At 42.6% G+C, this 59,047-nt stretch overlaps 1 protein-coding gene across 1 annotated transcript; it reads right to left on the bottom strand.

Moving 5' to 3' along the window:
• Window positions 1–13,905: 13,905 nt before the first annotated feature.
• LOC130150659 (ovostatin-like) lies at window positions 13,906–46,042 on the bottom strand. The gene is made up of 35 exons (XM_056341808.1): window positions 45,745–46,042; window positions 44,024–44,207; window positions 43,177–43,333; window positions 42,248–42,300; window positions 41,746–41,766; window positions 40,820–40,988; window positions 39,494–39,578; window positions 38,676–38,793; window positions 37,617–37,737; window positions 37,286–37,395; window positions 36,099–36,257; window positions 35,058–35,285; window positions 34,786–34,843; window positions 33,612–33,757; window positions 33,075–33,224; window positions 32,265–32,435; window positions 31,540–31,672; window positions 30,110–30,203; window positions 29,167–29,395; window positions 28,432–28,558; window positions 27,100–27,221; window positions 26,383–26,434; window positions 26,008–26,091; window positions 24,876–25,052; window positions 24,482–24,563; window positions 23,431–23,587; window positions 22,897–22,971; window positions 21,414–21,579; window positions 20,541–20,761; window positions 19,880–20,095; window positions 19,615–19,739; window positions 19,326–19,416; window positions 16,926–16,997; window positions 15,577–15,679; window positions 13,906–14,595 (listed from the first exon to the last, which is right to left on the bottom strand). The coding sequence occupies exons 1-35, from the start codon at window positions 45,945–45,947 to the stop codon at window positions 14,543–14,545; spliced, it is 4,512 nt and encodes a 1,503-aa protein (XP_056197783.1). The 5' UTR covers window positions 45,948–46,042; the 3' UTR covers window positions 13,906–14,542.
• Between the last annotated feature and the right edge of the window lie 13,005 nt (window positions 46,043–59,047).

The raw sequence follows: 59,047 nt of genomic DNA, 5'->3' as shown, positions 1-59,047 counted from the left end.
TCCTCCATTCATATTGGCACTGGGTTTGGCTGGGATGAAGTTATGAAGCCAGCTCTCTTCACAGTAGCCCGTATGGTGCTGTGCTTTGCACTTGTGGCTAGAAAAGTGTTCATAACCCACCAGTGTTTTGGCTGTTGCTGAACAGTGCTTGAGTGTCAAGGCTTTCTACCCTCCTCGCCCCCCACCCAAAAGCTGGTAGGCTGGGGGTGGGCAAGTGGTTGGGAGGGGACACAGCTGGCCCAAACTGACCAAAGGGATATCTCGTACCATATGACATCATGCTCACTGATAAAAAGTGGGGGAAAGGAGGAAAGGGGAGAACATTTGTGGTTGCAGTGTTTGTCTTCCCAAGCAACCATTACACCTACTGAGGCCCTGCTTCTCGGTAAGTGGGTGGACATCTGCCTGCCCATGGGAAGTAGTGAATAAATTCCTCTTTTTGCTTCTCTTTCACATGCATCTTTTGCTTTCCTTATTAAACTATCTTTATCTCAACCCACTAGTCTTTTAATCTTCCTTCTATTCTCACATTTCCAGAAAAGAGCTGTGAGTGAAAGGTAGAGTGGATGTTTGGATGCTGGCTGGGGTCAACCCACCACTGTATGTTACCAACATGGTTAAATTTTGTAGACCTGAAGCCAGACAGATATGGCTTCAAAGGCAGAGTACCTGCACGGGAACATGCTTTTCTCTAATCTCCTGATACATTGTGTGACTGTATCTTCTTGTTTCTTGCTAGTGTGTGATGCAGGTAATGGTAGCACCTGCCACATAGGGCAACTGTGAAACTTTCTTCATTTACATCTTTAATTTTTTCACAGGTGTATTAAGCCATATGAAACTGGAACAGGGCAGCAGCAAGAGGTGGTCCCCCAGAGTCTCTGTGGCATGCTGTGGTAGTTTAGACCACAGACAACAGTCTGATGTTCTGCTCTGAAAGCCCAGCTCCCTGTCATTTCTGTTAAAGAGGATCTCCATCAGCTTCTAAGTTCAGGATCTTCACTAGGGATCAGCCTTGATTTTCTCTGCAATGCGATATCTACATCAGGAGCTGTCAAGAACAGAAATTCTTTGATGAAAGATTGAACTTGACTAGATATTGTAAGAAAAGCAGATGACCGGTATTGCATGTTCTTGACCAGGTTGGATGGGCCTTTGAGCAACCTGGTCTAGTAGAACGTGTCCCTGCCCACAGTGGGGAGATTGGAGCTAGATGATCTTTAAGGTCTCTTCAGACCCAGACCTTTCTATGATACAATTCCTGCTCTTGCTGTCTTTCTCAGGTAGTTATGAATTTATTGCAACTCAATATTCATCCCAAACAAGCCAATTTGATAATCATCACAGCCCGTCTTTATGCAGCAAGAAGTTTTCTGAGGCTATTTTGGAAAGCTTAGGTGGGTTAGGTGACATTCAAAGGCTGTATAGATAGAGGAGGGTAGCTGTGTATGATTCACTGTGATAGTGAGCAGGTTTTTTAGCCCAAATATAGATTGGATTGTAGCTTTTGTTAGAAGGGCCACACTCATATTTCCAAGAACGGATATTAGCCACAATGATGTCTTCTGTGCATATACGCCTTCTGAATGGTAACCAATGCAGGACAAAAATGGTCCATGTATATTATATCCAAATAACTTACTGCACGAGTTTACTCTCTCTATTAACCAGATTGGAGGAGGTGCATCTAGTAACGAAATAAACCAACAAGAAATGCAATGAGCTGGAATAAGAAGTTATTGGGCTAATATGTTTGCAATCAAAAAAATGAAAAAAAGCCACCACAGCTTATTGTAATAAAGGAAGCTAGAGGTCATCCCATCTGTTTGGCTATAATATATAGTCATTTTTCATTCACAGAAAAATCAAACATTTCACTTGATACAACAAAAGGGTTGTTTTCTGGACAGATATTTGCAAACCACCAATGTGGTTTTCTGGGTTTGGTTTGTGTTGTTTTTTCTTCTGACTGCATGTCCTTGCTCTTCAAATCCTAACCATTAATTTTTAACTCATCTGTACGTATGCAAGAAGCTTGTGGTGACTGCTTTATAGGGAAATTAGAGATGCTCCCTCATCACCAGGTCAGGAGACTGTTTTTGGGATTCTGTTCTTTCTTCATAGAAGAATTAATTCAGGTGACTGGCACTTACATTAACCTAGACCTCCTCCCCACACGTACTCACGTAGAACGTATGTAAGATTCTCTCCTTATTCTACCATTGAGATTTCTTGGAGAAAGGACTCAAGGCTGCTGTGCTTTGTAACACCACCATGATTCCTTCCCAGGAGATTCTGGAAGAACTCATTGATCTTTCTGGATATATATGATGAACTGTGAAGTAATGTTGGAGAAATGCCTGTGTACAGATGGATTATCTTGTATTCTTGACTCAAAATGATTTGTCTGCCAGCCTAAATTTGAGTGTCACCTAAGCTGCAACTTCAGCCCTCAGCTAGTCTTGTTTAACAGTAGCACGCTGTTCAGCTAGATCTATGTGTTTGCAGATGGACAGCAATGAGACGGAGCATTGGCAACAGTAAAATAAGCTGATTGATTTAGTTCTCTTTGTTAAGAAGTGACCCACCAGCTGAGTATAGATAGCTTTCAGCAACTTAAACAGCCCTGCTGCAGGCATAGTTAGACTGTAAAAATTGTACCTTTATGGTTGTGGTTTGATTTATTTGTGTTACTAGATATATTCTATCAATAAAAGCTTATTTTTTAAGAATAAAAGCTTGTCGTCTTATGATAGACCATAGTAATATTATTCAACTGCAAAATTTTTTTCATAGAAATTGGTCACAGTGATTTCTGTGTCAAGGAATGACCCAGCTTCAAATTTCTGCACTATCACTGCAAAGGACCTATTTCTTTCCTGTGGGAGTCAGAAAATGGCTCTAGTAAAATTTCAGTAGTCTTCAGAGCACCATATTTTTTCCTGTTTTTGCAGTATTTGATGCTGCTCACCTTTCATTTCATTACGCTACTCGTTACTCTTGCAGTTTATTGTTATTACCCAACTATTCTTTGTGCTTGACTGGAGCAGTGGAGGTGAGGAGAGTGGTAATTCTGTAAGAGTGTGCACAGCCTTGCAGAGCAACTTCGACCTAGCTAGCTGAGCACTGCAGTAGGCAGTGGTATGACTTCTGGCAAAGCCCCTTTGAGGAGGTCCATGGTTGCCTTCCTAGCACCAGCCAGGCATTCTGAAGCCAACCTGGATATGTCTGCAAGACCTGTAGACATATCTTTGTGGTGTAGACTCCAGCACCTTTCTTGTAAATGGGTTAAATGCTGCATTTAAAGGAGGATCAACACAAAGAAACTCAGTCATTACAGCTATGAAAATTAATTGAAAAGCACTGAAGTAATCTACGTCTTTGACTACGACTGCTTCCTATAAAACCTTCTTCAAGCAGATTAAATTGTAACAATTTGCTTAGGCATAGTAAAGGTCGAAATGCTTGGTTTGGCCCAGGTGGTTGGGGAACAATGCTGAAACATGGTAACTACAGGTAAAGTCCTGCTTGGTCAGTAGGGTCTCCAGTGAAGCATGTAAGATTTCTTTCATTGTTCTAGGACATGTGGGACCTGGCAAAGTTCTCTAGCAGCTCTGCAAGCTAAAAGGATGGTGAGCTCATTTAAAAAACAAAGAAGGGTATACCCCTAGAGGAACAGTCACAGCTTGCAGTGATTTTGATGAGTGATGGTATTTCTTTTGACAAAATAGGGGGGAGTGGGGGCTGTAATTTATTTCAGTGGTCTATGATATTTTCTCCTGGAGAAAGCAGTGGTGTAAAAGATGAAGGTAAGTGAAGGTCAGCTAACTGCAAGGATTCTGTTACACCAGTGACTCATGTAATTGTGGATGGGTCATCCAGAATGTCTTTTCAAAATTGGGACCTTTGTTCTCCTATGTGAAGAGGCTGAGGTCTGAACAGGAATAGCTCTGTGTGAGCTCTAGTATTAAGACTGTATTTGCTGTGCAGTTTTGGTGGCACATGTGCCAGTCAAAGGTGGGTGAAGCTGGAATTTGAATGCTGTTGCTGTACCTGCACAAGCCTGAGAGTGGGTACTGGTATACTAATGAAATTATCTTTCCTGATTATGCACATTTTACCTGGCAGGGCTTGGGCTAAGCTATAAATGCAGTGGTACAGTTAGGATATCAGGTTAGTCTGAACCTCTTTGGGGAGTATTTTGCAGTTTTACTGTCCTTGTACGGACAGGACCAAGGGTTATTCAAGCCTTCTTTCTTCATGGTCTTGATAGGCAGCAGCAAAGGTTGGGTTCAAATGTAAAAGGATCATTAATAAAATATCTGAATAAGCACCACAAAAACTCTCTGGTAGTAAGTTCACTCTTCATTCTTGCAAATGTAAATCAGGTTTTTATTAGAGGGGGAAGAGAAAATACTTAACAAGAAGTATAAAGAGGGGAACATTGGACATGTAATTCCAAAAATATAGCTAGTTCAGACCTCTGCTCTGGTGGGACAGCTAGGCTGGCTGCATGCTCCCTCCCTAAACCTCCTATGCTAGCAATCAGCTTGTTGCTGGTACTGAGAAATTATCTACCAAAAGCTGACACAAGTTGCACATATGTTGCCATGTATTTGCTGTCCTGGCTGCCATAAAGGTACTTGTGGCTGAAGTAGCCACCCCTAGCATGCTGAAGACTGCCAAATCCATTCTCTGACCTTTCAGCCTCCGAGGAAAATCCTAACCCTTTGTTTCTGTTCCACAGCTGCACACAACTCTCCTGTTTTCTGAGCTGTAACTTCTGCACTCTGTAGGTAGAAGCATTTTCTTTAAGTTTGGATGACAAAAGTTGTGCCAGTCTCATGTAGAAAGAAATAGCTGTCTGAGGCTTTTTTTTTTTTTTTTTTTTTTTTAGGTTGGAAAAGACCTTGAAGATCATCAAGTGCAACATTAAAAACATTCATATTGCAATGACTTTTCTCTGCTTTATGGAAAGCCTGCTCCTTAATTTCATTCTGCAGAAAAGCCTCACAAATAACAACAGATTTATAAGCGTTAGAGGCTCCATTCCTTGCTCTTGTTTCCTCTCCTTCCCTTCACTAGTTAACAGTGAAGTAGCCTTCCCTGGCTGATTGCCCTTCTTCTCCAGAGTGATTGAGAGGGTTATCCAGAAGTTTTTCTTCCCCTGGGTATCTCAGCCATCAGGCTACAGAGGCTACAGGGATTCTACTGACATAATTGTACCCCTGAAGTCTTTTCATGGAGTTGCAGCCACTGTTGATATAACAGATATGAATCATCTCTCTGAACAGCAGGTTGGGCTGTCTGTGAGAAGGGAACTGTGGAGGAGTAATGCCTTTGCATGCTTCTTTGGATGTGGTTACACAAATGCAGCTTTGTGGTATGGACTTGCGCCAAGCGAAATTTTTCAGGCATTATTTTTTTTGGGGGGGGGGAAACTGCATGGCTGTTACAGCTGCTCTGAGAAGGGAAGTGTGGGTCCTGGTGTAGTCACTTCAGGGTTGTAAAATAATGTTTTCAGAACCAAACGTTCATAGAAGATGAATCCAAGAAATAAGGCTTACATCTATAAGAGCAGGTGCTACCGCTTCTCATTTCTTTCTAGTCTTTCTTTTTTGTAGGCATGATATTGCTAGGGCTCAAATGTGAAAAAGAGTATGGATTTAGGAGTCTCTCACAACTGGTTGATAACACCAGATGTTGGAGGCTACAGTCCCTTTGTGAGTATGAGGGCACCACTTTGAGCTTTTTGCCATTTACCATCATCTAGCTTCTAAATCTTTTTATTATTATTATTATTATTATTATTGTTGCAAAGGCTTTTTCTTTCCATCATGACATACCAGAATTTGAACTTGTTCCAGGCACATTATGGGAGGCATGCAAATGCTATTGAGGGCCTACAGCTTTCTCTCCCTTTATCTGTTATTATTATCTTCTTGGCAGCACAACAATACTCCTGTCTTACCCAGCATATTAATTGCGCTACTTTAAGGATGCCCCCTGGGGAGAGCCTGTTTGTGCCTTCAGCCTCTGACCTTATGCCTGAAAAGTTTTTGGATTCATTCCCCACACAAGGCTATTTCTCCTTCGCCTTCAGTGATAATATATACTGCAGCTGTGTGTTGAAGTACTGAGCAACGTACAGAACAAGCTGGAGGATGTGCCCTTGATGAAGAGCTGTCATTCTTTATTACCTTCTATTATCTTTCTAAACAATTGAGGCTTCCGAGTCAGTTCAGGGCAAACAAGCTGGCCTCAGGCAAAGAGAGAGTCAGAGAAAGTCTTCATGTTTTTTAGGGCTACTGCCTCATAAATGACCAGTGCTAGGCAAAACTGTCTGCTGGAGAGCACTGGGTGGAGTGACTGGAGTGTCACATCCTTGTCTAACGTCACCCCTAGTTGCTAGCCCAAAGGGAACACAAGCTCTTTGCTGTTTTGTGAGGCAGTGGCAGAGTCTTGGCTGTTCACACCTCTGAGGAAAGCCTCCAGAGTCTCTCCTGTCACGTTCCCTGCAGCAGATGGATCCCATACGAACAGCTAGAAGAAGCAGAAGCAGGAGGGTGACCTTTTTGTCACACTGAAAGTTAAAGGGGAGGTTGATTCATGGTAGTTTTAAGGTACTTTATCATCTAACTATAGCAACCAGAGCATTAAAACATGACTCAGCTGACTTCTTTTTAAGGCAGAGCATGTCGATTGGGAACAAAACTGAATGCCATGTTCGGCTGTGACAGCAGAACCGTAGGCCCTACCAGTCCCACACAGGAGCTCAGCAGACTCCAAATCCTGCCAAAACCCAGAGAGGTGGAAAGGAAGATTGACTTCCTTCACTTCCAGAGATGGGCTTTGGTAGGATCCAGACTCTAGGAATAGATGGGCACAACAAGACCAAAAGCCCATGAGAGGCAGCTCCCTGGTGCTGTGCTGAATAGATGCATTTAGCATTGGTTGAGTTATGCGCCTATTGTTTTAACCTCTAACAGTGATGACACGGACTAGCACTAGGCACTGTAGGATCCTCCATATGTGCTCTTTACAACCTCCAGCATGCAAGGCCTCAGCCTCATCATAGCACTTTGATGGCTTCTTGGGCATTTTTCTGACTTCTTGATTCTTCTGGTTCCCCTTTGCTCTGGCTTTCAGTCATTCTTTTTTCTTGCATTTATACCAACAGACTTATAGTTCTTTAAGCTCTTTTGTGAGCACTCCACTGACACTGGCAGGACGTTATATTCCTGGAAGAGACAGAAAAGGTACAGGTAACCCCATCACTCCAGAAGCAAACTGGAATTACTTTGAAAATAATTATTTAGCTAGCTTGGTAGTCATAACTTATGACTGACTACAAATCATGAAGCATGCGTTCAGGAATGCAGCTAACATCAGAAGAGAGTGACCAGCTTGTTACTGAAATGGTTGAAAAGGCTGACATTTTTCTGAATACCTTTGGCAATTCATTCCATCACTTTTTGTATGGGCTGGCCTTTTCTGATAATCAAAGGTAAGAGTCACATACATCCAAGAAACAAGCAAGAATCTACCCCAGATAATTTCATTTAGCTTCAGTGCTCTGTGTCTTCTTTCTAAGTTTTACCTAGTCTTCCTGGACTAGATAACGATGAAAGCTAGGGTCATGTATGGCTTCACTATTCCCACTGTTTACAGGATCACGTCTCAGATTGTGCTAGTCCATGTTATCACTGTTTGTTTGAGGTAAAAACAGCAGGAGTGTAACTTGAACAATGGTAAGTCACTGAATCCCCTCCAAGCATTCACATTCAACCAAACCAAGTGTCAACAAGAGTGAAAAAAATCATGAGACAACAATGAAAAAAGTCCTGATAGATGATGACAGCAAGCAATAAAGGTTAAAGGAAAGAAAAACTGCAACTTAATTGTTGGAGACAAGTTGCAGCAATCAAGAAGAGCGAAACAGAGTAAGTAATGCTGCATATGTTTGCTCCGGGACAGGTTACTGAGCAGGGCAAAACTATCGGCCATGAGGTCGGCAGAGCCTCCAGAACTGATCAAGAGCTTCCAGAAGGTGCTGAAGGTTTCATGCTGCTGGTCACTGTGTTGGAGGCATGTCTTGAAGTCTTAGCTGGCAACTAGGTGTTGCTACTGAAAGGATCAGGTTTCTGAATCCTGAAAGGATCCTGAAAGGATCAGGTTACTGAAAGGATTCAAGGTTTTAAACAGGCAGACCATTTAAAGGACTTTGTTTTATAAGAAAATATTCATATTCAGAAGAGTAGTACCTCTGTTCAAACTAAAAAATTAGCATAAACATGTTGTATTTGGCACTTAATAAAAAATATTTAGCGGTTTTGGAGGTGGGAGGCAACGCTTACTATTTATGTCTGATCGATTCACATGATCCTAAAAGTTCAGTATCTGAAGTTCTTGTCAACTGTTATATCTTTTCATCTGGAATTTTAACAAGAAAATCCTTTGGATCAGGTTTTCATGTGCTTATTGCAGTCTCAAAGAGCGGTGAGGATTACTGCACCTTCCTGGTGCTTTAGGTGGAAAAAAGACCTTCACAGGTGAGGCAGGACACGGACTGCAAGGAATGTGGAAATGAGCCTTTTTATCGACTAGCTGAGATAGAACCCCAAAGCTGCATCCTTTGCTTTTGGAAAAGGATGACATTAACCTTGCTTCTACTGGTTTGTCTGAAACAGGAGTGAGAACCTTCCCACACTGTCAAACTGATCCTTCAGGCTTATGTGGCTTTTCTAGAGATTTCTTCTTTATCTGCTCTGCATCTTTTGTCTACTCTTTACTTCATCACTTAAGATTTTCATCAGTTCTTTCCAGAGGAGGGAGTTCCCTTTTGGTAAAGGTGATGCTAAGGGTTGGTTGGCTCAGCTGGGCAGAGAAGAGGTGAAACATGTAAGGAAAGAAATTGTAGTGTACAACTGACTGAACAATAGCAAGGTATCATGCTTGTTACTGCATGTGGTAGGTTTCTGCTGTAGTCTGTTGTGCAACGTCTAATTTTTTTGCATCATTTAAAAATCAAAACTTTCTTATGGATCTCATAAACCAACTCTAAATAAAATTTCTTATGTAGTGACATGTAAGGGGAAAGAACATGAGACAGCATAACATGGAAGTAGCCAAATTTCTCAAATTTACTGCATGAGTTAGAGAGATCTGTACAGATATATCACAGTGAACCCAGGCCTAACAGCCTCAAAGCTCTATTTTTACCTCTGGCAAACAAATAAAATGAAAACCTTGATGCAGTGAGAGTGTGGGACACAGTCCAACTTGTCTGACTTGCATTAAGGTTAAGCAAACTCCTGAGCTCCTACATCAGCAACTTCACATGATGCAAGCTCCATGAGAAAAAATTGGGTCACTAGTTGTGCTGGAGGTAAAAGAGTTATAGAGGTAAAAGAAGGCTGTAAAATACAGATTTTGCTAGATAACACTGGTATTCTCCCAGCCACTCCTTCTTAGCCTAGTGTTTTGGAATTTGTAGCAAAATTTAAATGCTGTGCCTTTGAAAGAATCTGCATTTCATATCAGTTTCCATCTGACCAGGCTTGCAGTTGGCCATTCATCGGAATGGCATTAAACAAAGGCTTTTGTTTAGCAGCAGGCTGAGTGTACACAGATGAAGAAGGTGGATTAAACTAGCCTGACTGACCCCTCTTGAAAGTCACACAAGCTTTTCTGCTGACAGGGATGGGAAAGCAAGGGGGAGTTTGGGGTCACTGAAAGGCAGCTTGGCACCTTAATGTCTTCAGAATCATAGCTGATTCCTCAGCACGTGTCTGTCTGTAGCAAAACTCACCCCCAGGTTTCATGCAAACACAAAAACATTGCTTTCAGTGTGACCTTCTGGGTCAAGCGTTGTGCTCAAGGGGTGCTTCTGATGGGAACAGAAATGCTGGGGATAGGACCTCTGGGTTTTGAGCAGAACTGGAAGAGGTGAAAGCCACTCACCTCACAACATCCTTTTCTCAAAATATCATTTTTCTTTTCAAAAGGCAGAAACTCTCATCACTTGTACGACATAGAATTCCACCAGAATTGTCAGGGAAGAAACTACTCCTGTCCCTCAATAAAACAAAGCTTAAATTCCATCAAAAAAAAAGCAGAAAGCGCTGTTCTCATATTTATGTCCATCCTAAGGAGGGTACCCGGGAATATTGGTGGTCTGACATGTGCTCATAAATGTTGTTTTATGCATCAAAGTGCCCCTTCAGGCTCCCCTGCATGCCAGTGCTACTATATGGAAACCTGCTCTATGCTTGATGATTTCAAATGCCAGGTGATGTATTTAGAAATCTGAGAGAGATGTCAGAGCATGTGTTGAGTTTCTTGAGGTTTTAAGGTACTTGGCTCACATCAGTCAGGATCTAAATCCACAAAAAGCCTAAGAGTCCTCTGCCCAGTTCCTCAGCTGTTTAGAGCAACTGCCCAGCTGCTTCCCAAGGTTTCCTAGGTCCTGGTGTTGCTGAATTGCTGAAGTCTGCTTTTTTGCCTGGACCCTAGTGCTGCTCTCAAGCTAAACACTTTCCTGCTAGCTGATCTGAAGAAACTCTTCCCTTATCTCACAGCTTCTCCAAATGCACACGAAAGGCACGCGGGACAAGACTTCTGGGGGTTCTTATATATGCTTGCGCCTCCACCAGGCTAGCTATCCAGCGGTAAGGGCGATTGTCAGTGATAGAAATTTGTGAAGTCCCCTGCCTTTTTGGACATAAGAAACGAGCCTGTGGGTGACTTTACACAGGAGTCATAGCAGCTGTTGGTAAAGCACACAATGAGCATGTCTGAATAGGCCAGTTAACCTCCAGATTTCACCTTGTTCATGTCTTCCCCACCCAGATTTTGAGCAGAAACATTTGGATTTTTCTGCATCTGTTGGTGCATGACCAAGCAGAGACAGCTAGGACATGCCTAGAGCTATTCTTCGGCTTCAGTGCACGAAACCATCTTCACAGAGAAGATTGTGGAAATGGCTGAAATGCGAGACCCAGCCGATACTGGGACCTTGTGGGGAGAGATGTTTAATTGCTTGGTAGACTGGGTTATATTTATGTGCTTAATATCTTCAGAGCACAGCTCAAATTGCATACAACTGCATCTTCACAGGACATGTGAGGAAATAGAAGTGGATTTTCAAGGAAAATGAAAAGAGGGACTTTCGTATGACTAGAAATGCCATAGTTCAGGCTATTTCTCATTCTAGATAGTACCTGGTATTTGGGAATCAAGGCTGTCACACGTTAGGTAAGACACACTCTCATTACCACCTTTGTGACCTGAGCAGTCAGAGACCAGAGCTCTGGCTTTATTAAGCTGGGCCAGGGACATTGTCTTTAGGTCCATAAACATAAGAAGGCAAATTATAGCAATGGAATGGAAAACTTACCCAGTTTCTGGGGTTTTGGATGGAGAGAGGGAGAGACTCAAGACTGCTTACAAGAAGTCAAACGAGAGACCACAGCTGTGATCCTGTGAGCGGGAGACACTGAGCAGACGCAAAGGCAGGGCTGTGCTGAGAGAAGGTGAGTAGGGGTAGGAGGTGGAGTGGTGATTCGCCTACTCAGCTTTCTGCAAAAGCTCCCAAGATTTGCAACATGACTGTCTGATGTAGCTGAGCTGTGTCCATGCCTTGCTGGAAGGGACGGTGCATTTTTTCCTGCCTGCTTGCCATTCAAGCAGATAGAAGGAAGAAACATACTTCTTCCCCCTGAATACTGTCAGTTTTGAGTTGGGTCCCTATCTCTGACTTGCTCTCTGTGGGGTCAAGTTGAGCAGTACACTAAGGGTCACGAGAGCATGGATGGGAGCAAAGGCAGAAAAAAATGAGCAGGACCAAGACCGTGCTGTTCAGCAACACCTACCTGTTAGACTGGCTTAACTGCAATGTGATTTGGGGTCCCAGAGGACTGGGATCCCATCAGTAGCTTCTCTAAAAAAAGCTTCTCTTCTCTATGAAATTGCAGCCTCCTGCCTTTGGCTTTTATCCATGAAAGCGCCTGAGCAAAGGTTGGTTCACAAGGACTGTCCAAGACAAGATCAGTGACTGCTTCTGCATCCCTACAATCCCTTCACTCACCGAGGTAGCAAGGTCTGTAATGAAGGGTATTTTATTTGACTGAACCAAAGACAGCTGTAATAACCCAGCTCATACTGGAGCCCAGGAACCCTATTGCATGTCTGAACTGGCAGAAAACTGAGCCACAAGCCAAGAAATACCTGTACGGGGAGTAACAGAATGATGAGTAAGCTCCTTGTCTGTAGGTATGTGGACATATCCATATGTTAAACTCTGACTCCAAGGAGAAAACCCCATATACAAAAATACTGCTTTACACGATGTGGCTGGAAGTTCAGCACATAGTCTCTAGCATTGCACTTTTGTTGGTCAGGGACAAGTGGCACATTATTATCCTGGATACAGTGAGAAAGGTGATGTCAGTAAGTCTTTGCTGACCTTTAGGCTTTAGGTTCTGGGATCTTATCTCAGTGGAACTCCTTGGTGCTGAATCACTTCACAGTTCTTTTTTAAAAGTACGTGAAAGGTGGTGAAAGATATAAAGAAGAAAATCAGTTTGGGGATAATAGGTTATCTTTTTACAGCTTTCATGTAAAATGTCCAACATTTCTCTCCCACCCCTTGGGCCTTTCTTTAGGGAACCTCACGGATGAGTGCCTTTCACAGTGCAGTGAAGGACCTATGCATGATTGCTTTTGGCTGCAAGGAAAACTAACATTTAGAAAATTGCTTGGAACTGCAGCAGTACATGCAGCCAGACCTGATGGACAGGCCTGCCTGCAGGTCTGGATGTCTTTGGTTGCCTGAGACATGCATATGGTGCTCATGGCTGGACACCATCTTACAGAGCTCGCATCCCTCAGGCCAGTGCTGATGTCCTGGGTTCACTGGAGGTTCTTTTTTGCAGCTGCCTCCTACATTGAATTGCAGGTTTCTACTGTGTGGTTCTACTTAGAACAGGAGGTTTTAGTTGATGTCCTACGCAGGTCTCTTCCAAACTAACATGTATATGCTTCTACAGCTTCCAAATTTCTTTTGTATCTTTCTGGGATTACACTGAGCCCATGGGTCCCTGCCATGGCTTTCCCTTAGCACAAAGGTTCCTGCACCACTCAGTGCAGTAGGATTAGTTTCACTTGAGCCATCTCTAGGCAAGCCTGACACCCTACTGAACAGCACTCCCAGGGTGTACAAAGGCTGCTCCTCTTCTACCACCTCCTGTGCTGTTGTGTAGTGTTTGTAGGAATCAAAACCTGCTTTGAGAAGCCCGTTGTCATGATAAATAAGCTAGTGTCTTCCAAGCCTGTAACTAGGACAATGTCTAACAACCCGACTGAAGAAACGGCAGCTCAGTTGGCAGGCATCTGCTCAGGTCACTATGGGTATGTGTTTGGTTTCTGTGCCCTTCTACCAGTGTGATCTGGTCAGGACAAAGGTCAGGTCACTGCAGACTGAGAGGGACAGTAGCCACAGTGTCTGGCTGTCTGCTGTACCTGTTCACTAAATGCAGAAAGCACAACAAGAAATTTCTTGTACTTTGCCATCCCATCATAAGCTCCTTGTGGCTCTCTATTTTTCACTCACTCCAAATCTTCTCATTTTTCTCCCTCCAAGGGCTCCATTGGACCCACCATTCCTCCCCAATTCCTTTTCAAAGAGTTTCTGTGCTATAGCTCTCTTGTTTCTCGTTAAGCTTTGGGTAGAAAGCTTCCATCACATAGGCCAGGGCCCTGATCCTGTCTGTGCCACAAGATGTCACTGACTGACCTGTCACAAGGATGTCAATGATTGACCTGTCCAAGGTATGATTTTTTTAGCTTACAGAATTTCTTACAGCACCCAGTTCTAGATACAACAAGTGGAGACTGGGACAAATAGCATTGGCAATCAGGTGGTTTTATTACAAAGAGCAGTAAATATGAGATGTTAATCTGAAGAAAAACTTTCTAAATAGAGGCAAAAACTGCACAGAAGTTATCTTCCTGTGACTAGAGTTCTGACATCTGTACATGAGTCAGTTCAGTCACTGAAAACTATGAGGATCAAAGTAATTTATTCAGAATCTTCCTTCAGGATGAAGGGAAAGAACAGACAAATATAATCTAATCTATGAAAGCAACAGTTGCAGCAGATTATTCTCCTCATCTTTGATTTCTTCAAAGGAATCTGTGGCCAAGAATACACATTTCAGGAGTTTACATAAAGCTCCCACTGGAATATGTGTCATGAGTTTACAAAAAGATGGCTGGTCAGGGTTAACAATTGCACAGTATCTCTTGTTAGGAAAAGCACTTTATCTGGAGTTTCTGACCCACACTGACCGCAAGCTCTTTTGAAGTGTGGGCCAGAATGGGTCATTCTGATTACTGAAGTTTGGGATTTGCTTATTCCTCATTATTCTACATGCTTTTCATTGCTCTCCCAGAATAAAACAAGTCTCTTATCCTCTTCTTCCTCAACAAACGCTTGACTCCTACCTTCTGAACCATTACCTTTCCTGGAACATATTTGATTTCAGTTGGAAGGCAGGGAGCAGGGTGTTTTGTATTCTGCAAGGGCATATTCATCTGGAAAGAAGAAAAGATGACATTTGCATGAGAGTGCGAAATCATTCTGACTCCAGTCCATGTGCACTTGTGATTAACACATTATGAACCAGAAAACATTTGATAGGTTTTGTGGTAGTCTCCCAGTTGTCAAGGCACCCTGTTGCAGGGGTGCACAGTCAGAGCACTCCTCTGGCCATGTTTGTCAGGACACACCACTGCAGTGACCACGTAAGACGTGGATCAGGTGGCAGAACATGCACTCCAGGGTCAGCTCTCTGGATATGTCAGTTCTCTGGATACTGCTGCTAATCTGTTAGCAGTTCCCAAAAGTTGTGCCAAGCTTGAGAAAAGCACGGGAGAACCTGAGCCACAGTTTTGATAAGTTCCACAGCTGCGTAATATCTAATGCAATTGTAGTTCCTTGAGGCCAGATCAAGAAAGGTGGTCAGGCACTCAGTTTTCTAGTTAGATGGTTGAACTCTTGAGTTCAGTGGCACTGTCATTCCTGCTTAAGTAGATTCCACTAGAGAAGGGTTCTTTGACTGCAGCCTACTATGGCAATATAAACGAAAAATATGAGATAACCCAGATCAGGGAAGTCAGGAACACTGCTGCCTTGGAGTTAATGGTTTCAACCATTGTGTTCAAACTATGGAAAGAAAGTGGAACCACACATGTTTATGTATTTTGTAAGAAAGCTACTTCTAACGTATCACTTTCTGATCTGCTTTATGTTGAAATGAAGCAAGAAATGAAAAGACAGGGGGACAGAAACTGTCTAGGCTCTGCAAACCCTTTTCAGTTTAGTAATCAAAAGCAGCAGAACTGCCAGCTTGCTCTCCCCACTTGTCTCTCCTGGGAAACAGTCAGCAAATGCAGAAAAGTGGAAAGAAGCTTGCACACCGAGAGCAAGGGAAAATCCACTGTCTGCACCTTGTAAACGCTGAGACTGAGACTTTGATTTCACAGGTTTTGCTCAGGCCTACTGAGGTCAACTACCTGTTTCGTAGTAATCGTACATATGTACTGGGACTGGTTTGATATCTGAGACAGGCAGGCTTTGCTCCACACTGAAAGAGAAGTTGATTTGCTTCCGGGAGACCTGGAAATGGTAAGACAAGAAAATGCATTGGACTTCTTGTTTTCATATCTGCCCACAAGGCTAAGGTTGAAAAGATGCATTTCTGGCTCAGACTAGGTGACAAAGTGTTATTCTACAGTTCTGTCCAGATTGTAAACTTGACATCAGAACAGATCATTGCTTAAAAGTTATTGCTAAAATTGTATGCTGTCTTCTTTCTTCCTCTTTGTATTTCCATTGCCAATTACCCCAACAATTCCCTGGTTACTGCAGCTTTCAGCACACCAGCATCCATCTGGTCATTGAAAGCTGCTGTTAGTGCCCTCCTTTGCCTTTTCCTGCCTAAAATCACGTTCAGCACTCCTATGAATCTTCTCCCCACTTTTCTCTCTTTAATCACTTTAAACTCAAGATCTCCATCACCCCCTGTGGTTCTGTTCCTCAATCCACACTCCTGCAGCCAAACGTCCCAAACTTTCCTCCTTACTCAACGTCTCAAACTTTCTTTTGTGAGCTTGGGACTGTGCCCTTGCTCTCTTCTCTCTTTGACCTAGTTTCTGTCTTGTGGATCTCTTTACAGGAACGGACAGGGGCTCTGGAGAACTTTCTGCATCACTGGTGCCCTGCTGGGTAAACTTTTCACCTCTCAGAATCTCAGCTTCTCCGTGAATTCAAAATACTGATTCCAATCTTCCTTAATAGATCCTTGGGGAACAAGTAATAAAAATTACCATTTGAGAGGTAGATATCATTACTGTTTCTGTTTGTTTCCTCTTCCCTTCCCTTCTTGGTATTTTAAGATCACTTGTGTTTTGATTTTCATCTTTCTTCTCTCACCTCCCTTTATTTTTGTCATTGATGTAGTAGGACTACTCTTTTCACACAGAAATCTCTCTAAAAGGGAGGGAATGATACTGACTTTTTGTAAAACACTCTCAGATCAGCTGATGAGAAGCATCACTTAGAGGGTGAGGAATATTATGTAGACTGGGAACTTTTGTAAGATGGGAAATACCTTAACTATGTTTGTGAAATGCTATTTAATCATACAGCATTCTTCACAAAAAGTAATAAATGCTTATCTCTTCACTGTAGACTACAACTACAACTGTGTATATATAAATCTGATGTTGGACTGAGTGAAGTCCCTTTATGTCTTTAAAACATGTGTTTTGCTAATCTGCTATCAATGAAACGTTTCTTTTATCTGGGAGCCTGTTTTAAACTTCCAATTTAATAAAACCAAAAAGAAACCTCCCAAACTTACCTTCTGAAGGTAGAAAAGGACGTGGTTGTTCTTGATGTCTACACGATCCACAACAGAATCCTGGTACTGAAGCTTTAAATAAGGCAAATTATGGTAATGTTAATATAGGAGACTTAACAAAGTATGTTTAAAGCGGCTGCCACACTCCTCTTGTGCCACCCGCCATCTCGTGACCGAAATAAGAAATGTGAGTTGAGTGTTGGACTGCCAGTGCAAGCCAGTCACAAGGATAAATAGTTTCACTAGTCAGCTGTGGTGGGTGTGACTTGCACCATTAACTGAAGAGTGTTCTCATTTCAGTGAGACTTTACAGCTCAAGCTGACTCACTCGCTAGTCCATTGTATATCTTAAAAAATAAAGGTTTAAAAGAATTTAGAAAAGCCTACAACCAAAATTATTTTACTATAAAAACACACGAAACCAAAATAATCCAAACGTTAAAATCCACCTATTTTTTCCCAAATACATATAAAGAGAAGTAGGATGGCAGACAGTGTAACATCTCAACTGTGAAATCTTACAAAGGAAAGTTATGAATTTCATACAGTTTTAGCTAAAAAAGAAAATCAGGCCCGAATACTGAATGGTTACAATTGCACCAAGCGATGAGCAGACTCTACAATGACTGGCATTCTTCTCATCTGCTTGAAGCTTACAGCTCATGGCCTGAAGCCAATACATCTGTTGCAGAACCTAAATTGCACTAGGACCTGAAATGAGGTGCTTATCAGTGCTCTCCCTAGCACTGTCATCATCGTGTCCAAATTTCTGGATAGTAAAGGAAGAGCAATACCCACTTGTCCTTTGTTTGTTAAACTGTCCTGTAGAGGAAGGAATAACCATGTCAAAGAGATAACATTGCTAAATGCCCATTTAAGCAATTTAACTGTGGCAGAAGTATTTCTTACATAGGTTCTGCTAGGTTGTGTGATGAAAGGCTCGCACACACAGACTAAGGAGCACAGGGAAACCCTAGTAACCTGAGCAAAGCCACCAGAGCACCCTGACCTGGCTCCCCCCAGGGCTGCCACAGTGCAGTAACCAGCCCCATTGTCAGGGGGTGAGACCCACCAGGTGAGCCAACAGCAGAGTATCACCTTACAGGCTTAGGAAGAATGCTGCTTACAGGAACACAGGGCTGAATATGGGATGCTGAGACTCAAGGCAGAGTTATTACAGGATGTTTAGGGGAAGAACCAGAAGTAACAAATGGAGGGATAAAGTCCAACTGGGAGGAACAGTGTGGAAAAATGGGATAAAAGGAGCCGGTTGCATGTGAACAGGTTGGTGGTCAGCACTCTTGTCTGGCCATGCCCTGCACCTGGTCACCACAACCTCTCCTGACTTGTTATTAAACTCTGTTCTTGACTCTTTTCCTGGGTGGGGAGGTCTCTATTCTGTGTGTATGGCATATCAGCTGCTGAAGAGGGGACCACAGATCACACGAACTCTGCCTGGGGTGCTAGCATCTGGAGACACCAGGCTTCAGGCTTGCTGTACATGGGTGTGTATGACAGCGTGTGGTTGCTAGCAAATATAAAGCTGGACTAGCTGGTGAGTGAGTTAAGGGGCTTGGCAGCTGGCTGCTGAAGCAGGCATAAGCCTGGGCCAAATACTGAGGATACCAGAGGATCTGAGTCACCCTGCCATCAGCCGGAGGGACCAGGAGGTCCCAGCCTGTTGCTGGAGAGACTATATTGTCTTGGAGGCAGATACTGCTCAGGCTCATGGGCTGGACCGGCTAGCCCAACTCATTTGTGTGTGTGTGTGTGTCTGCGTGAGGCAACTGGGAGACCAGGGGATCCCTGCCCAGCTGCTGCAGAGGCTGCGTGTCTAGGGCTGGTTTACTGGAGGTACCCACCAGGCATGTATGTGGGTGCTGGGGAGCTCAGTTCCAGTCACTGGAGTGGGGCTGTGGCCAGCTACCAGAGGGCTCCACATCGTATATTTGCATGTATATATGTGTGCGTATACATACATATATGTATATATTTATCTTTTCCACAGATCAGCCAGAAAGGGGAAGAGGATAGCACCATTTGTGCTATCTATGTGTGTGTAAATGCTGTGTTTTCCGTCTTGGCTGATCTGTGTGGCCAGGCATGTATATGTGTATATATATTTATAGTGTGCATGCCTGCTTATAGGGAGTTAACACTCAGCCCTGCTCTCAGCTGAACCTGGGGATTTGAGGCTGCAGCAGTCTCACCTCTGTTGGGCTACTGGATTTGGCAACTTCTAACAGAGCCTCAAGTCCGAGACACAGAGTATGTGACAGAAGGCTGTGCCCAGGGACTTCGCAGAATTTCCATGGGGCTTCAATTTACTAATCAGAGACTATTTTTTACCAACTTCCTATGTTTTCAGGGTTTAACATTCACTATACTCCCATTCATTACCTTTCTTAGGGAAGATCTTACAGGAACAAAACCTGAGAGCATCTTCACATCAATAATAGCCATGTTGGAGACTTTGCGGTTTCCTGTGTAACTAAAATGAGAAAAGCTCTGTTAGTCTGGTCTGCAAATGGAGAGGAGACCAGTGAATGACTATTTCGGCTCCCAATGATCCTGTTTGTCTTCCTGCAGCTGCACAGTAGCAGCTAACTACCTCTACTGAAATCCTTCCTTGGATGCTTTACCAGGCTGTGAATGAATGCAGGGGAGTGGGTCAGTAAAAGGAAGTTACCTGGCAGAGAGGACAAGATCAAAATTTGGTGGAAAGCTGCTTGTACAGGATACATTGGCCGGCCGTACGGAGAGAGAAAATCCTGCAGCTTTTTTTGGCAAATGGATGTTGTATCTCAGGGTGGTCTAAAAGAGATGGAAAGTGTGAGATGGTCACAGACTTACAGGCTTTTGTGGCTTTGGCATGAGGTATGGAGAGGAACGAGGTATGGAGGACCCCCTGCTTAGTTCTCAGAGGAGTGGTGCTGAATTTCCAGCTTGCTTACCTGCAGATAGACACAGCCAGTGCCATTCACTTTTGCACTGTAATTCCCTGGAATAGTGGGTAAGGAAGCCTGTTGCAGTAAGAAGCGGTTCTTGTTGTTCACCTGGAAAGTCTTACTGGTGGAGTCCATGAAGTTGACTTTAACTGTGTTGAGATTGTTTTTAGAGAAAGTGAGATATCCGTACTGGGCTAAAGCTTGGAGAGCAACAACAGTGTCCTGAAAATAAAAGCATGATCCCCAGTTAGACAGATACCCAGCTGTAAGATGATGCATGTGATTAGCACAGCTCCCATTTCCCTGATCCTTTGTCCATGCTCATAAATAGAGGGGGACTCTGCAAAGAGCTAAGGAGACAAGATACAAGTTCTGGAGCAATAGATTTTAATCATGCTGGAAAACCTGGGATAATGCTGTGTCAGCAGTGACTGCTGTCTACAGCTAACTTGCAATTTGGGTAAATCCCCATTTCCTAAACCTAAAATATGTATGACATAGCCTATGAGAGGCATGATGTGCCTCGCCAAAGAAACTTTTGTGAGCACTGTTTATCAAATACTGTTCAAACTAATATGCAGTCAGGAAGATATGACATACTGTCGAGATCCAGCTTGCAGGCTGGACCGCTCCCAGAATCTTTCTTTTTACCACACCCAGTTGTTACCTGGCTGGAGGAGAAACCACCATACGGGTTCTGTTGTTTGACAAGCCAGTGCACGATGCGAGAAATGTAAGATAAGTCTTCTGGACTGAGTTTGGCTTTGTTGAGCAAAGCCAGGAGCACATAGCTGGTTATTTCAATCTCAGCAGAAGGGGCACGGGAATAGAAGACAGGGAAATGTTCTGCTGGTGGCTTATATTCTCTCTGCCAATGAACTGAGCCACCTGAAAACAGACAAGTGAGATGTAAAAAGCACGGGAAAATTACTTGCTACCTAATTCACTACACTATCGTGTGGGAAATAGGCATACAATTCCCTCTCTGCCTTTACCCAAAAGTTTTTTTCAGCCATCAGTGTCCTGAACTGGGTAAGTTTCAGTTCCAGAATGGAAAGAAAAACAGGAAGGGATTGAAAGGGATTAATAAAATGGGGCTGTATAAGTTAAAGAGGGATTGAAGTGACGGCAGTGCAGCAGAAGGGTGCTAAGGTAGTCACGGACTGGAGTACACAGCGTAGTCAAGGGAACAGGTTTGTTCAGCATGTAAAGAGTAAGCTAATGAGGGAACTGGATACAATTATCCACTATCTTGGACTCAGACTTAAGGAGTCTCTCCTTACCTACATTATTATAATTAAATATATATAAAAATATAAATATATAATATATATACACATCAATTCTTTCATTATTAAGAAAATCAGGCCACAGCTCAATGTTTTGTGAAACCAAAAGAGACAGAGAAGTTCATAGAGATGAGTTCAGTAGCACGGCAGGCATGAAATGGGAAGGGAGCAGTATGAATGGGAAAACTGTACATCAGAATAGCCTACATCATTCCATTCGCTGTATTGTATCATGGCCATACTGCGCTTACCATGTCTGGTAGCTGTCTTGTCCAGCTTCTCAAGGAAGAATTGGCATCTTTCCTTTTTGTCCACTAAGCCATAAATGTAGGCAAAGAGGGCCTGATTATACAGGTTGTGGACTCCTTTGGTAAATGCAGTCTCCAAACAGTTCATGCCACTCTGAATGACAGGATGCTATAATGGAAAACGCAGTAGAGTTGTCAGGTACCGGGATTTGTGTCTCAGCTTGTTTAAAAACTTCCATCACTGCTTAAACTGCCACCACACACCCTTCATGATAAGAATATACGTGGTCCATGGCCTGTTTAAGGGCCTACAATGTGTATCCTGTAAAAAATGCCCTTCCAGTGTTGCATTTATGTAGACGTAGCATGGCCAGACTAGCAGAGCACTGATTCTTTTCCTGACTTGTGAGATGACCTTATTATGCAGGTGAATCCTTTGTCCCTTGGTTACTTTAGCTATAAAACCTGGATCATTTTTACAGTACTACGTAAAGTGCATTGAGATCATGATGAAGCAGGCTCTCTCAGATAGATGTTATTACTCATTTGCTAGCTATAGCTATCAAGATAAGTCTTCAGCCCTTTTAGCCTTACAGACTATCTCTGTGAGCTTACTTCAGCTCAGACATCACCAGCACTTTATAACCATGTCCTGTCTATGCAGCTTTACTTATAGACGTGGCATTATGTTTTGGAGCTTCTTATGAAGATATTAGGAACTAAATTGATGTTTTTGAAGAACTATTTGATTCTGCACGATGTTTTTATCTTTCTGGTCTCAGATACTTAAATGATGCCCCATGCCACAGTACCTGAGAAATCTGCAAAACTCAGCATGCCTAGAACACATTTGTTAGATTGGGAACAAGGCTTATCATCCTCATTTTACTAAGAACAAAGTCAGCAAAAAACAGAGTCTCAGGGATATGCACAAAGTATATTACAGAGAACGCAACTTGTTTCTTATTCCCCCATGCATAGTCTCCCAACTAGCAGCTCATCATTTCCTTCCATGATGAACCATCAGAGTTTTTCAATCAAATCAAAGCAAAGCTGAGACAAAATTAACAATCAGATCACAGCTTGGATCTAAATGCGCAGAGAGAGTTTGTGGGACTGAAGACTGGATAGCTTGGACCTCAGGCTGGGTAAATTCAGAGTAAGTTCCAAACTGGACTCTGAATGGAGTGGGCAAATTCAGTCTGGATTTTGCATCTACATAGACTACCATTGTTTAACACAACTGGATTCTCAGGGATTTTTTGAATTAATCTACAGGAATTGGATACATAACTGATTTGTAACGTTTATCAAATACTTGTGGCAACTTCAGGGTTCTGGAAACAGATTTCCTCAGGTGACCCTACTGTCCTACAAACAGTATTTACCACATTGTTAAAGAATATGGATGTGAGGACTATGACTTGAGCACTGTTTCACAAACGGCTGACCGGACTAACAGGGCATAACAACATCAAATACCTACCGCAGCAGAGTGTCCAGCCTCCAACAACGCTGCCACAACATAGGCTGTGAGTGAGTATTCACCTTCCTCTCCACCCTGAAATAAAAACAAGTGAAGAACTAGTCAGTTACAGATGTCCTAGAAAGAAACAAAATGTGAATTAATTCATAGTTCAGATCCCAGTTAGATCTGAGATGAGAAGTAATTTTTGTCTCCCTGTGTTCACAGAAAAAAGGAAGATAAGTTCTCTCAGGATAAAGCCAAAATGATTTCATGCATTTTCTTGGCTTTTGCACATATGCAATAAAGCACATTATAGCCTCTGGCTGAACACATAATGCTGTGGTAGAAAATAAAACCTGAGATTTGTGACTCAAAGTTCTACTTATTTCTACTTCATCATTGATAGCAGACGTAAGAATCATGCTTGGATATGAGGGACATGAGAGAACAGAACTAGGAAGAGTCTGGTGATATGCTTGTGCCTGGCAGAAATGATCCAAATCGATCCCAATGCCAGGATTGGAAATTTAGAACTATACTTGTCTCAGTTACCTTCAAAGCATTGTTGAAATGTGACCCAGCATTTTCAAAGCAGCCATCTGACTTCTGCTTGCTTGCCAGCCAGATCAAAGTTTGAGACTGGACATCGTCGTCAATGTAGATGTAGCGTCTGGCTTGTGCAAATGACTTGTACACAAAGGCAGTGAGCCTGCAGGTGAACCAGAAGCAGAAAGCAGGTAAGGTGTGAACAAGATCAAGAAGGTTTACCAGCAATGTGGTGTGCATAGAAAATGACATAAGGTGAATTCCATAATGTCTGAGGTAAAAGAAACAAGTGTTTTGTAAGTTTTTAATCAGTAAGATCATTAAAAAACTGACATTAAAAACTGACCTGCGGTTTCTCCATTCCTGTGCTGAAACCATTCTTTCTTTCAGAGCAGGACTAAAGTATAGACAGAGCTTGATGACTGATGATAGTGGTTTCTAATGTTAATTAACAGAATTCTGAAATAAACTAGGTGGGAAAGGACATCTGGAATTCTCCAGTCCAACCGTCTGCTTAAACGAGGCACAACTTCAAAGCTCTGTCGTGTTGCTCAGTCTCTTGTCTGATCGTGTGAAAATCTCCAGGGACAGAGGTATCTACATCCTCCCTGGGCGTTTGTCTCAGTGCTGCAGCCTTCTCCTGGGGAAGCTTTTTTTTCCCCTTCTACCGAGATGGAGTTTTCAGTGTTGCAACTTGAGGAAGGACAAAGTCTTGTCCTCACTCTGTGCAACCCTGACAAGGGCCTGACTGTTGTTTCTACAGTTTCTATCTATGTAGTGGGAAGATTCACCTAGTTTCCCCACCAGCCTTCTCTTCTACAGGCTCAGCAAACCCAGCTCCTTCAGCCTGACCTTGAACATTATGTACTCCAGCCCCCAGTCATCTTATACTTCTGTAGCACTCTCTCTGCTTTATTAATTTCTCCCTTACTAGGCGAGCCAAATTAATTGAGCTATGTATATTTACTCCATTAAAGATAAGAATCACTTCATACTTCCATCATTTTTCAAAGCCTAAAGATCCTGCACTAGGGAAACAGAAAGTGTCATCACTTACCATACACTCCCTTCCCTATCTCGTGTCCCAAAGGAGCTGTAGGATCCATCCCGGTGTTTGTATGACAGCTGTTTTTGGTACCCTGAAAAGACAACAAAGATGACATATTTTCTAATTACAGAAAAGCACTAGTTCTGCGGTTTATTCAGCTGAAGTAGTAAGATTTTTGGATTTAATATTAAGTAATGTATATCTCATAAATAATGCCAGCCACTATGAATTCTAGATGTTTTTGCTTCTGGAAGTATGACATGCTTCTTTGGGGTGGTGTCATCACCTGCTCCTGTGCAATAAATGTGGTGCTAGAATTCAGACATCAGTGTTCCTGTGTAAAGCTTTAGAGTACAATGCACACAATCAGAATATTAGATGAGAGAATCTGAGAGTCTCTTACCTGTGGATAAATATCCAGTACCCTTGATTCTAATCTCTTCAGTCAGCTGCCCAGTTTTATTCAGATAATCCAGGGCATAGATGTTGGGCGTGAATAAGGCCATGTTCTGTTCTCCACAGCCATAAGGCATATGGAGGAGGTTCTCCATGTTCCTCAGAGCTGTACCCAAAATGTCTCCTGAAGAATGAAAGATATAAGAAGTCAGTTCAGTTCAGACATGTTGTTATTACACAGCACTATATATTGCGTTATATTACCTTATTATGAACCCAAGGGCAATGACCAATATAGAGTAATCACAGTAACAAAAGAAACAGCTTAAAAGAAAGGCTGAAATGCCTCAATTTTTAATTTTTTGTTTGTTTGTTTGTTTGTTTCTGGACACCTGGGAGAATCTGAGAATTTGAGGAAAAACTGAGCAGCGATAAGGGCTGGCATGGGCTCTGAGAAAACGCTGTGAACCCTTAGAAGGCTTCAGCTTCCCTGCCCTTTACAACCTGCTTCCCTTTTTGCATGTACATGTGAGAAAGCTGTGTTGAGTATGATGCTGATGGGTTACAGGGGCTGTACTGCACAGTATCAGCACATCTCGCGCTGACCCAGGCATGCAGAACAATTGTATTTAGAATGCAGTCTGAGTTCAGAACCTCAAAGAATTTTTACTGAATTGAGCTACCTTAATAATGACATTAAGATTAGTAGAGTTGTCTGGGACCTGAAAGTCTTACTCTGTGAGGACTTATCAACTACACAAATTTTTTTCATTTTGCAAAAGCATAAATCTGAAATTATGCAGTCAGCAAAATTCTGAAGTCTTCTTTCCAAGAAATCAAAATATTTTTTTTAAAGAATTATGCTTTATTTTACTTTTAAGCTTAATTAACTAAACAGGATATGCTAATGCAGTATAATCTGAAATGCAATATAAGTCAAAATATTTTGATATTAGGGAATTCTCAGAAACTTTTGTCTTTCATTGCCATTTTGCAAAGTAGGAAAGATTTCCTCTAAAATCAAGATTAAGCATTTCCTCTATTTTACATTAGTTTTCCAGATGTACACATGATGGCACTTGATGCAGCACAAGAGAAATGCCATTTACTTTTGGTTTTAGTCCAAGTACTAAACTTACCAATGACAGAAAAATAAGCTCTGGCTGATCCCTGCACTAGGTTTGTTGGCAAGATGAGAGACACTGGTTCAGAAATTGTTATGCCTGATAAAAAAATGTAACAAGAAGAATTGTTAAAATCATCATTTTTTCCAGAAGTCTTCACTTTGTAAGCATCACTACAGTGACTGTTACAATCTGCAGTCTGGGTAAAGAAAATATTGCAGAGACTTGCCCAGTGAGACAAAGGTATCTCTGAAAATCCTGAATTGTAGCCCAGCATCTTGACCCTGAAACCCTCTGTCTTTCCCTGGAAGGGTCTCTGATTTTGCAGGGCAAAACCTACAAACAGTGAAGCAGTCCCACTGACTCCTGGAACGAATGAACTTGCCTTACCTTTCGAACAGACGAGGGAGCTCTGAGTCAACTCTTTCTTAATACCTTCAGGCTGTTTTATTGCAGGGCAGTGGTCGAGAACAGGAAGAAAAGTGTAGAACATCACCATGAAAACATGACAATTTAACATTGTAAAACAGTATGTGGATGTGCCTACCCAGACAGTGCACCCCTTGCACCCAGTCCTCTCTGTCTCCACTAGAATATCTCTTGGTCCATGGCTCCCTCCCTGTTTTACCCAACCCCCTGTCCAGAGCACCTTCTTTCTAAGAAAGCAGTTACAAAATAGACATTTCCAACCTCTGAGAGGGACTCTTCCAACTACGTGGCTGCTGCTTTATGATGCACAAGGCAAATTCTTTTTCTTTTATACCTGCCTCTACCCCCCCCCCACCCCCCCCCAGTAGTAGAGTTCCAGGCTAAAGGCACTCACAGGTAAGGTATGGAATCTCCTCCTTTCTGGCTATTACTGATATGCTGTGGAGTGTCAGGGCATGCATAGTCATGGTTTCACAAAGGAGACAGTGGCAGGAGGACAGCAGATGCCACTGATTATTGTGATCTACACCCTCATTTTCACGTGGAGAAGCCTACTGTACACAGTTCCACCTGTGTTGGCTGCCTCACCTCCTCATACTGGCTAACTGCTTCTAACCCACAGCTACAGGAACCGCAGCTTTCACTAAGCGGAAAGTACACGCAGATTTCCTACCGTACCTCAACAAGTAGGGTTTGAATCAGGGTGTCCCTGCGAATTGTCTCCTCTTCTGGGGATATGGTCTTTCCAGTATCTCTCTTACTCACTTTGGCCTCAGCAGTGATTGTGAATTTCACCTCACCTGGAAAGTCACCCACCAGCCCAAGAAAATAAAGTTATCTTCAATGTTTACAGTTACCCCTGGTTTTCACTGACTTTTCTAGGCCGATGGACTACTGAGAAACATATCCTTTCTGAAGGCAGCTCAGTAGAAACAAATTCCAACAAGGCTCCACGTTGGTCTGCTTGTGGCAAGGAATGGTTATCTGAGGGTCTAGGATGAGGAGTGAAATAGGGGTGATCCTGGCCAAAAAACTGACAGTACTCACTATCAGTTTCCACCTTTTCTTGGCCTTGTGCTGAGTTTTCTCTGATGTAGAGCAGTGTTGCAATAGTTACAGCTCTACTACCTCTTCCCTTCAGGTGGAATTTGTTAACTGAGGGACAACACTAAGGAGCAACCCTGAAGCGGGCAGCTTTGCGGTGTTGCTCATTTCACCTTTGCAATCATTGCACACTGGAAATCCAAAGGAGTTTTTACTTGGATCAAAATGCATTATCAACAGAGCTATCAGTGACAGCAGCTTTCTTTTTTTTTTCAGCTCTGCAGTATTATTTCACTGCATATCCAGTTTTCATCTCACTATAACTGCACCTTTCCCAGTGAGTTTGAAGGAAATCAGTCATACTGCCTATAGGATTTTAGAAACAATCTGTTAAAGAAAAGGCCCATCTGTGGTTCATTTTGAGAAAAATCTTTGCTAATTAAAAGGTTTTTTGTACCTCAGCTTTTGGGACACTTACACACTCAAGCCATCGTACCTGCTTTTTTTAAAAAGACAATGTTGACTTTAAGGCAGTGTGAATTAACACAGCTGTAAAACTGGGAAGAAGAAATGCCCTCTTTGCCTGTTGATAATCCACTCCAAAATTATTAGGAAATTTTATTCCTACTGTATACAGTTGGTTAGGTACAAAATTGCCTGATGAAAGATCACAGGCATGTTCAGTCCTGCCATTCATACATAATATGGCAAGTGAAGAGTTCTTCCTAAAATGGACAGGAAAGAGACTGCCAAAAATTAGAAGAGATAAAACACCGGAGCAATTCACCGCTCATTCAGTGTGACTAAGGCAGCTTTAGCAGAGGTCCAATACTAAAACCGCAGAGCAATTGATGGAGCTGTCCAGAAATGCCTGCCTATGCACTACGATGCTTCATTAAAGACGGGAGTGACAGAGGTAGAAAGATTAAACAGGGATATATCGAGGTGATGGAAAGACAAACTTACCAAGTTTGTTGGGGCTAACAGCCCAAATATAGGTTTTTCTTTCATTGGCACACACCCTTGCTGTGTTGCCCTCTGGTGAAAGGATTTCTGCCTTGTAGTCACTTGAGTTTGCCAGGATGGCACTGATCTGAGACAAAGAAGGAGCAAGACTGCAAATAAACAGGCTGTCCTGAACACTGGGCTGCAGAGCAAGGGAGACTTGCTGGGGAAGCTATTTGTCATCGGAATCTGTGGGATGGTACTAGGACAGGAGGATGGGGCATTTCTCTGAGGAAGTAGCAAACCTGTCTCTTCTGCCCACTGTTAGTGTCTGGTTTCGACAGGATTATGGCAAGGTGCCCATGCTCGTTAGTCAAGTCATCTTATGAGTTACTGCTACATACAACATACTCAGTATGTATTGAGTTTTGCACAACAAGGTACCCATACCCTCTGCTCCAGTTGTCCTTCAGGAGCAAAAAGAACTAAATTATGTAAGGGTAGGCAGCAGGTTTTTATCTTCTGTGGACCAGCTACAGTGACCATCAGCTATGTTTTCCTAATGTTAATGACACAAGGATGGGTCCAAAGAGAGAGGGTGAGGGAATAATGTGTCAGGCTAAAGCATAAGTTAAATACTCACTAATAAATAAGTTAAATACTTATTTCTCCATCTCTAGTGCATTATGCAGGAAAATGCTGGGATCTCTAGGAAATAGACAAAGCATATAAGAAGTAAAAGGGGACTTGACAGACCTGGATGCATTTATTGAGGTAGTTGAAGACGTTGGCTATTAAATTAAATTTTTCCCCTCGAATAACAGAGTATGGCAAAGTGAGATCCACAAAGAATGGTTGGAATGCTGTCAGTGTAACAGGTGAGGAGATGCCAAATCCAGCATCATCCTGCATGCAGAAAGCACTGGCTTTCCATTCGGTGATGGTGTCAGGAATAGTGTAAGGGACATTGACCTCTCCCCTGGAACTGAGGAAAATAAGAAAAACAGAATTAAAATTTGTCTTTGGCATTTTCAAGCCAAATTATAGAATGGGTTCCTGCTTGAGTTAGTATGTCTGTTTTCACCTCACTTTCTGCAAGATATCTCTCCATATTTTAAAAAAATATTGTAAAGCTGGAAGTAAAGCTGAAGGTGCTGGTGAACTACATGTTATAAAAGCACTTCGAAGAATACTCAGCTTTTCTTAATTTAGAATACAATTTGTTTAAATACTATAATGCCCAAACATTCAGGTTAGAACCAATAAATTTTTATTAATGTTCTATAACAGCCCCTGGATGCATAGTTAATAGGGAGACATTCTCATTGCAGATGCTGTGATAGCTTGGAAAGAAAATATAACCTGATTTTTCTGCTGCTGAATTAAAAAATTGATTAAAAATAGCAAGTTTTCCTCCTGCTCCCTCCTAAAAAAATGTTTTTATTTGACTTTTAGCTCTTATTCTTTCTCCCCATCAGAAGGAAAGGGGGCAGAGCACAGATGTCATTCATAGTTCAAGTAAGTTTGACACTGCCTACAAGGTTAGGAGCCCAAATGTCATTGATTAAGATGGGAAAAAGAGACCCATATCTACAAAGCAGACATATGGTCCATGACTTCTTCCCAGAATTCATTTCAGCAACATGTATCAGCTCAAAAATCCACACAGGAGGTAAGAACTGAAGATAAAGATACTCACTCAGTGTGCACCAGATCCCAAATCCAGGTCTCAGGGAAGAATTTCCGAATGGTGTTATGAGCAACACCACTCCCAGAAATAATCCTTGACTCATCTAGAATATTATATATGGTTAAAGTATAACATGAGAGGGGTCAGGCCAGAAGAACCTGAACTGCCTTCAGACTTGCTCAACGCTATGAATGAACACTATTTCATTGAGTACGTTTCAATTCTTTTTCCTGTACAAAGGGAAAACTTGAAGAGATATAGGATATGGGAAGAAAAATTTCTTATCTATTCTCTTTTCCCATGGGAAAATACTAGAAAATTTAGCTATTTCACAAGACATATCACTTCATTTCACATTAAAAGTTCTCATCATCCACTTAGAAAGGTATGTTCTCCATCCTCTACCACTAGCTCTCTTCGATTTGGAAATGGGTGACAGTAGCCAGTATTACTACCAAAACCTATAAGGCTTTAAAATTCTCCATGAGAACGCAATCATCTTTTCCCCATTCAGTAGTTAAAACTGGAGCTGAATATCCAGCCTACTGGAAAACTATTTTTGTTCATATAGTCAAACTACAGGTCTAATATTAAGAACCAACGTCCTCTTTCCAGCTTTGCCATGGACTCACTTGTGATGTCCAACAACTCATTTAGCATGGAGGTACCTCAGATTTCCTAGCTGTATCATGGAAATAACAATACTTTCTTATTTTGCTGGACTTAGAATCATAGAATCACAGAATCATTCAAAATTCTGGGTGGGGAGGAACCTTTGGAGTTCTCCAGTCCAATCTCCTTGAAGTAGGACTGACTTCAAAGTCAGATCATATTGCTCAAGAGCCTTGTCCAGCTTAGTTTTTAAAACCTGCAGCAATGGATCCAAAACATCCTGGAGAAGCTCTTCTAGTGCAGCACAGCTCTCATGGGAAAGAATGTTTTCCAAGTGCTGAATAGCAGTTTCCCTTGTGGCAACCCATGGCTGCTACTTTAGGGTTTTTTTGCTGAGCAATCTGATTTGGAGGAAGAAAATCATAATGCTTGCTGATCTATAAAGGCTTTGGAGACAACATGCTGTGTGAATTCCTGACATTGGGAATTGTCATTATTTTTCTGGATTGTCATTTCCTTCTAAATATTTAACTGAATTGTGATTTGATAAAAGGTTCTGACCTGAAAAAGCCTGAAAAACTAGTATCAGTTTACGAAAGAAGTAGCATCCCAGTATTCCCTGTCTTTTCTATATGCACCCTATACTTAACTGAGAGAGAATTGACTCTACCGCTAGGACTGTCAGAAAGAGATTACTTGAGGCAAACTGGGACACATAGACCTATTCCCCAACAAACCCTCAACATGCTGGCTGATATTTTATACAGAGAACCATTTTGAAAACCAGGTAGACTGGGACTGGAGATACAGTATGAACCTTCCTTTACCTGCGCTATAGCCACCGACATGGGCAATACTATACGCAATATTGACAGGGTGATCTTCTGTATCCGATTTGTCTTCATTGCACAGAACGGGCTTCCGTAGCTTGGAGTTGGTGAAAACCTTCAGGCCCATATCCTAAATGTGAAAGAATCAATCATGTCACTCAAGGCATGCACTAGCTACCTGTGCTTGCCGCTTCTCCCACCTGGGTTATCATAGTTCATCTCTCTCCTCTCTTCTCACATCCCATTCTTTCAACCCTGCATGTTACAACTCTTCCTTGCCAATCTCTGTGTTTCTTATGGAGCAGTGGCACCTGGTGTTCTGCAAAGAGCAGTAATGATGGGGCTTATGTTAGGTCTTAGGTGATATGGACAGTGGGGAGTAGAGGCAAGTGTATCAGGAATGAAGTGGCCTTCATCATGGACTCAGATCTTTACAAGGAACACCTGAAGTCATGAGCCAAGGATGCGGTCCTGCTTAGCAAGTGTCTACTGAAGCATGGGCAGGACACCAGTGGATATATCTAGTAGTAGTGATTTTCAGTCTTCCTGAGTAAGCAGTGGGGATAAGAAGGCAGAAACTGGGTCATCAGAGACTTTAGGCAGTTCCAGGCATCAGCTGCCTTCTCTTAGGAGTGAGAACCACCACCTGAGAGAGTTGTATGCTAATGTGCATGAATTCTTCTGGAATATCTCCCACTTAAAGAACCACACAGAGCACATACCCTGAAAATTCTGTAGGCATCACCATCATGACTGACATTCACAGGTTCATAGTATAAGCCATCAAAAAAGGTGGTTTTGACTGGGGTACACCTCTCTGGCTTGTCATCTTCCAGGTTGAGCCCATTGTGGTAATAGCCATATAAATCACTCACAGCAAGTTGGTAGTACACCTGGGAGGTGAGAATGACTAGTGTAAACACAAGGGAAGTACTGGGCAGGTGTGAAGTCACATATATGCAAAGCTTATGGTAGCTCCTGAGCAATCCTGTAGACTGTGGTGGGTTTGACAAGTGATGCCTTCCTAGAGATGAATAAGCAATTTGGCTGGTGTTACAAAAGGAGAACTGGACTCTTCTATCCTCCTTCTGAGCTGCAGTGGCTTTGTGGGGTGAACTTGAGCAAAAAGCATGGAGATATATTCCTAAGTTATGCAAAGATGAGACTGGAATCCAACAAGATACTAGCTGACATCTACAACTTCTGTTCTGGGCCCAAGGCCTATGTGAGACATAAAATGCAATTTTGACATCATCACTCCCCAGGGAGTAACTCTGCTTTCAAGGATTTACGTTAGGTATATTCTTGGGATATGTCTTACACTGCCATGCTTTCCAAAAGTAAATGTTCCACCATCAGTTTCCGTCTTTGAAGTATACAACTGCCGTAGACTTTTCTTTAATCACTGAAATGTCTGTTTCCAAGGGAAAAATAAAAATAGAGCCAGCAGCAGAGAGGTCACAGCTGGGAATTAGACTGTCAGTCTGGATGTCCCTAGGTCAAAAGAACACAGGACTGGGGATGTGGCTTACACTCTCAGCAGATAACTGTCGCTCAGGCTGAAGGAGGAGGACACTCTGATCCACAGCCCGCAGGGCACAGTAGGAGTTGGCAGCAGCTTCAAGGTGAAGACCGACTTTAGAGCCTGGGAGACCCTGCTTCTCAGAGAACTCAAGCTGGACCTGGAAATTAATAAATCCAGACAACCATAAAGAAATTAGGAGAATCAGCTTGGCATATAGATCTAAATCTCACCTTTCACCAGCACTCGCTCTTCTCTGTGGAGTGAAGCTCTTACTGCTAGATGGCCCTTCTGAATCCCTGTTCTGTGAAAATTCACAACCTGTATAATTGCCCTACTCACCTCCCCCTCCGCACTGCGTTGAGAACTTTGTCTGAGCATACATGTCAATTCCAGGGACAGCTCCTCATGTTCCCAGGCACATCTGCACCTTTTCATTCCTAAAGACCGTCCCAAGTGAAAGGCTCTCGATGAGGTCATTCCCTAACTGTTCCTTCAGCAAAGAGGCAGCTGATATAGCCCTTAATAAGAAAGCAAAGGTTTTTACCTTGTTTTTGAAACATATGTCACTGCGTATCCAAGAGCTATCAGCCACTATCTCCCCGTGAGGATGCACAGTGTAAAGCAACAGATTGGTGCTGGGGGCAAGCTCCTCTGTGACAGTCAGTGTGATGGAGAATGTACCTCTTGGAGCTGTGGAACAAACATGGAAGGACAACCCAACAAAAGAGGTTAGAAAAACCTCAGCTTTGGTGGAAGGACCACATATTTATCCATAAGCTACTAGCACCTGTGAAAAACGGGGAAGTTGGATATTGGAAGATTCATCTCTCAGTGACCGAGGAACAGCTCCCATCAGCAAGGAAACAGATACAAACTGGAGGATGCTGAGAGCAGGGTGCTTTGCAGAAAGGGGTCTGAGCTGAGTAGAAGTTGGTCAGGGAAATCTGTGCATGATTGCTATGAGAAGAGCACAACATTGCCTTTGGGTCTCAAACCTAGAACCTCCTAGACCAGAGGAGACGGACCAGTCTCCTGAGCAAAAGGAAACCTCTCTTAACACTAAGAAATATGAAGTTCTAATCTAGATGACAACTACTAGAGCAAGGACAGGAAATTAAACCTAAGACCAAAAAAGGCAAATACTAAACGAGTCCTATATGTGGAGTGAGTCTTACTCAAGCCATCTACTGAAACCAGATTCTGCAAGAAAATGTATTTTTAACAATGGAAGAATGAAGTTCAGTTTGCTGTGATTAGTAAGATCATTCTCATTTGTGGGTATTGGGAGAATTCTGAAAGTGCAATGAATTCCAAGCATTTAACTGTTAAATATCCCTGTCAAACGACACACATACTATTTCAAACTTTTAAAAGCTTTACTCTTCTAGCTGGTGGATACTAGGATGTCACACTAGAACTGTGAAACTGTAAATACTCCTCAGCAAGAAATAAAACAGAAGGTTACATTCCTTGTGTTTGACCACAACAGAGTTTTAATCTTTCAACTAACAAGATAAATCTGATTACGATATAGGGATTGTTTAGATGCTGCAGCAAAAGCAACTGATACCGCGAGTAGTGACAGGTCATAGCGTTTAAGAACTAGGACCTGATTTAGCCACAGTTCTCTGCTTTCATCCATTCTTACAAAGATTACTAATTCTCTGGCGCTTATGATGATCTTATGAATATCAGTAGTAATATGGTCTAGAACTTACCACCAGAGATTCTGACTAGCTTCTGGCCACTGAGAACAATTTTTCCTTTTGTCATCACCTGAGCATAGAAAAAAAAAATCATGAGGCAGGATCAAAAGGACCTCCTCCCTTCCCCCATGAAGTCATTGACTTTGAGTAGTGTTCTGAGAGGCTTCAAAGGCCATCAAGTTGAGCTTTGATCTGTAACCACCAGTCTGGAGATTTCTGCTTTATATGGTGTTTAAGAGAAGGTGAAAGAAAAGAGATGCTTTTGGAGTCAACGTAGCACTTACCACATAGTAGAAGTTTGTGTGACTGGCATTCCTGTAGCCCTCTCTGTTCAGGATGTAGTGGACATTGATTGTTTGCTGTTGGCCACAGCTGAGCTTCTCCTTCACTGGCTCAATTTTCACAAAGCTGTTGGTCCGTGAGTAGAAGCGCCGGACAAAGAATGAGGCTTGAGGCTCATTATCATGCCTCCAAGTGAAGAAGTCTGCACAGTCATCTGGTGCTTGCCTGACCTATGAAGTAGAAGAGTCTTACACACAAAGTGGAAAATAAAAAACGGCAGGCAGGTGAGAGGCAAAGGTATCTTCCCTTTAAAATATTCTGTCAGGAAAATGATTTTGTGGGGCTGTTTAAGCCAAGAGCAAGAGCTGATGTGAAAAATTTGTGCTTCATCAGTCCAGAGCAGGGGGCTTTCTGGACACCTCAGTGTATCCAGATGCCTATGACACATTGCAGAAGGGAAGTTATTTCAGATTCATGCAGGCTTGGAACAGGTTGTGTAAACTCCTAGGAGTCATTGTGAGTTAGAATGGTATCGTTCTCAGCCTTCTTTTTCTCAGCTCTTCCCGTCACACCAGAGAAAAGGCATGCCAACACGAGAAGACCATGTGGTGGTTAACAGGCACGAGTCTCTGCCAGCAGAAAGGCAAGGAAGCAGGCAGCCCCAGGGAAAGAGGCTGGCAGGCATCTGGGCTGGGTAGGGGAGACAGGGCAGTCTGTGAGGAAGGTCCACTAGCGCACAGGATAAAGAGAAGAAAGATGTCTGCAGAACGGGCTTCTGAGCAGAGGGAAAAGCAGGGACCTGCTGGAGATCACTGCAGCCCAAACAGTGCTGGGGTGCAGACTGCCACTTCTCAGGCACTGGGGTTTTCTGATGTGAGTTTCGCTTAGGTTGCAGGTGTTGATGGACTGACTGCCTACTTTCCTCCTCTGAAACATCCTGCCAATCACTTCTAATTGCTCTCCCCGGTGAAGTATTTTTTTCAGGAATTAGACAGTTTACTTACAGAAAGGCTTACTTACAGAAAAAGCCTGTATTTACTTACTCTCAGCTCAAAACTGGGATCAAAGAAGTTGGATGTGTTTATGGAAAAAGCAGCAGTGCCATTCTTGTCAGTGGTGTAGTGGGCCAGATACCGTTCGTTGAGTTCCAGCAGGACAGTCCTATCAGCAACAGGCTTGCCATCCACATTTGTCACTGTGATCTGAACACAAAGAATACCCAAGGGATTCAGGAAAAAAAAAAAAAAAAAAGAATGGGAAATGCTCTGTTCACCAGAGGATGCTCACTTAAGCACTGAGGACAATTATTCAATAATGAATTGTATGTAAGAGGCAAATGATCATCAATAGTTTGAAGGAGCAGGAGTTCCATGACAGGTATAGGCAGGCAATTCCCATCACTGCCAGGACTAACTATATGTCACAAAGGGAGAAAGAATTGTTTATATACATGACCCTGTATAAGAGATTCTTTTAACGGTAAGTCCTCTGATCCTCTTCAGTGGCCGTTAGTTCAGTGGGCCATCATATAAATTAAAGACTACTGAGTGAGAGATGATGGTTTAAATTATTACCTCATGCTCCCCCTTCTTGAGCAGATAGAAACAGAGGGACTTGAGAGCACATACTCTTTGGAGAGCACTAGCAAAACTAAAGCAATCAGATGACTTTACGGCCCCAGATAACCTATGGAGCTCAGTAGCACATCCCAGCTCCTAGGCATCTGAGTATACCCTCTGTCCCCATTGCATATAAAGGTGATGCTGTACAGCTCATGTTCCTTTCTATGCCTGGGTTTAGCCTGTGTGTGTAGGTTGCTAGAAAAGTCAGAATGCGCTCCAACACCTATACTGCTTTAAGTAAATATCCCCGGGACTGTATGATGCAACGCAGGGTAAATTCTACCTTCAGTTTAGGCACACCTGTTGCTGAAGTAGTTTCTTGCAGCCTCTTCCTCCCTACTCATATGACCTTTCATTTACCTGCCTTTTAGGCATTCGCTAACTATGGCAGAGGAGAGACCCTAACACTCCAGGTATGGTATATTTTTCTTGTTTTCTCTGGGATAATCTAATGCAACAAGAGAACTATGCAGCACTCACTCTTATGCAGCATTACCATGGGAAGTTGTCCCTACAGAGTTAGGTGACAGCCATAAATGGGGCAACACAGAGATCATCATGCTGGACCTAGGGAGTTTTGATCTAAATATGTTCTCTCAGGTACCCACCTCACCATAGTAAGGAATTCCCCTCTTGTAATAGAGATCCATATTCTCAAACGACACTCTGTCATTTGCCTGGCGGACTGCAACATAGTCATAGCTTTTCATCTGGATACCTGTGAGACACACCCAGGGGAGGAAACAGAAATCACAAGCAGGCAAAAAAGTGTTTCTTTTGAAAAGCTATATGGAGCATCGATGCTCTGTATGGAGAGATGCATGAAGAAAATGGTGATTGTTTGTTGTTTGCTCTACAGATCAGGATGAAGGAGCTTCCTCTCAGAAAGTACCATCTACTAGCTTTAACCAGCTACTCCCAACCTCCACTTGGTGTTACCTGTCCCATTTTCAGTGACGATGCTTTCTACATTCAGACTGGCATACATCCTGGCATAGCTGCGGTAGAGCTGGAATTTTTTGGTGGAGATGATAGTGCTGAGGCAACCATCCTTACCCAGCTGAAAAAGGAGCACAAAGGAGAAAACCCATTTTTCACAAGGTTTGAAAAATGTCTCCTGAATCTGTATTAGCAGGTCTCTGAAGAGCTTCATTGCCTCTGCTCATATCTTCTTCAGCTCTTCCTTTCTAACTGGCTCCACTCTTACATTACACTTCTCACTCCTTGGCTCCCTTCCCAGCTCATCATTTCAATACCATTTACCCTTACACCTAGAAACCTCTCTTCTCATCCCCCCTAATCCTGTCTATGCCCATCTTGCACAATGCCTGAGCTCTATGATCAAAGTCTGATCTGTTGGAGAAGTTACTCATTATCTTAATGTCAAGTGTCCTCAGTAGCACAGACTCCCAGTAGAGGTCTGCTGATTAGATTTGGTAAGGACACAGCTGCAGTGTTTTAGGAGTGAGCATGAATTTCTAGTTTCATAAGCTTCCTAGCCTTCCACTGACTGTTTCCAAGAGAAAAAAAATCAAAGTCTCCTAATGAGGTCATTGGTAAAAGCTACCTTCAAGGTCTTTCAGCATTTCCTGTGAGGTAGTGAGAAAAAACACATATCTGTGTTGTAGTTGAGTCCAGATCAGTTTGCCTCACATGGGGCACCAATTGTCACAGACAAGCAAAACTAGCTGGCTGTAACAAGACTTTTACCCTCAGTCAGAGTCTACTGTCCATGCTGTTTCACCTTCCTCCAGAGGCCAGACCACACCACTCCTCCTCCATCCAACCTCTTCTACACTTCTCAGTGCTATTTAACCACTTAGTGGAACGAGCTAAAGCTGCACATCGTCCATGCCAATCAACCCACTGCCTTCATTCCTCTACACCTCTGGGATTCTCTCTCTCTGGTGTTCCCTGGGAAAAGAATGAGGCTACCAAGCGCTGCTGCATATTGGGTAGTAAAGCTACTGGGAAGAAGGGTCTTGCTCTGTATCGTACCGGTCCAGTGACAATTTCACAGGTTTCTTTCTGTTTATGCTCACATTGCGATCTATAAAAGTGCTTCTGACACACATTGATGCGGGCATTCGCTTGCACTGGTTGGCCATAAGTGTACCTAGAAGAGGAAGAGACACAAAAACCCAGTCACATGGACTTAGCATGAAACCTGCCCAGAGTGCAGAGCAATGTAGACTCTAAACCCCTCAGAAGTGCCCAGATAGAAGAGCAGCTGGGGCTTAGGACCAGTTAGCCCTAGCAGAATTCCCTTCAATTATTTTAGGTTTAGTTTTGGCACCCTGTTGACAAAGATCTGCTTTACTATTGCCTTGGTGTCGTCATTCTTGAAAGTCTGAAGCTGGAAGGTGGTACTGGGCTCAGGGTTGGAATATCATTCCCCGCTGCTTGCTTTTTCTTGTTAGTGCCTTACACAAAGCAGAATGTATTGCAGAAAGATCCCTACTCACCCTTATAGCTCATGGCACCCTGCCCTTCATCAGTGTCACAGCCAAAAATCTTAATGATAGACTCTCCTGCTGTACTATTTCTCTTTTTTCTGTAATAAAACCCAACAGCTAGCAAGTATGTGACGCTAGATATCTTCAAACTGTTGGATGCACACAAACTCTCCCAGGTCTAATTCTGCTATGTAGTGGGAGGAGAGTTACCATATTTCATGTCATGGAAGTCATAGGTAAAGGACTTGCTCTAACCCAAACTCTGAACCAGCAGCAGGGTCCTGGCTTCCCAGCACAGCACACATCCTCTATCCCATGTTTATTGTGCACAGTTGTGTTGTTCTCAGCTCTGATACTTACGAAGCACAAACGTTCACTCTGACTTCTTCATCAAAGAAAGAAATCCTCTGTGGCACATCGGTTGTCACTTCAAATTTTGGGAGCACTAGGAATGCAATGTGAATATGGCTGATCAGCAGTTGCATGGCATAGGCAGGTGTGTGTGCGTGTAAGTAAAAAAACAATTGGCAAAGGCATTTTCACCAACAAGGGAGAAGAAATGGATCAAAGAAAAGTCTACCTAGGAGCTGGCTGTAGGTTATTACTGGAGAAAAAATAATCTTTAGTGGTAAGATGAATAACTTTTTTAGAATGCAATAATAATCATACTAATAATGATAACAGCTACAGTAAGAACTGTAATACATCACTCTAATTGGCTGTACATTTTCTTCAAGAGAAAGGTGGGAGTAATGCTGATGTCTCAAACAACTTAAGCCCTGGAGAACAGAAGTTATTATGCAATACAACCCCAATTGGAGGAGAAAGGCAACAGATTAAGTGAAATATTAAAACCAAACAGGTCACTGTCACTTTTTCTTTTCAGTTTCTCTTTTGGCCCAGATCACCAGCAATGATGACAACATAGCTGGAAAAGGCCTTGTTCTCACACACCTGTACGCGGGAGCCTGGAAGGTGTGAAAGAGCTCTGGAGGGTAAGTGGGAAAGGTGCTTTACTGCCCTTACGAACAAACCAAACAACTGGGAGCTGTCAAGCCTTCTCTGAGAACTAATAAGAAAAACCTGCCACTGTAAGTTGAGAAAACTTGCAAAATCAAAATTAATTTAGCAACTCCCTTGATATGGTCTATTCCAGAGTGTAAGCAGATCACTGTGAGGGCTTTGGCATCTCCACTACCCACTGTTTTCCATCTTGCACTTCCACTGGATATTCAGCCTCCTCGGTAACAGTCTGGTACTTGTCATTTAACCTGTTTGATAGACAGTATCTTCAGATTTCTACCACATATTTTAGCCTAGTGGTCTTCATACAGCGATGACCTCCACAAAACAGGGCAGGCCTGACATGTTCATTTTGCCTCTGAACAGACAGGGAGTGTAAGGTCCAAGTGACAGCATGTGGATCCCAACGTCACACAGTGACTTTGTGACAAGCCCGAAAAGGAATTAGATTCCTAATTTAATTCCTGAAAAATGCTGCCTTTCTTAGCACTTCTTTTTTCGGTTCATGCCTTTGCTTTCTCCACCCAGGTCTCTTCATGTCTTTCTCTCTCAGGTATGAAGTGGATAATTCAAAGCACTTACACCCTGCACTAGCAGCTCCTCTCTGACATAGGGAAAGCCAGACTCGTTGCTGGTGCAGGGCAGTTCACAGCCTTTGCTTACCATATTCCTCCACTGTGAAGAACTGGTACTCTTTTTCACCTGACGACCTCTCCACAATGATGTAGTAGGAACCCAGAATAGGCTCTGGGATTAGTGGAAAGGAGAGCTGGACAATTCCATGCTTAGATGTTACCTCCAACCACTGGAAGATCTTGTTTTTCTCTGGATCCTGGAGAGTGGGAGAAAGACATACCAAAACTTTTATCACCCTCTTTCTTGTCTTCTCGCCTTCTTTCAAGTTTTGCTCTCTGGCATATTGGCTAACTGCATAACAGGGTGAATGCAAGTCTGGACTGATGACATGTGCTCTGATTTCCCAATAGTTTTCCAGATGTGTTTGTGGATTAAACAAGCCTGAATTTATGTTTAACTGGAAATTAGCCACACTGGCAGATGATCTCAGATCATCCGGCAATAGTACCTGATTGTGACTGAGGCTGCTTATCTATCTGTAGCTCTTCTATTATAAGTCTTTCAGACTCAATTCCTTCTGTAAAATGGGAATATTATACTGACCTCCTTTAGAAAGTGCTTTGAGATCTAATGATGTGAAATATGGTAGAAGAGTAATTCATTGTTAGCCTGTCCCCCACCAGAACATGACATTTCAGAAAGTTACCGTTCCTACGCCTGTATGAGAATGAGTCTATTTCACCAGCCCATTTACTCTAGTACTAATGCTTTTGTTTGAATTCTAACTAAAGACACAGCAACAATCCCATGCCACCTCTGACTAACATCTCCAGTTCTGCTGATTTCTTCTCCTCTAGTGTTTGATAATGGGTACTGCCACTGTTCAACCTCAAGCCCACTGGCTTTAGATGGAGTGCTCTGGATGAGCCTTCCTCAGCTACTGATGCTATGGGGAATGATGAAGCATAGTCTTTCCAAAGCAACTTATTCTTTCATGACGCTGCATCTCTTACCTCAATGATGATTTGGGGATACTGGAGGAGGAAAAAAAGAGAAAGAAAAAGAAAGATCAAAACATCAAGAAATTAACTGTGGAGTTTGAGAAATACTAGAACATAAAGAAGGCTTTAAATAGCTTTCTCTGGATACAAAACACTGGGCCAAGGAAACAATTCGTAACTCATGTCTGTAATTAAAGAGATAATTTTAAGCTAACCTGTTTGTGAATTTATCTTTTCTACAAAAACATGCAGTCTCTTTCAACATATCTGAGACAGATGAAGTGACTACAAAATCTGAGTGCTATGAAAGATTTACAGGAAAGCTTTCACACCCTTTGCCCTCTATAAAGTCAGGAAAAGGATGGAGTGTGAAGTTAAGGAGTTACAGCAGTTCTCCAAAAACATCAGGAGGCCTGTGCCAGACCCTTTTTATTAAATTTCTAAGTGACAGGGTCTCAGTGAACAGGTATCCCAAGAGCCTGCTTGGAAAATCTTGAGTCTCACTCATACTTACTGTTTCCTGAACAGGTCTGAACTGGGTGTCCAAAGTGACCACACGAAACATCACTGAAAAAGATGCAGGACAAAAGGGAATCATTTACTTTAGCAGCAGTAAGTTACTTCTAACATACAACAGAAACAAAGTTTGCCCAGACTTTCAGGGAGAACTAGAGTCCCCAGAGAACCAGAAAGGATTTGATTATCTTATCCAGTGAAGAATAAAACCAAAACAAACTTGTGTGCTGAAAGATCTTCGATTCTGACCCACTGGGACTAAAGGAATCTCTATAGTAAATAGGAATACCCTGTACTGCCTTCAATTCTTCTTGTAGGACTCATTTCTTTGGAGCATTTCCTAAAACACTGTACACAGACCATTTAAATGAAAAAAATTAAGAGAGGGAAGAATTTGTCTTTATTCTAAGTGTAAACGCTCTGCAGCACTGAAGTATAATTACACTAAAGAGATAGCTAACTATACCACAGCTAGTACTGTAATATAAATATTGTGATGGAATCAGCACTGTGAGTTAGATTAGGAGTTAAATAGAAAGAGCTGTTGACAGGAAATTACATGCTTGCTTTATTTGTATATGAATTTTATTAATTCGAAGCTTAACCTATTATTTTCTCTATTTTTAAGGACACTTGTTAGGTGACTGACCTCAGTAAACCTGACAGAACTCGAGATCCTGTAAGTGCAATTAACTCAGTAAAAACACATGAGCTCTACTCATTTGTTGCAATTTTGTAAATCGGTTCTATTTTTCACTGACTTTTGATGAGCCCAACCTCAGATGACAATTATACACTCTCTGAAGGATTGCTCATGGCCATTGCAGTCCATGGTCTTTTACTCCACCAGAGGAAGTCCTTGTCATTCTAGACCCACCCTTGCACTCAATTTCCCAGTTGACTAGCTGACTCAAACTCCTCAGCCACCTTTTTGCCCTGGTTTGTAAATGGGTTTGTCCGTCTGGATGAAGACACTATTATCCGCATTCTGAATCGCCACTGATCTTCTTTCAGCTATGTTGACTGTGGTGCCTTTGGCAGAAAAGGAAATGAATGCCAGGGGGTCAGAAGTAGCAGGAGGAACCTGGAGAGAAACAAAACCCCAGAGGAAAAGTGGTAAATGAGGTGTGATCAGGTCCCCTGGTGCCCGGGGTTCTTGAGTAAGATACCGACTGTCAAGTGAGTCATAAATAGCTTGTACAAAGTCATGAGAAGCCCCATCTTTACCAGTGAGATAATCTCTGAATTTTTGCTGTGGAAGTCCCATAGTCTGTCACCAGGTACTAAGGTTTTAAGCTATGCCCCGTCCTATGCATTTCCTCATCCCATGTATGCAGGTTGCCCCAGCCATATAGCTCAGTTCTGAAGTGTTTTCTCCTGCTGCAGTCTGAAGACCTAACCTTGGGACTTGTTTATCATACCTGTCCAGATCTTGCAGAGTCATGGGAAAGGGAATGAGCATGTCCCAGCTGGATCCTCCAGCTTGACAGTTATGACAGTCCCATAGGGCACCTGCACCCGCAATGGCAATCAAAAGCTTTTTTTCTGTTCAGTCTGTGAATGGAGATGGAAAGTCTTTCTCCAGCTTCCCCCTACAACGCATATGCCTTTCTTTTTTGTGTCTACCTTGTCAGACTTCCTAGCAGTTTATCTTTTTTTGTCCTGTTCCTTTCCCACACTCTTCATCTTCTTGCTCTCGTTGATAGGGAGAGTTGCCCTTAGAAGTATTTCCAGCTTCTACACCCTCTTCAGTAGTCTAAAAAGAGAAAAATACCTTAAACTCGCAGCACTTGAAGTAATCATTCTGTCTCACGGATTCCTTAAAGAGAGTCTTCCGGATACTGCCGTATTCCAGGACGATGCTCAGGGACAGAGGCTCCCTGAAGCTGTGGAGCTGGACACAAGCGGTCTGTGGGGAGTCGCTCCGCACTACAGTTGGGACCAGCAGCACATACTGACTGTGAGAAGGCAAGAGCAGATCACAGAGTTTGGTCATGAAGGAAACTCAGAGCAAACAGGAGAGCAAAATACCACAGAAATGCTGCCCATATGAAGGAAGACATGGTTCAAAGCTTGTTCAAAGCTTGTTCAAATCCGCTGAAGGATTTCTGTTTTATTCAATTAATTTTGAATAATATGCTAAGAAAGTAAAAATGACAATTGTCCCTCACAATTCTTTCGGAGCTGAAAGACTAACATTATTCTATGCAGTCTCTTCCCCAGCATGATACTGCATCTTTCCATCCCAGGCATTTACTCAGCTCCAGTTAGTGAAGTGCCTGAACACCTGACAAGCTTAGCTGCATTTATCCTCCCATGACCCATATGTACACTTAAATACTAGTCAATGTTTGTAACAAATATTTATTTTTATTTTCCTCTGGATCTCTGTCCCTCCAGATAAGAACTGTCATACCACAAGTCAATCAGCATAATGCACAAGAAATGATCCTGCTTTTCTATTTTACCGAATATTCTAGGGAACACTAAATCTAACCTGCATGCTCTGTTCTGTTTCAATGCCTCTCCCTGGGTTGCTTCCTTTGCTTCATTCTTCCATTGGGCTTTTTTAGTTATACTGCTTTCTGTAACTAGGGCATCCTTCATTCCCCAAATTCTTCCTCTGAAAAACTTTCCTTCAGATCTGCTATATTTGGCTAACGTTCTGTTGCTGATCACCAGTTCTCTGCTGCCCAAATTAGTCTTTACAAATAATATATAATAGATTTGATGAGCTGGTTCTGCAGCACAACGTGAATCACACAATCTTTTCTTGATAATCTGACCCTTTCCCTTTTTTTCTCCCACAGTTTTGCTTACTCATATTGCCTTCATTGTTATTTTCAGTTGCCCAGTTCAGACTGAATGATATTTGAAGACCAAAAGTAAAATGATTAAAACCAACAGTGTAACTGAGAAAGCTAAACACTCTGGCTTTCACAGAGTTTTCCTTTAGAACTTTTCAGAAGGGCATTTAAGCTGTAATGTTGGTGTATTTTTGAAAATTGTGGCTGAAATCTTCCATTTGTATAAAGTCGTGGACATTGACAGTGCTGTATGAACTGTGACAGCACAGCAGGTGCAATACTAATACTAACACTAGGATTGGCAGCATAGTCCCTAGTACCAGTCATTATCTGGCCCGTAGCACCTCCTCACACACCATGCTCCCTCTGTACTGCTGATGCTTATCAATCCCTATCATTAGTATTACTTGCTAGTCTAGTCTTGTCTCCGCTTTACCCATGTGCTTCAGACTTCCACCTACTCCAGTTTTATGTTTCTGTCATTCAAATCAGGTTTCATAGCACTTTAATGATGATGAGCATCATTCCATATCATCCTTCAATGTAACCTATTTCCATTTCAGACAAATTTCAGAACCTGGATCTCAAACATCCAGTTTATTATATAGCAGTGTTCCAGAAGAAATAAACCAGTGGGAAATACAATAGAATATGTTATTATAAAAGTACAGAATGTATGATCTCTTACGGTTCAGAAGACACTGTGGCAATCCAGTTCAAGCACAGAATACTCAGAAGAATCCTTGACCACATCTCTGTCGGTGAAGAAAGAGGAGAGACTGATCTCCAGTGGACAGCCTGTCTTCTGGCTCTTAAACTGGCCTGAGATGATGCTCCTCCTCCACAGATTCCATCATATTCCAGCAAAAGATATCTACATAAAATTTGCATAGGTTCATCTTCCTCTCTGTTGTGTGTTCTCACACTCCTTGAACTCTCAAACAATAGCTTAGGAAAGCTCTCATATTTCACATAACTTCCTGCAAGCCAAACCGGTTCTGCCCATCTGAATGTTTTATTGAAGCTTGCCTCTGATTATCATGTCATTGGCTGAAGGTTCCGTAATGTTTCAGCCTGTTAGTATTTGCCACTGCTTAAGTAGTTCCTTGTTGGGTGAAGATCTTCTGTAGATATATCTCACAGAACAGAAGTAATCCTAACACAGTGCTATTGTATGCCTGCATAGGGGGCTGGGCAGTGACAATACACCATCAGACTATAGCTGCATTCAGTATGGCACAGAAGGGAACTCCTGATTGTAATCGGGGTTTCTTACTGAAAACAGTAACGTTCAGCAAGAAATGGTGTGGGCTAGTTGTCCAGCATTTTTGCCAGTGGACAGGGCAAGCATATCCCTAGGGAAAGGAATCTGATAATATTACTTCATTTGTTCACTCATCTGTCTGTCAGTCTGCTTTTCCCCACTGTCCCTGCTCCCCCCATGAAGCAACCTGCAAGCCTGTTGGTGAATTTTTAGTAAATCTGACTGAGAAGAAGTTTCAGAATAATCAAGATAGAGAATCATAAAATGATTTAGATAGAAAGGGACCTCCTGACATTATATGCTCCAATCTCCCCTTTTAAGCAGGGCTAACTTCAAAGCTTGTCCAGTCATGTTTTAAATATCTCCGAGGATGGAGAGTCCACATCGGCTCCCATGCTTAACCATCTACATTGTGAAGATTTTTTTTCCTTAAATCAGGATTTCTTCTATTATAACTTGTGTCCATTGCTTCTTGTGCTTTCACTGCACACCCCTGAGATGAATCTGTCTCTGCCTTATCTATCATCCCACTTTATGCAGCAGAAGACTGCAATTATGTCCCCTCTTAGCCTGTGTTTCTTATATAACTGAATAAATGAGGTTGTCTCAGTTTCTTTCTGTAGGTTTGTTTCAGCCACTGACCATCCCAGTGACCTTCCACTGGACTTCTTCCAGCCTGTCAACACGTTTCCTGCACTGGGGAGCCAAATCTGGGCACAGAACTTCATCTGTGGCCTCACAACTGCTGAATAGAGGTGAAGAAACAACTTCATTGAGGTATTGGCTACACTCTTGGTAATGCAGCCTTAGCACAGGGAACTAAAAAATCAATGGTAGTGCAGGACTACATTCCCAGTCTTACATAAGAAAAGAAAAGAAAAGAAAAGAAAAGAAAAGAAAAGAAAAGAAAAGAAAAGAAAAGAAAAGAAAAGAAAAGAAAAGAAAAGAAAAGAAAAGAAAACAAAAGAAAAGAAAACAAAAGAAAACAAAACAAAACAAAACAAAACAAAACAAAACAAAACAAAACAAAACAAAACAAAACAAAACAAAACAAAACAAAGTTAAGGTAGGAAATCAACATATCTATACCTGCAATTTAAGGAAAGTAACAGGCAATTTCCTTTCCTTTTTCTCTTCCTCTTCCTCAACCAAACAGGTGATGAATGGGAAGAGGAACTGAGTATACTGTAGGAGTAATTAGGGACATGAAAGAGCGCTAGGGGCACTGAAAAAAAGGTGTTAGGCAATGTAGAGTGGGCCTGAAGTTATTTTGATGGTAAGGGGCATGAGAAGGAAATTAGAACTATTAGAGTGATGTGGTACGGATGGATGTGGGACTTTTGAAAACCATTCTATCAATTTCATTTCTCATGATATAATGCATTCTTGCTAATGATTCAGCTTACAGGGATTTCCATCAGCATAGGTCATACCCTAAACTACCCATGCCTAACGAGCTTACCTACCCATCCTTCCCAGAAGCTTTTTAATGACCAAGTTAGGACACAAAGAAAACTGCCCCAGGTGCTGCGGGCACTCCTGTCTATTCCCACTGAGTTACTAGGGAGAAGCACTGCACTGTCAGGAGTGACCGTGACCTGTCAATAAGGTGACAGTGCTGCGTGGCAGGTGGGTGGTGTGCAAACTGGGCAGTCACATCATGAAGAAAGCTGCTGCATTAGTTGTAATGAGTGAAGAAGACAACTAAGAATATGTCGCAGACATGTTTGTGTTTGCAGCTTTGAAATGCCTCAGACCCCATGTCTTATTGTAAACGGGTACTAAGTAACCGGCGAAAAAAAATCAAGGAGGGAGAAGGAAATAGTAACCAACTCCAGGGCTCTAGTGTAAATTGCTGCAGAAGCTCATCCTTTACTTAAATGCAGCATGCCTTTAGGAAAAATGTAAGAGGGTTTTCTTGTTGATACGCACACATGGAAAAGAAAAAAATACAGCATTTGAAAAACTGAAACCTTAGAAGACATTATGTTCAGATCAATTGAAGAGGGCACATGTTTCTCTGGAAACAAGCTATTGAGTTCATTACTTTAGTGAAACTGCTGATCGCAGATGACCTCTTCGTATTGTAGCAATGTTGTGAATAAATGAATGAGCTCAGATATTTGTGCTTATCACTACCATGTCAGGGATAATTCTTAAGATAACCACAGTGCAATGGGGAAATTATTCCAGTTGTTTTTGGTAGGAGGGAAAAAGAAGAACTTCTGAACTGTGTGATTAAGGAACTAGGAGCAGGAGAGGATGAAATCTTGTAGAAACATGAAGATCAGGATTTAACATAGAGGAAATAATGAACTTCACAGTAAATAGCTGTTAGAAGACAAACACACAGAAGGTACCTTGATAGTGGATCTAAAACCAATCTGTTGACCTTAGACTGGCCCTGCTTTGTCTTGGTGTAAAGAAAGATGTAATTGGAGATCATAGTTAGACTAGAAAATTGACAAAATAAGGAACAGGGCCAAATGCACTTCAGGACCAAAACAATGCAAATACAGACTTAGGTATCCCATATGTACTTGGTTTTCAAAGTAGAGTCGTGTTGCATGCTCTTTGGATGGCAGAGAATCAAGATGTCTTTAACTCATTCAGTCCAGACTTCAGAAAGTTTGCTCTCTCTTATGAAGACATTTTATATACACATACATTTTCGTTCCTCCATTCTTTCTCCAGATGAATCAGAGGGATGGTTGCTGCAGTTGCATTGGAAACATGTTTTTCACAGCTTAGTTTTCTTTCACATAAATCTGAATTTGCCGATCTATTTTATCTCATCAGATGCACCTGTCCTCTTCCTTTTTACACTAGGGACACATAGATGTTAGGGCAAAGTAAAGTTTTCCAACTAACACTGATCCCATTGACTTTCTGGGAGCAGTTAAGTGCAGTGTTGTGCATGTACACTGCACACACAACAGAGAATTCTATGAGGCTGTGACTAGCCCACCTCCAGTACTCCAGCTAGCTTGTGTAGAGCACCTCAGGTGTCCCTACGCTGTCCTAAAATGCCCAGTATAGCTAGCTGTATGTGCAGAATCTAGACACTAGATGTAGGCACAAATTAGAAAATAAACACACCAAAGAGTGTACATTTGCCATGCAGAACAATGCATAGTCTGAGAGTAGAGTTGAGACATAAAAAATTTTGGTCAATTCAGATGTCATGCCTGTTTTCCTTTATGTCAAAGAAACAGCAGGAAGTTTAGTGGAAATATGAGCAGCTTTCAGCATTGAAGCCTTGGACTTTCCAGAAGAATGAGTAATACATAATTAGTTGTTTCTCTTCTATGGTTCCACTTTATATTTGCGTAACACTTAAGGACTGAGAGTACTTTCGAAGCCATGACTTCACCTGAGATGATGTACAAACAATCCACCCCACACTACAATACCTGTTTTTTCTTTGGTTTCTTTCTCTAAAACAGGTAGATGTGGGGTCAGAGCCCCAGCTTCCATTTCACTTCCACAAATACCCTCATCGATAGTCCCAGGCTATTTGCTAACCTGCAATCTTTTCAGGAAATTCCATTGTAATCTGAGAAATGCTTCCCCACATTCATCAAACCCATTCCGACAAAACATTTTGTTTTAAAAAGCCAACAAATCTTTGAATAGTATGGTATATGCCTCAGAGATTGGATACTCTGAATGACTTTGCCTACACAGCCTTCTACTTTTCCAAGACATATGCCCATCTGCAAGCTTTTAGTTTGCAAGTGATGGTATTTCTCAGAATGTTTTCTGGCAACAGGCAGCTTGTAGTGAAGTTGGTGGAGTATGTTGTGTCTTTTCATGTTGAATGGATAGAGCATTTTTTCTGATATTGCTTGTTTTCTGTAATAATGAAGATCAGGTAATATTAAGAATTGTAAAACTGTTATATTGAGATGAGTAAACAGCACACTGTTCAGTCCCTGCAAGATCTTTGTTACAGATAAATTGATAGTAAATTAACTAGTATGGTGTCAACATCATCTCGCTGGAAGAGATTTTAGCTCTGTCTATGAAAAATAAAGTATTACAACCTCATATGGCATGAAACACCTTCAAGTATCATCCATTTTTCTTGATCTATAAAGTGTATAGATCTTGAAAAAAACCCTACTCTGTCTAAATGATGAAAATAGGAAAACATAAACATAGCAAGGCAGGCCAAAAGAAGAGCTTAAAACAGACTAACAAAGATAATCAAAACTAGCAATCAATCTTTCTTCAGAAACAGCAGGAATAGGAAGCATGCCAGAGAATCCACGGTGACATGTAACCAGAAGACGATGAGGTCAAGAAGAGTGCAGAAGCAGTGCAAACAATAAGTATTATTACCTATTGTTTTAGTTAGATTAATAAGCATTAAATATTGCTGCATTTACATGAACAATTTGATATAAAATTTCATTTCTTATAAAATAAAATACCCCAAAATCTGTGGACAATGCAATTCTGATGCAGTAACCATATTGCTGCCATTCTGAATTAGCTCAAAATCTTGAACCACCGACAAACTGATTTAATTTAAGACTTGGTTATAACAGACCTTTGCCATAAGGGGCTATGAACATGTATTTCACTTGATCACAAAGGACAAGAAATGTGTGTCAGGGAGACTTTTAAAGGGTAAAAATAATTTTTGCTTCAGTAGAAAATTTTCCTGTCTTGACTATTTTCCTTGTTCCCTTATTCATATAGGTTTGTTGCTTTAGGTGGAGATAGGCAGACTGTCACACTGAGCTTTAAAAAAGGCAAACAGGAACAGATTTAAAATAAAGAAACATATTTGAGAGCTTGTTTTTTGAAATGTCAGCATCTCAAATTTTTTATTCAATTACAAAGAAAATGAATCAGAATCAGTTCCTTCCAGATTCAGATTCTAAATAACCTCCCACTCCTTATGGTTAAATGAGTTCATTTGGGTTTCATATGTAGGTCTGGGTTTTTTTAAAAAAAGAACAATATACCAGACTTCTGACCATCCCACTAAACAATCTCTCAGTTCATGGAATGCCCTTGTTTTACCCTTCTGGAAACATTCGAACTCTGTAAGTCAAAGGAATATTTTGTAATCACAGGAAAGCCAGGCTTGAGACCTAAAACCATGGCTGCTTTTCCTTCTCTGGGATGATCCTTGCCAATAGTCATTTCACAAGGTCTTCTCAGGTTGAAGTTGTAGTTGACCAATAAGCTAGAAAAGAATCCTATTGCTCACTCTGTAGCATCAGCTAGAATCAAGTCAGAACAAGCACCAAGAGCAACAGCTCCTCAGCTTCACGGTCCCATGAATCACCACCAAACAATCATAAGGACAAGTGAAACCCCATGCAGGTAACCAAGGCATCTTGATCATGAAACTTCTGACTCTAAACACTACAAAGGCTAGATGATCTCACGGATAAGCTGAGAACTAGCTAATATGGTCTTATGGGCTGCCAGTGGTTCAAAAGAATCAGTAGCTTAAAGACATAAGTGATATCACATGAAGCGATGTCATCCTTTGTATTTTAAGACTGATTTTCCCAGTCTTCTGAGCAATGCATGAGTAATGGCTCCAACACATGCCTTATAACTCCAAGACTTCCATTTAATAAAAGACATTTTTCAGGTGTGTTATTTCATCTAACAAAGGCTTACGGGCTTCTGAAAACTTCTTCCTGGTGATATGAAACAACTGCCACATGCACCCACTGTGCTATCCACTAATTTTGCAAAGGGCATGACTCAATGAGATAATATGTAAGCAACAAGATGCTGGAGAAGCCTTCAAGAGTGACTCTTCAGGCAGCAAAAGCAAGGCTTTTGCATCCCTGACCATTCTGCCTGAAGAGCCAGCCATTCTTGCAGGGACCAGGGACAAAAGGCTGTGCAGCTCAAATCACTTTTATGTCCATCTAACTTTTTCCAGCTAATAAGATCATCCTGCAGGTCATCCTGTTGAAGAACTTGCATTTTCCAGGAGAAACACTTTAGATGCTAGAAATCCCTGAGGGGATTTTTCAACCTTTCCACCCCTGTGTACCTTCACACAACACCACTGCCAGGTACAGCTCACATGGTTATCTCCTGGCCCTTCAGATAGCACCTTATCTTCTGGGTATATCTGTACTATCGGATCTCTTGGCTCCCATGTTCTGGTTCCTACTTTGTCCTCCCTGCATGGATGTCAATTCCCCACAGGGAACTAATTTGGAATGAACCAAGCAGTGTCTTCCAGGAAGAAACCTATGTATGATTCTGGGGATAATCCATGGCAAGGAGTACTACTGATAGTCATGCTTGGTCAGACCACAGCATGGTAGGTCCCCTTTTTGCTTTGTCGGTAGGCTTTGCACTGGCAGTCACCCCACATGCCTATGGAGGTGTACGTGTCAGGATGTACGACACTTAACCTTGCACACTGCAGCAAAGCTTGCATGCTACTTCTGCATTTACAGAAAAGACCTGAGACTAACACTGTGCGATTCAGCTACTCCAACCTGTTATAGAGCCCTAAGTTGCTGGATGCAGGATATTAAACACCACATGGTCCGATCAGAGATCCCTCCCTAAAGAGGATGCATTTAAAAATAAAGATACTGTCTCTGTTGTCTCCTTTTACCTGGCCTCTGGTTATAGCAGGAAATGTGGGAGCATGGTGATATTTTGGAAGGTTAGTTTTCTCTGCAGCAGTTGGGGGTAATCTATTTACATCCCCCAGTGGAGTCTCTCTTTCTTGTTGATAACTTGAAAACCTGCAGTTTATACTAAGTAATTTAAGCCCTGCAGGTCTGCTTGTGGGGTGGTGACCAACAGCAGCTAACCAACAACGACTGTAGTGGGAAATGCTTAGATAAGACATGCAAGCTCAGAAGCGTAACATAGGTCATCCTAATTTTTTTGTCTAAAAGGAAAAATTCAGCCTATAGACTGGGAAGGTGAAACACAGTGCAGTCCAGAGTCTGGAGCTTGATCAAAATGTGTCAAATATAAAGTGTAAAGCGGTTCCCCATTTCCGTGCTTTAATTACCAGCGTGTTCCTCCTCAGTCAGCCTGTAGTTGGGATCCGATGTTAGAGGAGCATTGCGCTGTACCACAGATGATTCATGACAACAGCAAGAACTTGATGAGTGACTCCCTTAACTCGGTAACAAATGCAGCCCAACACTGATACTCATCTAATGTTGCAAGCTGGATGTTTTCACTCTTACAGGAACAAAAAGCTGCTTTCTGCTGGTGAGGTCTGGAACGAAAGGCCGAACTGGATCAAAAGTAAATTTCAAGTCCCAAAGTTAATTTTGGAATTTTATCTATCTTTATATAGCAGATTCAATCCATGGAGAGCATCATCAATGTGTTTTATTCGATCTGATAATATTTTCATTTGCAAGAGCCCAGCTACTGATGGGTTCAACATTGTCAATATACATATGCATATATATTTTGCATTAGTAGACCTCTATCCTGCTCAGACAGGGAGGAAGAAAGGAGGGGGGTTATTGATGCCATTTGTGTTCATGGGAGTGCTCTGTGTGTCTGTGTAGGTCTGTGTGGTGGCCATGTATGTATGTATATCTATGACGTATATATGCATTTGTGTGTGTGTGCCTACTGGGGATAACATGTTTAGCCTTGCTACTGGTTGCATCCAGGGGCAAGGAGCTGCAGCAATTTCACCTCTGTTGGGCTGCCAGATTCTGCTTTCCATAATAATCTTCTGCAATGTGCCCATTATAAGGTACATTTAAAGATTCAAAGATTCAACTACAAGCAGAGGGCTCTGTCTACTGTCTGGTTAGGGAAAATATTTCAGCAGACAAGATGCCAAAGACATAAACAGACCTCAAAAGGATGTTACATTATTTGAAAACAACTTCTGTGTAAACTCATAATTCAGATCCTTTCCTAAGAGGAAAAGAAGATGAGCAGAAGCACCAGTGCCCCAGTCTCTCTCTGCTCACCAGTGTAAAACTTAAGAATTTATTAACGCTCCTAGCTGCCAAGTTGCTAAAAAAAAGGCCACGATGCAAAAAAATGTCCCTTAAATTTGCAAAGAAATGCTTTGAAATACAATTTGTATTCAGTGTTCCTAGAGAACCTCACATATAAGTGAATAACTGAACACGGGGAGGCCTTGTGCTGAAAGCCATGTCTCTAAAGGCATAGTACCACTAAGTAGGACCTTTACTTTTTGTAGATGAGAAACACCTCAGAAAGACATTTGCACCAACACCTAGGGTAAGAGAGTAAGTCTGGGAGTGGCCCAAGCCTGTGTTTTATTGCATGCAACTTTATTTTTAGTAGAAGTGTTTTTAATTGTATAAACAAACCCCAAACCCTTTACTTTGTTCCATTAGTAATTGCTATAATTTTCAGTGTGGCTAAATGTGATAGGAACAAATCATATCTTTCTCAAAGCAGTGAACGCAGTTTGATCTGCTGCAAGCAGAAGCTTTGGGCCACCAAAAGCTGAAGGAAAATCTGAAGAACCCTGGAACTGGGCTGTGTCACTTTCCGGTCTACAGCCAGTCTGCTTGGGGACCGGTGCTGCTGTGGAAGAGACGACTACTGAATTCCAAGCCCCTCTGGCAAGAGTCGGGTAGTAAAAGGGCATCCTGAAACTGAAGGAATAAACCTTTATCACCACAGTGACACCAGCCACTACATGGTTTCTCCATGCTACGGTGAACGCCAGATGTATATTCATTATAATCCTGGATTACACTGTTGTGTTGCAGCCTTCTGACCCTTGTTCAGGCTGCATAGGAGGAAACAAAAACAGCAGTTCCTGAGGGAACACAAGAACGAGTCCTGCCACATAGCTCAGGAATCTCCTGTACAGAGGGGAATGAGGCCCTCCAACCGCAGTCCAAAGCAGAGCTGGTACAGAGATGATGCTGCAGTCATAGGATCTTCCCCTGGGTCTCTTGGACAGCAGTGCCAAACCACCCTTACAAGATGTGCAGGAATAGTATCATTATAAACAATGATTACAGTTTTCATGATCTGGGGATGATTACCCAGTAATTAAGGAGCAATCACACACACTCTTCAAATGACGTCTTTGGCCGTCTTGGGACTGCCAGGAATCAGGAGTGGCGGCCACGGGTGGGTGTGAGGTGCAGGGACAAACAATCAGGAATGCAAAGCTGTCACTGGATAGACGTCCCTGCGTCAAATAGTCAAATAGAGCAGGGCAAATACTGACAAATGCTGCAGGCTACAGCTGATAAGGAGAAACAGGGAAGTGTGCTGAGGACACAGAGGAAAGGGACCAGCGGCATGGTGGTGGAGATGTCCCTAGGCACATCTCCTGTCAGCAGCATGGAGTGGGCACTGGGCAACTGATGTCTCAGGGAGACCAGGAGCCACCTGAATCATAGAATCATTTAGGTTGGAAAAGACCTTTAAGATCATCGGGTCTAACCATTAACCCAGGACTGTCAAGTCCACCAATAAACCATGCTGCTAAGCACCACATCTACATGTTTTTTAAACGCCTCCAGGGATGGTGATTCCACCACCTCTCTGGGCAGCCTGTTCCAATGCTTGACCACCCTTTCAGTGAAAACTTTTCTCCTTATTAGTCCAATCTAAACCTCCCCTGGTGTAACTTGAGGCCATTTCCTCTTGTCTTGTCACTAGCTATCTGGAAGAAGAGACCAACCCCCACCTGCCTACAACCTCCTTTCAGGTAGCTGTAGACAGCAATGAGGTCCCCCCTGAGCCTCCTCTTCCTCAGACTAAACAACCCCAGTTCCCTCAGCTGATCCTCAAAAAACTTGTGTTCCAGACCCTTCACCAGCTCCGTTGCCCTTCTCTGGACACGCTCCAGCACCTCGATGTCTTTTTTGTTGTGTGGAGCCCAAAACTGAACACAGTATTCAAGATGCGGCCTCACCGGTACAAAGGGACAATCACTTCCCTTGTCCTGCTGGCCACACTATTTTGGATATGAACCAGGATGCTGTTGGCCTTCCTGGCCACCTGGGCACACTGCTGGCTCACATTCAGATGGCCATCACTCAGCAGCCCCAGGTCCTTTTCCACCAGGCAGCTTTCCAGCCACTCTGCCCCAGGGCTGTAGCATTGTGTGTCGTTGTGACCCAGCTGCAGGACCTGGCACTTCTTCTTGTTGAACCTCATACAATTGACCTCGGCCCATCGATACAGCCTGTCCAGATCCCTCTGCAGACCCTTCCTGCCCTCAAGCAGGTCAGTTCTCCCACCTACCTTGGTGTCATCTGCAAAGTTCCTTCAGGTGCACTTGATCCCCTCTTCCAGATTGTTGATAAAGATAATAAACATGACTGTCCCCAATACTGAAGATATCCTCAGCAAAACCATGACGCCTGCAGCCTCCCTACCCTGTGCCTATGGGGAGGCTCTGGCTTTCCAGGATGCAGGCAAAGCTCTTTGGCCAGAAAAGAGGACAAGCGCATGTCTTACTGTAGCAGTGTATGGAGTCAGTAGTCTCTGTAATTTATCTGCTTCTCTGTTACTTGTGGCTCCCAAAGGGAGCTGTTGAGCCGCAGGGAACCACCAGATCTGACACACTGGTCCTCCCTGCCTGGCTCCTGGTGGCTGAGGAGAGCTTTGGGGACAGAGCCCTATGGAGGTCCCAGAAGAACAGCCAAGTGGGCAGACTCCCCAGGGAACCCTGAGGCAGCTGCCATGACTGCTACTGTGGTAAGTGCCAAGCACTGGGCTGGTGGGGCTGGGATGGGGGCCAGTGCTGCTGGGAGGTGGTCTGTGCCCCATGTGCCCTGGTCTTTGGCACAGCTGAGGCAATGAGACCTTCTGGAGCTGGCAGGTTCCTGAGCTGTGACCTGCTATGTGCCCCCTGCACCACCAGCCCCTGGCATGGTGAGGTGAGGCTTGTGCAGGAGGGGAAGCTGCTCTCGTGGTGCAGCACCGGTGTCCTGAGGATCCTAGCAAAGGTGCACCTGGAAAGCTCTGCAATCAGCGCAGCAGTGCAATGAGGCAAGAGTAGACCCCTTGCTGGGCTTTGGTGACAAAGACCATACGCTGCTGAGCATCTCCCTGTTGGCTTTCCTTCTTCCTCTCCTTGCACTGACTGTGTTGCATTCTCAGCCTCTGCAGGGGAAATCTTTCAGTGGGACCACCAAAAATTTGAGACCACTCGATTTTGCAAGGTGACCTGGAGTGGCTGGGTCACTGAAGAAAGCTAAGAAAAGGGCACCAGCTGGTGGAGTGGAAGCACTGCACTGTGATTTCAAATAAATTTCCTTGTTGTGAGGAGATCTAAACTCTTGGGCCTTGTGCCTCCACTAGCCAAACCAGCATGAAAACCCAGAGGTTCTGCTAGCAAAGTTACAGTGCAGCTTTCTGGCATCAGTGGGCAAGCAGCTGTCATGCCCAACATGAAAATGCTCTGTAAACTCAGGAAACAAGGGGCTGAAGCAAGGAGTAAGTAAGACTTGGTTTAATCTATGCTAGGAAGGGAGCTAGGGAGCATTTCAGTGGAAAAGAGCCGCTCTGAGAACTAAGCAGACCAAAACTGCTGAAACTGTGTGTGCAGTAGGCACCCCTCAGATAACTGACACATTTTTCACATTATTTGGTGCCTTTCCTTTTAAGTACCTCTGGCACCATATTCAGGCTCTCACAAGACATCTCAGATGTCAGCTGCTCTAAGGCAAATGCAGCCAATCATTAATTCATAGCCCTGTGCTAAACTCTGCTGGCAGGTTAGAAGCATGTCATTGTTAGAAAAAAAGATACTGATGTGTAAACTTCTCTTTACTGTAGTCTACTGAAATTAATAAACTTTAGTTGAGTCAGACAATTAATGTTTCCATGTGTACATTTCTTCCTGAAGCCTCACTCTCTACTGTTGGGACTGCCTAAAAGGATATTTGGTCCTTTCTGGGGCAGGATGGTTCCTCCACTTTCACTTTTCACAGGGGGAGATTGCTCCCAGTAATGAGGATTTTTAGGCTGATGCTGACTCGGAATTTGCATGATGTACTTGGTTGTGCTGCTTTTTTAATTAAACCTTCTTGCACAGTCCTTGAATGTTAGTTTTTGCCTTTTGCAGGTGGTGTCCCTCTTCTCTTGCTGAGTTAGGAGTGAAGACAGCGGTGTGTCTCAGAGGAGATGGAATAATGCAGCAGCCTTTGCTCAGGCTGCTTTGAAATGTCAGTTGAATGTTGAACTTGCAGCTTGTCACGAGCTATTCTTTAGTGCTCCTCTACGCTGCTGAACTGCTGTGGGATGCACTTTTCCTTGAGAAGAGTGAGCAGTGAAGTGAACTATATCACTATGTGCCTTCATAATATGCTTTTGGTCCCATGAAAGGGCAAAGGTAGTAACTAGGTCGATTAGTTTCTCTAAAGATTTACAGCACCGCCTTTCTTACTTGCAGCCTTTTGAGGGAAGATGAAAAATTCCAATTTCTCTGCAGTTACTAAAACGTGCTCTTAAGTTCTGTCTTTCAGCCAGCTTGGATTTTTATGTCCTTTCTTCAGGCCGATTCAAAGTGTGTTTTGGGTAAAAGCTTCATTCATGATCTGTTTCACACGGAGCAAAAAGAAGCTGCAAAGACAGTTTCCAATGTGCTTAATGGGTTGCATTCTGGAGTTTGATCTCTTCACCCTGCTGGAGAAGGAGAATTTGAATGTTTGTTGGCTGAGCTCTGATGTTTACACACCAAGTCACCGTATCTCTTTTCAATGCACATGGCATTGGCTGAGCTCTTCACTTGCACTTTAGACAA

Source organism: Falco biarmicus, chromosome 5 (assembly GCF_023638135.1).
Source record: "Falco biarmicus isolate bFalBia1 chromosome 5, bFalBia1.pri, whole genome shotgun sequence".
Classification (NCBI taxonomy): domain Eukaryota; kingdom Metazoa; phylum Chordata; class Aves; order Falconiformes; family Falconidae; genus Falco; species Falco biarmicus.
This window is presented reverse-complemented; position numbering and strand designations above follow the sequence as displayed.

What these genes read in the sequence shown, in the direction of transcription:
- LOC130150659 (XM_056341808.1), bottom strand. Translation starts at nt 45,947, where the DNA reads ATGCAAATTTTATGTAGATATCTTTTGCTGGAATATGATGGAATCTGT. An exon ending in ACATATGTTTCAAAAACAAG is followed by an intron (nt 33,225 to 33,611) that starts GTAAAAACCTTT and finishes ATTAATTTCCAG; the next exon opens with GTCCAGCTTGAGTTCTCTGA. An exon ending in GATCTTGTCCTCTCTGCCAG is followed by an intron (nt 19,417 to 19,614) that starts GTAACTTCCTTT and finishes TTCTCATTTTAG; the next exon opens with TTACACAGGAAACCGCAAAG.